The 70,841-nt window shown below is 45.2% G+C and overlaps 2 protein-coding genes across 2 annotated transcripts; one reads left to right on the top strand and one right to left on the bottom strand.

The window, feature by feature from the left end:
• Positions 1-25,527: 25,527 nt before the first annotated feature.
• Positions 25,528-28,776, bottom strand: IRX5 (iroquois homeobox 5). The gene is made up of 3 exons (XM_071440165.1): positions 28,348-28,776; positions 26,716-27,121; positions 25,528-26,468 (listed from the first exon to the last, which is right to left on the bottom strand). The coding sequence occupies exons 1-3, from the start codon at positions 28,594-28,596 to the stop codon at positions 25,702-25,704; spliced, it is 1,422 nt and encodes a 473-aa protein (XP_071296266.1). The 5' UTR covers positions 28,597-28,776; the 3' UTR covers positions 25,528-25,701.
• A 1,222-nt stretch (positions 28,777-29,998) lies between these two features.
• On the top strand, positions 29,999-44,416 carry LOC139596120 (zinc finger protein ZFPM1-like). The gene is made up of 7 exons (XM_071440153.1): positions 29,999-30,763; positions 31,419-31,474; positions 31,945-32,071; positions 35,662-35,766; positions 36,490-36,654; positions 36,856-36,987; positions 44,206-44,416. The coding sequence occupies exons 1-3, from the start codon at positions 29,999-30,001 to the stop codon at positions 32,018-32,020; spliced, it is 897 nt and encodes a 298-aa protein (XP_071296254.1). The 3' UTR covers positions 32,021-32,071; positions 35,662-35,766; positions 36,490-36,654; positions 36,856-36,987; positions 44,206-44,416.
• Positions 44,417-70,841: the final 26,425 nt, after the last annotated feature.

The following is a 70,841-nucleotide window of genomic DNA, read 5'->3' as shown; positions in this document are numbered from 1 at the left end:
TATCTCTGAATAACATATTTTGGAACCAGGGCTGCCTTAAAAATGCCATATGCTTAGTAATTATAAGATAGGGTTTTGTTCTTCAAGAATTAAAGGAAATTTAAGGAAGGATTATTTCTGTTCAGCCCCGTCCCATCCCTGCTGTGTGTGTGGTGTTGCACTGTCACGAACCTGCTCAGTGACACCTCACACTTGGGGAAGCTCAAGGTCAAGAGACTCATTTGCATCGTGAGTGCAACACCTCTTGCTGAAGTGCTGTTCCACATTGTCCCCACTGATCTGTCTTATTGCCAAACTGCTCCTTCCAGATTGTGCAGGGTAACAAGTCAGCCAAGAATGCTCAGAGATGACAGTGGTATAAAATATTAATATGGCCTTATAGGAAACAATCTATAGGCTCTTACAGCACCTGTGATTTTGTTTTGCAGTTTACTGTATTAAAAGAACAACTTGCAATCTTACAAAAGCATGTTACCTGTAGGCTTCCTGATCATTTACAGTCACAAATTATTCTTTAAGGCTTTTCTGTCACTTTGTATAGGGGAGAAGCAAGAGAGAGAGAAGGACTAAAACCAAAGTGAAGGCAGACTGAAAATACAAAAGTGAACCTGCCAGCTGCACAAAATAACCCACCAGAAGGAAATCTTCCCTCCTGCTCTCTTTTCCTTTATGGCTGCTACTTAGTGCTTCAATTTACACAGAGAGGTGCACGCCTCTGATGAGAAATGGAGGAAGAGTGTGGCCCTTTCAAAAGTCAGTGGAGGAGGGAGAGCCTGAAGGGCTGGCTGGTGCCTCCCTGTCCCAGCCACCAGGTACTCCAGCTGGTCTGGGGGGGTTTGGGGTGGGAGAACATTGGTCAGTACAGGGGAGCTTCAGTAATTCCCCAGGATGAGATGCACACTCAGTGGTGTTTTACAGAATATGCAATTAATTAGTCACTGAGGGTGATGAACGCTCAGGCCAGCAGGGATGATCTCTGCAAGGATGGCATCCAGTCTGTGCTGCACAGGCCCCATTCTACAACTGGTTGTAATGAACAGAAGGAGTCTCTCTGACTCCACTCAGCTGTTGATCAGGCCATACCCATGTCCAAATGCCAGAGCTGTCTGGCCAACTTGCCTGCTCACATTCTTGAGGGAAGTGTGATACGTGAGACTTGTCGTGGAATTTGGAGCCCAAATGCTCGTCAAGAGCAGGAGCACTGGCCCTGCTGCACGGCTCCCTGGTGTTCAGAGCACTGAGCACACTGACACTGCAGTGCTGGGAAGCTGTGCACAGAGCAAGTGCAGAGCCTGGAGAATGGTAGGAAAGGGGAAGCTCAGGAGTTTCGAGCAGCAGTCATACCTGCCATGAAATGCATAGACCTGCTAAGGGCTACTCACAGAGATGATAAAACTGCTTTAATTAGCTCTGCAGTATGGATGGGCAAGGAGGAAGGAGTGCTGGAGGACTGAGCTTTCTATTTGGGCCTGTAACACAAAAGCCTAGGCATTCCTGGCATTTAGGGATTTCCCCATCCTCTGGAGGCCTGGTGGGCCTGAGAACAGACTGTGCAGTGCACAGGCATTGTGTAACTCTTGCAGTTAGCAACCTCTGCAGGAGGTGTAGGCTGAGCCTGGCACGCACTGTGAGATTAGCTGGTGTCAGCACAGTCTTTTGGCAAAACAAAATATAAGCATCAAATCACATGTATTCATCCAGCTTGTACCTGTCCTGCCAAGCTTGTGTGAGCTGCTAATAGGTTTGGGGACACCAAGTGGCAATGGAAATACACTGACTTATTATCCACTGATTAGCTTTGCAGAAGCAAAACAGGTTTGCTTTAAACCAGCTCTGTACTTCTGTAAGATCATTTTGGAAATCCAATGTATGCACATTTCTGGGGTGGCTTCTGCTATGTTAGTTTAGGTGGATTTTTCAGGCCTACACCTTTCCTAAAAGCTGTGGGAGACAGTCCATGGTGTAAGAGGCAGCTCCTGAGCTGAAGAGTATCAGGCATGTGAGACAGCACACAGGCCTTTGAGTAATGAGCTGAGACAATTATCTGTTGGGAATGGTACCTCTGATTGCATGGGGAAGATTCCTCCACTTCACAGCAAGAACTGAGATCCTTGAAGAGGAGTTGCAGAAGGCAATTGAACATGTGGCTTCCACCCAATTTCCCTAGCATTTCCCCCTCTTCTGTAGGACAGTACTTTCATGGTGGAACTTGGGAGTTGGAACAATGCTGGTGTAGCTCACCAGCAGATCATTGGCCTAGGAAGGTGAAGAGCCAGCCTGAACCAGATAAGATTTAAGATTTATTCATTTGTTTATTCATTCATTTATTCCATCTAAGATTTGTTCATTAAGGCAGATTTCTTGTTTGTACATGGGCTTTGGATGGCAGAAAGTGACAGGGAAGCTGCTACTGTCAATCTTTTTCTCTTTAAATGTTGGTCTAGCTCCAATACACCTGAGCCACAGGTACAAAGTGCTCGCCCAAGTTTTGCATTTTTTCCCATAAGCTCTCTAGACTTTTCTACACAGCTAAAGTTTTTGTTTCCATGCCTGTGCCTTGTGAACCATGCAGAATGGGGTCTGTAAGGTAGAGTCCCATGAAATACAGCTTCAGCTTCAGGCAAGAAGGAGACACTGTCATTTCTTTCCTGGAGTGAAACTGCACCAGGTCAGACATGGCTGGACTCGTGGCCACACCCTAAAGGAGACACCTCAGTTGCAGCAGCCATCCCAGCACAGTCCCAGCAGCCTTGGTTTGTGCATCCTGCCACGACCTGCTCAGCTGTTGAAGGCTTGGCACTGGCAGTATGGTGGGTGCAGGCCAGCCCTTCTTCTCCCTGAGTGCACCTGGACCACCTGGCACTCCCACCTGAGAAAACCCTCCCTGTCTTCTCCTGACAGCACTAGAACAGTGGAAGGGTGGATGCTGCCAAAGTTTATCTTGGGATCAAACACCAGATGTTATAAAGGTCATTAATGTTTTCCAAGTAACGTTCTGTTTGCTTCTCAAAGCTTCTGCCAAGTTTCTTCGAGGTGTGTTCATAAAATGCCCTGGATGTCTCATACAATATAAAAGGTAGCAGGTTTCTAAAGCAATTTGTGATACATCAGTAGCATCTCAGAAGAAGATGTTCTTATTACTTGGAGTTGTTCAGGTCAGCTTCCTCAGCAACTGGATGCTTACACTTGGAATAAAATAAAATTAAAAATAAAATCCATATTGTTTATATTTTAGCAGTTTTTTAGATTTTAGAGTGTTATGTTAACCAAAGCACAGCCCAGCTGTAAATTTAGGTTTCACAATCTATCCCCACTGAATGTTATTTTTATGATATGGTGACCTTATAATGTGTAGCACTCTTGGCTGGTGTTCTGCTGGCATTCAGTTCAACCAATTTAGAAATTCAGAGGAGGATGCAGGATTACTTGCAGAATGGATGCACTGAAAGATGCACTGATTGTTCCAGTAACAGCTCATCAAGTAAGAAAGACAGGTCAGTGAGGGATGGCAAAGATACTGTTTTGTTTCATTTTAACATAGGTACCCAGGCTTGATACATTTTCCAAATTACCATATATAAACAGACTTATGAGTGTTCAGTGACCCATATATTCACTCTTTTTCATTTCTGCTCTGCCAAGGACAGTGGGAGATGTTTGTTTACGTACCCAAAGCTATATATCTCTTTGTTTCTAATCAATGTGTGCACACATGGTCTTCAGCTGCTGTCCTGTTCATGCTCCCTCACCCCCTCCACAAGTTCTTGTCACCTCTAACATTTTGTCTTCTGCCTTGACCTCTTTCAGTTGGAGCAAGGCAGGTTATTTTAACACTGCCAGTACTAGATCCTTATTAATGTGGTTCCTTGTGCCTGAACTGAGGTGAGGAGCAATTATGTGAGCAGCTGAGCAAGCAGATGAGAAGGGATAGCAACCTGCAGCAGAGGGAAGTGGTGAGCAGATGGAGGATGGGGTGAGCAGCTTTTCAGGTAGGGTACCAGACAGGCTTGGTGAACACATCCTAATTGTTAGCTACTTCCTGCCAACAAGGAAAAGAGAGAGTGCATTAGGTCTTCAAGGCATGGCATTTCTCTATCTACACAGAAGATCCTGGGAAGTCACTTTTGAATTTAGTTAATTTTGTTATTACTGCAGTTGAATCTGCTTATGCTAAATATTTATTTATGTACAGCCTAGTTGCCTGCGGTATTATTTCTTGAGCTGCTTTAAAATTATTCCTGCCTCTCTTATGTTGAGATTTCAGAAGTGAGTACTGTGTCCTTTGGGAACACTCCTGCCAGTGGAGCATGCAGGGAGGGTTTTGACGTGCTTGGTCACTAACAGGGTGTTCTTTCAATAAAGCTCCAGGTTGCATTAGGCTTCCATCATTCTAGATTTTTTGCAAACCATTCTAATTAATTACTTACTATCATATTATCAGAAATACCCTACTGAATTTCAACTGCAAATTACCTCTTTTTGTGTACTTTGTAGAATAGGAACCAAGGACCATGTTTGTTGTAGCAGTCTTAGGGACCTTATTTGTCCATGTCAATCAACTCTGCAAGATGTATTTTTCAATAAGAGCATCTGTCTTTAGAGAAAAAAAAAACCCAAAACCAGTAGGATCCAAGCCTAAATAATTAAGGCCAGAGCTCTAGCTAGTGTGAACAGGAATATAGAAATCATGGGATACAGAGCAGATGTTACCAGCTCAACATCAGCTTTTTTTATTTTACAGCTGTGATGGAAACACTGACCGTATGTTACAAGTAACAATTAGACTTTTCATGTATTGTAGTTGGCTTACTCTTTCTTATTTTTTTTCCCTTTTCTACCCCCTTCCCCTCTTTTCTTTTCTTGCTCTGTTGAATTATTTTATTAGAGTTCAAGATCTGGACAAGTCAGGCATTCCTGATAAACCTCTGTTACCAGCACAGCACTTAGTCATAAAACTTCAGAACAAAGGGAATGAAAAACATATTTCACAATATTTATTTCCTTCAAGTCTTAGAATAGACCAATATTCTTCCTAAAGTTCTTTGCAAGCATTCAGGTATAATTTGGGTGAGTTAAGTATAGAGACAGAAGGGTAGGTTTCAGCTACATGAAAGAGGTTTATATTGTCATTTCAAAATAGAAAGTGGAATATGCATAAAAAGTATGTTTTGCAATTTAAAGACTGTGTTTTGGCTAAACCATTTCTGGACTGCTCAAAATATTGGCTGACAGCACAGAGAAGGAAGGAGGTGACTTCAGCAAATGCAAAGTATCTCTTACATGATATCTAAAATGAAATATAATAGGTACCTTTCAGTACATAATATGTCTCTCAGGTTAAACTCCTGCTCAGTTGCCACTTAACCTTTCAACCCAATCAAGGAAAAGTTAGGCTAAAGTAGTAGATTCATTTCTTTGAGTGAGAAGTTTTAGCCTTGAACTGGGTGACTGAGTTTAGGGCAAAGCCCTCTCAGAGACAAATCTGAGAGTCAGGGGCACATTTTTGGGGGGTTGGCTCCCAGGATGTTGGCAGAGGGTGTTCTTACTGTGCCCACTTGCCCAGAGCTGCAAAGGGATGCTCACAGAAGGACAGCACACCCTCCATGGGCATATCTGAAGAGCAGAGCCTCCATGCCAGGCTGTTTTCTGGATGCAGAGAGAAACTGGGATGACAGACAAAACATGAGTTAAAGGGGAAACTAAACAGAATAAATGAGAGACTTCCAGTCATGGAAAAGAGCATCTTTTGCAGACACAGGAATGAATGGTTAAACTTTAAGATAGAGTTCCTGCAATTGGCTTGAGCTCAGTATGGAAAATAGATTTAGTAAATTAAAGAGGACTAGAGACATGGGAAGAAATATATCCAATTTTTGACATAAGGCCATCTTTACCATTGATTCCTACTGCACAGAAGTGAGCTCCAGAGGCATGAGGCCCTGCTTGATCAGTTTAGCTGCTCTGCAGGGCAAAGCTACCAGAGAGGTCTGAGCATGGCCATCTATGCAAGGCACTGCTTTCAGCTTTTCTGGCTCTGAAAAGTTACCCTAAAAGTAGAGATAGTGAGACAAAGGTAGGGTAAAGAGACTTGCTCAGAACAGCAGGGTGCTCTGCATTAATTCTGAGCATTAAATCAGAGGGGTTTGCTCTTCCTGTGACAGGACTGGTGGGGATGCTGTAGCAGGTGTGTGGTGAGGAGTAGACTCTGTGACTGATTTCATGCTGTTGTATGATAGTAAATTCAGGCACTATGGACTGACTGGAGTGCTCTAACCTGCAGTATTCAGTGGTTATTCTTGCAGCTGCAAGGCTGAGTGCCTCCTGAGCACTTGGGTTTTCTCTCATGGACACAACACAGCTACACCTGATTGCCAAAGGCTTTGCCCCAAAATCCCTGGCTGCTTCTGTTTGCTTTCATGCAGACCAGTTCTAGGATGCAGCTGTGCATGTGTGGGAACGAGAGATTAAATTTTGCTGCTAATTTTATCACACAAATTGTGTCTGTTTCCTACCTGATGCACTTTGATACTAGGATAAACCATCTAATATAATCAGTTATGTAGATTCTCTGGACTTAATTTGCTTCATGTGGGCTTTGGAAGTGAGGACTATTATTACATTAAGAGCAGTTTCCTTGATACACTGTTAAAATCAGCCACTGTTACAGTTTGCTGTTGCCTGTGTGAATCTGAGTTGGCATTATTAGTTGTAAGAGCCATAAAAGAACTGCCTTTGTGTGACATTATTTTTTTCCCTCCTAACTCATGAGCTAAGAGAGCCATAATTGTGGAGACTGTAGGAGGCTTCACATCCCTCCTGCTCCTCAGGACTTGGTGTGCAGTGCCAGTAAGCACAAGTCAAAGTAGATTGCAACTGATTCATCAGCTTCATGAGTGCTAGCAAACAAGCAGAAGTTGATAAAATAATGAGTCTTCACTTGGCAAAAAAGGAAAGGAACAGATTAATGAAATTTGTTGGCTGGAATTGGAGACTCATCTGCTCCTACTGACCTAAAGGTGACAGCTCTATGGTGGAGGGATTATGAAGCTTTTAGGAAACAGAGTTCTTGGAGCAGAACTGCTTTCTTCCAGGAGGACAGTGGAGTATTTTTATTTCAGAAAGGACTGAAGGTGACTGAGGAACTTTCTCATCCTCCTCTGGGCTGTATTGTAGCATCTTCTCCACAGGGCAGACCTTCACAAGAGCTTCAGGGTGTCAGGGAGATATCTCTGCTCCTTCAGCCTCAGCTCTAGCTGCTTTTCCTTCACCCTCTGAGAAGTGTGGGCAGTATTTTCTCCCTGCTGAGGTGTCCCCAAGGGCTGTGTCCCTGTCCTGGGCTGGGGACAGCCCTGCTGGGGATAAGGAGGCCTCTCACACCCCTGCCCTCCCTCCAGGCATGCAGGAGTCTCCCACTCATCCATCCACCCATTCATTCATTCATTCATTCATTCATTCATTCATTCATTCCACCTCATAAAAGCAGGTTGGTGTGGGAGGCTGGGATCACACCAAGCTTGGCAAAATTCTCAGGTTCTGAAGGAGAAGTGAAGTTCACAGGGATACCCTGTCACACCCACAGCACCCAGCAGTGCCCATCTCAAGATGCACCATTCTGCAGTAACATCCTAGCAACGGAGGCAAATAGAACATAAAACACAAGAACAAAGAGTGCATGTTAGAATTACCCTGAAGCATGCCTGAATTAATTATGCCTCTTAATTTTTTGGATAAAAATCAGGTGCTTATTTCATTATTTATAGTGAACACAAAATCAAAACATTACTCTTTTATTTATGATGATGATGATTCTGCCCAGATTGTGTTGGTTTTCCTGCTATCAACAGCAGCTCTGGAAAGCTTGACATCTTTCCATGCTTTTGGAGAGGCAGGAATGGAGTGAATTTTCCCTAGACTTAAACTATAGTTTAGAAATTTTAAAATAAGAATGAAAAAAAAAAAAACAACCAAAGAATTTGAGTTTTGTATGACTGGTGGGGAAAAAGAGTATTTTAACCTTTAATTTAATGTGTGAAATAAGTTGTAATAACTATGTGGACTGCACACATCACAGAAGTGCAAACTATTTACACATTAATCTTGAAAACACTTTTGTGAGACAAATATATTGGCTACTCTGCTAGCCAGTTACAGGAAATTTAGATTTATCAAAATGAGTACTTACCCTATGACCAAAAGAGGAGGTATGTGCTCTCATTTAAATTTCCTAAGATGATAAATATACATTTAAAATACATATTTTTGCTATCCAAATATTATCTAGAGAATTGAAATTAGTATGGGAAGGTAGTGTATTCTCCAAGCATTTACCCAGGAGCCTGTGCACACTTTCAACTTCAGAACAGCTCATTTAATTCCACTGTTAGTTCCCTTCAGCAAATAAAATGCAGTCTGGCAAACTGTAACATGAAACATTTCTGTAATCTGCATGTAACATAGAACAAAGAAATTTTTAAAAATGAGAAATCTGTCCCACAATCATATCTCTTTGGCTTTTCTATCAGAATTGTCCTGCAATCAAAGTTGTGCTGCTTTAAATCTGAAATATTGTAGTGATGGATGAGTCATGCCCCCAGTTTAATGATATGAACCAATGAAAACTGAAAGGAGTTGCTCCTTTCCAAAGCTGGTTTAATGCTTCACATTCTCCTCCTATTTAACCAGAATGTTTGTATTTATTATTATTTCAACCCATTTCTCAGTTCTCAATAATAATAACCCTTGCATCCACATTAAGATGAGCTGCAGGAACTGTAGCATGGTGCTGCAGAATAATTGTGTTTATAACTGTAAATACAATTGATTGCCATATGAGCATGAACTTCACATATAGGGTCTATTACACTGAGAAGAAATGTTTTAAGTGAATTCCAGTGTCACCTAAATTGATAGTTAAAGGTATGAAATTCAGCACTGATAAATGGAAATGCTTTTTTTACACAACACATGATTTAACTGTGGGCCTGTCTGCCACAGCAAATTGTTCAGACTGAGATTTAGGATTCAGATTTAGATGTTTATATTGAAATCAGAAATACCTAATGTTATATATAATACAACACATAGTGAAAAGGAATTGAACCATGTGTTCTAGGATGTAAATCAGTCTCTAACTGCTAGGGAGCAGGATATGAAAGCAAGCTGCTTACATCTGCCCAATAATAAGCTTTTGCATATCTCCTGAAATATTAAGTACTGATCAGCACCAGGCAAGAGCTGCTGCTTTGGTTCAGACACAGAACCAACTGTTTCCAAAAGTGCTTTCTTCTACTCTTCCGAGCAGGAAGAGTTGCACCCCAGTTCTTTAGTCCAGGCTCAGAAAAGCAAGGCAGAAAGACCTTCAAACATACAGCATCATACCATTTTCCCTCCAAAGGTCCCAGTTAACTTTCCTTACAGACAGGAAGGATTCAAGATCAGTCTGACTACTTCTTTTGGAAATTTAAGATTTGAAACTGGTCTGCAGAGCAGGTTTACATCACTCTGATTTATGGACCCATGGAGTTGCAGGCCAACACCTTTGAGAGAGAGGGTAGGCTGCATGAAAAAGCTTTTGACCCAATACTGTGTCATGCTTATGGAGCACAGATACTTAACCAAAAAAATCCTGTGATAGGTATGACAAAAGAAGTGTTTAATTTCAGCACCACTGAAGAAAAATTCTTGATTATTACCAGTTGCTATTCAGTGTTTATATCACGGAGAGATCTGATGGCACACAGACTGCATGTGCTCCCTTTGTTTAAACCACAGGAGATAATGCTGTTCTGGGCTACCCCTGATATGTTAATTCAGTTCACAGGACCAGAGTAGAGCTAACCAGAATAGATGCCCTGGTATTGTGCACTTCAAGTGTCTGTAGATTGGCTACTGCTGGCTGCACTGTCCTCTAAAAACAACTTGGCTTCACAGACTGCTTGCTGTTTTACAGAATGGTCATCACCACTCCACTGTAAATTGCATGAGGCAGCTTTCCTCTTTTTCCCACATCTTTTAGCATCTTTCATTTTCAAGTGTTTTGCCTCCCTCTGCAAAGTCATTAAGACATTTTATGAATCTCTGGTACAATAACTAGCCTGAAAATGATATTTTGAGTAGATCTGATAATTCACATGGACTATGAAGTCATAGCTTAAAAGTGATGTTAGGTGGTAGAGCCAGGAAGTAAATGGAATTTCTCTTCCTAAAAAGATGCCTCATTTTCAAATAATGAGAAATGTAATTATCGTGTAATTATCTATATTTACCATTATCCAAGTACTCTATTATATTAACTGGTGGCCCCAATGTGCTGGGGAGATGTGACCTCTTTTTCTGTTTTGGGTAAGTCACACAGCAAACACTTAGAGCTGCTTTTCCTCTGCTGATAAGAAATACCTCTAAGAGTGTCATGGAAGATGCCATGGCAGGTGTAAATCAATCCCAGCAGTTCCAGAAGTCTTTACCCATATCCCACCAAGCAGGCAATGATTTCCAAGGGGTGGCTGAGCATCCCCATCCTCCTGGAGTCTATGTGGAAGGGGAAGATGCTGTTTTTACCCAGCTGACAATCAGCAGTGGTGCATTTTGAAACAGTTACAGCCCCAGCACTCTCAAAGTCACCATCATTCCCACATCACAGTGTCTTTAAGAGTGCAGATGCTGCAAGTCCTAGGAGACAAGTATTCTGGGCTGCTGGTAAAATTGGAAGAAGTTATGCAAAGCACAGATAGAACATTACTAAACTGGAAATAAATAGTGCAGTGATTTGCAAAGCATTAGCAGCACTATCCCTGCAGTAGAGGGATAGAGGCTGAACACTCACAAACCCCAGATATATCCTATAATAACAAATACAGAGCTAAAGTAAAAGCAGAGGGAGCAATATGGTTACTATCTGATAATATATCTACCCTCTAGCCACTGCTGAAAGACATTCTAGCCCACACTAGATTTAAGATGGATGAGAGGTTTTCTGTCAAACAGGCAAGGCTTAAAAGAGTAGGGGAACTGAAGGTTTGATCTTTAACACCAGATGGAAAAGAGAAAGATGAAAGAAAAGTTAATCAGAGACTTTTCTTAAGCTCTACTGATTACTGGAAAGCTTTTGACATGGTCTGTAGTATGCAGAAGTCAGTGGTGAGCCTTGATATTAACCAGCTCACCTAACAGTTTTTTTCCCCCTGAGTTTAACAACTCGGTCAGTAGCCTGCTGGTGACTTACTGCAGTTTCCACTGCTAAAACTGACAACTTCCTTTTTTTTTTCATAACCTTCCCAAATGGCATTGGCAAATTTTTCCTTTAAAAGTCAGTCTCATCCCTCGTGAAACCAGCAATGGAAGAAGGTCAGGAAAAGAAGTGGTGATCATCTCCCAAGATGCAGAAACTGCTTTATGAGCAGGTGCTTTAGGTCAGTTATTTAAAGAATAAGGACCCACGTGGCTTTTGAGCAGATGATCTCTGTAAAGGTTTAGTGCTTTTGGTCCTTTCTGAAGAACTAGTTCCACTCTTGTTCTTTAAGCCACACAGGACAGTACCCAATGTAGGAGAAGACAGCTGCAGGGCTCTGCTCACCCTGAAGTACTGAGCAGCCCTCAGGCATGGAGTCCTTGGTTAAATGTTCCCCCCTCACCTGGAGAAACACATCAGGTATCTCAGTAGAAGTGGCCAGCACAGAAACTCAGTGCCCTGTGTGGTGGAGTCTGAGGTACCTTTTGAACCAGAATTACCCAGGCTGCTGGCAGGGAGGGACTGTACCCACCAGATCTGTAGCATTCATTGCAGTCTGAGACCTGAAGTGATAACCCAACAGATCATCTGTCCAGCCAGCCCTATGACTTACAGCCCCACAGAGCTGCTGTTCATCCTCACAGCTTCCTGCCCAGGAGAAGATGAGGATGCTGTTATCAGCACTTTGCATATGGGCACCGGATGCACAGAAGACTACGGGATTTGGTTCAAGGTCACGCTGTCTGTGTCTCAGAACTGAACCCCTTAAACACAAGACCTTTCTACCTCATTCTTATATCTAATGTCTATGAGTGTATTTTCCCTTAGGGTTTAAGCTGGACTGTTGGTTCCCAACTTTGAAGCAGTTTCCTGCCTTTCCATGGCATGAATTTTGAACTCGTCCATTGAAAGCATATGGGCTTTTCCTAGCGAGCAAGTGAATCTACAAACTTGGAAAGGCATGTGAACCAGAGTTTGAATCTCAGCCAAACAATTTGTTCTGGCTTTAATCAAGATGTCTTCTTTTAACTTCAAATATCGTTTTTTAAAATCCCATATCAAAACTTCTAGTGTCACACTATGAAATCAATAAATGCTACCAGTCATTCAACTCAGAAGTACTTCAAAGCAGCCTGAGTGATAACCATTATTTTATTTTTAAAAATATTCATCAAAGAGATGCAGTTAATACGAAGGCAAAACAAAATTAACAGCAACAAAGAAATGTGTCAGTTGCATTTTGAACTTGCAGAATACCACAAATCCTGCTACTAGTTTTGCTTTTAAAGTTTCTCTTTTTCCGTTCCTATGTTGACACATTTTAATATTTCCCTTTTTCTCTTCTCATCTTATCTAGTAATTTAGTTGGGGAAAAACTAGTTTTGATGTAGTCATTTGATTAATCATATATTTGATGTTATTTCACACCTGAAAAAAACAGATTTTTGAACCTGAATCTCCTACATAAAGTGCTGTGTGAGGAACCAGACAAGGCTGAAGTGTGCAGTTTAATTGTGTGTTGAAGTCTCATCAAGTTCAATGGCTCTATGTTTAAAGCTAAGTGACTATGAGCATTCCTGGGTAAGGGTCATGGGTTTTTATCTTATTCCATAAATATTTCAATGGAAAAGCAAGGGAAGTGTTCATGAGTAAAGAAGAATTTGTTTAAATTAAAAGTAATGGAAACATATCTGAGTACATTGTGCTAGGAAAATTTCCAAAATGAAGCATAAACAACTTTCTCAGCACCAAGTTACCCTACCTGGGGCTTCTCATGTTTAACATTTGGTTAGTACTGCCACTACCAGTTTTCCATCCTCTTGTCCTCTTATCCAGTGATAATCATCAGCTAGCTCAACTTGGGCCATCCAGAAATGGGACCAAAGGCTAGAGCACTTGTTGTGTGGGAAACTGTTTGGAATGGATTACTGCCAAGGGAATGATACCATGAATAAGAAAATGGAAATTTGAGTGTAAAATTATCTATTTAGTCTTTATCCATGGCTGTATCTTATGTTTGGGTTTTTTAATCGCAGCTAAGAGTGACTATAGTGTACTGCATAGCCTTAACAACTTTGGTCTGTAAGTGTTCTTAAAAATGAAACATCTAAGTCTCTGTGAGGGTCATTAAACCCTGGGAGAAACCTAAAAGGAATGTTCAAAATCTAGATACAAGATGATTATTGTTTGGAGTCATACACTTCACTCCTGGCATAGGACTGGCACAGAGTTAGGGGTGGGAAAGGGTGGACTTTCAGAGCAGTCCTGCTCATCCCAGAAAGTCTGTCTGTACCTGCTGTCCAAGCATCATCTGTTCATGATGATGTTTGGACACCAGGATCCCAGGATGCTTCAGCAGTGGTTGGTGAGCTCCAGGAGGGCCTGTCCTCTTAGGTCTGGCAAGCAGATTTACCTTCAGTTTTCCAACAAGTCAGCCCTTTGTCTGACTGAACTTTTTTCTAACCAGGAATTCCAACTGCTTTGTAGTTTAATTCATTGTTCAGTACGGCTGTTTTAGGAAATTTATGAACTCTTTGATGCTGTCTTCTCCTTACAGAAAGGATTTAAGAGTGGGACCTTGTGTTACGGCGTGTGTGCTTGGCACAACAGCCAGTAAATAGGATGTTTCTTGCTAGCTACATGATTTGTGGTATGTTTTCATCTTCATCATCATTTTTAAGTGTCTCTGTCCTTCTAGTCCATTACACTGCCTTTGCCAGCAGTGTGGAAGTGAGCATGTTGTAGCTGTGTTCCAGCTACTTTCCTTACCTAGGGTGGACTAGGAAGGCAGGAGCTGGGGGAAGGGGGAGGCTGAGCACAGCATTCGAGGTTGGGGATGCCCCAGTTCTGGGTAAGGTGGAGAAGAACTGAAGTTTGAAGCCTGATCTGCATGGGCAACTGCAACTTTGCACAGGCTGCTGAAGCATTCTGGCCATGGTGAGGGCAGCGTGTTGATGCTGGAGCTGTAGTGCAGGAAGAGTGGATTGTATTGGGAAGGCTTGTCTCTGAGATGGAGTGTGGAGACTAGACAGCAGACTGAACAGGAGCCAGCAGGGTGCCTATGTGGCCAAGAAGGCAAATGGCTCCTGGCCTGCATCAGGAATGGTGTGGCCAGCAGGATCAGGGCAGTGCTGGGTGCTGGTTGGGCTGTCCCTTGAGTGCTGTGTCCAGTTCTGGGTCCCTCAGTTCAGGAGGGACGTTGAGCTGCTCAAACACATGCAGAGAAGGGCAGCAAGGCTGGTGAAGGGTCTGGAACACAAGTCCTATGAGGAGTGGCCGAGGGAGCTGGGGTGTTCATCCTGAAGAAGAGGAGGCTCAGGGGAGACCTCATCACTCTCTACAGGAGGGTGCCCCCAGGTGGGGGGCAGCCTCTTCTCCCAGGAAAACAACAACAGGAAAAGAGGACACAGCCTTAAGCTGCTCCAGGGGAGGTTTAAGCTTTAGGACATTAGGAAGAAGTTCTTCATAAATGAGTGATTGAGCATTGGAATGGGCTGCCCAGGGAATGGTGGAGTCACTGTGCCCGGAGGTGTTTAGTAAAAGACTGGATGTGGCACTCAGTGCCATGGTCTGGCTGACAATGTGGTGTTAGGTCATAGGCTGGACTCCATGATCTCAAAGGTCTGTTCCAACCTAGTTGAGCCTGTGATTCTGTGAACCCCTGGAACAGGACACATCTCACTGCATTGGTATCTACTAATTTTGATCTAATTTGCAACTGTGTGCATTTAGGATGGCAAGGCTAGCATGGAAGGAAGGTCCTCAGCTGTAACTAAGTTACTGTTCATTGGCTAAAGTGTTTTCATGAGCACTGTTGGTTTGCTTTTCGTACCTGCTAATGTGATATAGTGAAGGCTGTTTGGTCCTGTGCATGCAAAGCTAAATTAGGCCTGGCAGGCAGCCCAGGGAGCCGTGCCACGAGTCCCAGCCGCTCACAGCACTCACCGTGTGCTCCGCTCCCCCACCTTTGCTGCTGCACATTTTTCACAAGCTGCTTGCAAACAACAGAGATCTTGTGGTCAAGAACGTCCTCATGATTTGGCATAGAGTAAACAGATAAAGTTCATGAAGAGGATTTCTTGCAAAGATGGAATGAGTTTGCAATTCAATTTTTCCCTTTTTTTTGCCTATTTTCAAAGATGAATTTGCCAAACTCCTCCCTCCACAGGTGAAGTCAGAAAATTGGTGGAGACATTACAGAGACTGATTTTCAGGAAAAGGGGGGAAAATTATTTTATTTTTTTCTAATTCTGAGCACCATTACCCCTCACCTCTGAACCAAGAAAGACTTTACGTGGTGTCATAATTTAGCAAATTACTTCCTCAAAGGAAGGTCAAACATTTTACCATTCGATCAATAGGAAGCGACTTACAAATCATGTGTATTGATCATTGTAATCATTCAGAGGAATGTAGGGCAGACACTAAAATCACATGCACTTAGTCTTAATTGCCCACATTAAAGCAATTATGTCCCAAAACTGTCATTGTCTAATGCTATGCACACTACCCAGCATGGTAACTTTTAGCTATACATATTTAATCATAAATCAGCCTCTTAGGTCTATTGCACTAAAGACTTACAATATTGCTGTAATTATGCAAATATAACTACGTCTTTTTTCATCAATGTGTAAGATCATGTTGCTTTGGGGAGCCAAGTGGAGGAAAATAAACCCCTATATTAATGCAGCTGGCATTTAATACATATATTTTATGGCTGTGCTGTGTGTTCATGACACAAGTACTTAAAGTGACCTTAAATTGCTAATGAACAGAGAGCCTTTGTAAAAGCAGTCACAAGTCAAGGACTTGTAGATAAAGCTTGTTGAGAGGTACATTGATGGTAGGCTTGTGTCAGGAGAGTGCTATTTGTTCAAGGATGTTTATAAACATTATTTTCCAGAGGATCATTTCAGCTAAAAGTGTCTCAGACAAATACCAATTGGTAGAATTGAAATAAATGTTTTCTGATCTTGTTAACATAAGGTGGGTGCCTTTTTCATTTTGTGAAGGAAGCCAGTGTGTTGTCACAGGAAAGTTTTGTTTTGATGAACTAAAGATTGGTCAGGAGTATATTCCTTTTACCATTTCAGAAACTATTTCTAAACAGATCTGAAAAATGAACAATTCTTGGTTTGCTACATACCTTGTATTTTGCAAACAAGAATGTTTGAAATCACAGTTCTTATCTAATATGGAACAGCCAAATTTAAGAATTTCTCAGAAAATATGTGCTAAAGTCCCTTAAAATTAAGGAGAGCAATTTTCCTGCCTTCCTAGGCTGAAATCTAGACTTGACTCAGTCAATTCCCAAGCAGCTTTCCAGAAACATAATCTAATACAGCCCATAACAGAACAGGTCATGGAAAGAAAAAAAAATACAGAAAAGACTGCATTGTAACACAAGAGAGCAAAAGGAAGGATCATCTACAGCCTGCTTTCAGTTCTTGACTCACCTCTGAAGGAGTGCAGAGCAGGCTGTGCTCTGGCTCTCCAGAGGCACAAAGGGAAGGTGCAGAGAGGGAAGACAGGCTGCTGGGATTGCCAGGTACCTCCACATTACCATTTCCTGCTCCTCCAAGCCTTATTGGAGCCTGAAACATCACATCATCCAGCAAGTGTTGATCACATCAGCAGTTCTGCAAAATGTTCTTGCACCTTCTCAGTCTTCAGCACGGTGGGCTGCTGACACACAGGCCTGAGGGTACTTCTGAGAAACCTCAAAAGGTAATGAGACATGCTGCCTTTTTGGCAACAGGCTCCAGATAAGGCATGTGCATCTTCACTGGGAGACGTGCAAGCTGCAGATCTCTCGACAAGCTTCAGAGCTGCAGGAAGGGGGAATTGTGCATGGAAGCTAAGAGCTAAATTGATTCATTCCTGTGAAGATCTCTGACTCCAAATCTCAGACAAACTTATTTTAACAAGTTTTTGAAATGTCAGCAACATTTCTGGGGGTCTCAACCTGTTCAAAGCAGCAATGTGTAGAGCATAACATACCCTGTAAGTCACATGTGTATCCAGGTGGGCACTGAATCACCTAGTGTAATTTAGTATTAGGGCCCTAGTATTTAGGGCTTTTAAAAGGGAGAAAGTAAGTAATTTCTCTCAGAAGCCTTTAGCCCCAAAACAGTGATTTGAGCATTAAACACCGAGCAGAGGAGAAACGTGTTTTAGTGGAGAAAAAAGGACACTAAATGTGTGAGTTCCAAATGGTTGCACCAAATCTGATCAGAGTGCCAACCAGGTTACATGCTGTCCCTGGATATGGCCAGTTTGGGGGCATCTTCCCTGTGTCTCCATGCACAGCTGGGTGGTGAGGTGCTGCAGCATGCCTGATTGCTCGGGAATCCCAGCACTTCCCGCACTCGCTCGTTCTTTCAAGTAGCAATGAAGTTGTTTGGCTGGATCCTTTATGAAAGTTAAAATTGGTTTATCATTTTCTTTTCGCTTCTCACACCTTATCTAGTTTCTACATTCTTCCCACTTCAGTAGTCAAAGTGATTGAAAGCTGAAAACTGAGCAGATCTGTCCCTGCAGCAACTTTCCTCGCGTTTCTCATTTAGCGTTTTATCAAACGGGCTCTTTGTCTTTGCAGTCCCCTGATGTTGCCTCTGTTACACGGTGATATTCTTCAGGTCATGGGGGTTAAAAGGGGGCTAAAAAGGAGATCATATTGGACTTGCTTTACACAGACATGTAGCATTAGACCCAACGCCCAATAGGGGAAAGATATACTACTCCTATTTGATGAGCAGCAGGCCAATAAATTCATTAATCATCATTTTATGCCTCATCAAACACTACCCAAGTTCCTCCATGGGAGTTATACAAATTAGCCACTGAAAAGGCAGTAATTTTAGTTTAGCTAGGTAAGTGCTTTTTGATTGCCTTCCTGAACAATGCTTCCCTTGACAAGCTAATAAATCAGCCCTTTCTGAATCAGAAGTGCAGCAAGTGCGAACAATAACTCCACATAGTTTCTCCGCTGATTTCAGCTGGAAGGCCTAAGAGGATGATCTGGGATCAAAGTCTCTTACTTTATTGCAGAGCAAAAGCTTTCTTTATGAAGAAGAGCTACAGAGAAATGAGGGAAGGGGGATTTTTTTAATCAATTAATGAGAGAAAAAGTCTTGAAACAAAAAGGAGGCCTAAGTCTCCGATTGCAGGGATGCTGGGAGGCCGGCAGGGCAGCTCGGGCAGGAGCCAGCCCTGCCGCAGGTGAGGCTGGAGGCATAAATCGAGGGGCTGCTCCTGTGGAGAGTAACAGATTACCAGGGCGAGTCAGAATACAGACTGTATTTAATCTGCAACCAATTGATTCCTTGAGTGTTTCAGGTATTTGTAGTGTAGGTTTAGATTTGTTGGGTGGCTTTACAGTGGGAAGCCTTGAGGCTGTACTGTCTTATCTTTTTTTCAAATTGCTGCCTTTGACAGTATCATTTTTTTTAACTTGGCCGTAAATCATTTCACTAATCAGCTGTCACCAGCCAACATGCATACATTGGCATTCAGCCGGAGAATTTGTTTTGGAAGGCCTTTAGCAACAAAAACTATGTTTGTATCAATAACCGTCTGTTAATGTCTCATGCATACGGATGTAGAACACGGGGAGGAACAAGGGGAGACGGGCAGGAACGGAGAACAATTTTGGTGGAGGGAAGAGGGGAAGAGCATTGATTGCCACGCAGGGCGCAGCCTCCCCCCGCCCGCTGCGGCTTGGGCGAGGGGCTACGTGCGGTACCTGCGGCCCCGCCGAGCCGGGCTGCGCGGGGCTGCGCGGGGCCGGGGCGCGGAGCCCCCCGCCGGTCCGCAGCGGCGGAGTTCGATGCTTCCCTCTCCCCGAGTCTAGACCTGAGGTATTTTAAGTACAGTGTGTCTCTTCTCCTCTTCATTAACTTTCCCTCCACACATCACTGCATGCCTCTGAAAATAACTTGGCAAACTGGGAGCCGTTTATCTCTTTTATCTTGGGACCTGATCCAATTAAATAAGTGCACATTTACATTTGCATCCATCAGCCGTGAGCGTGGAGAGGTCTGTGGTTAGCTTTAGGCAAATAAGAGCCAATTTTGGGGAAAAAGAGGTATCAGGACGATGCCGCTCCCTTCCCGTCGCGGACGCAGGGGCGAGCCGAGCCAGGACGGGCTCGGGGCAGGATGCGGCCCCAGCCGGCCCTTGCCGGGCTGCCCGCGCCACGGCAGAAAGAGGTGGTTATTGCACAAGTGCCTGCATCAACCCGAGCCGGGCTCCCGGCACGCTGCGAGTTCGCACATGCTCTAATTATAACAGATGAGTAACGCCGTGCGGAGGACATTTATTTTCTGGTAGTTGGAGGTGAAGGGATCCTCAGCTGAGGAGGCTGGAAGCGCCTGGCGGGGTACGACCCCGGGAGGTCGCTGAGCACCCCCGCACCGGCCTCCCGAGCTGGGCCCCGCCGAGGTGAACCCGCAGAGATTTCCCTGACACAAAAGTGCGGGAGGAGGCGAGAGGGGCTCGGGCAGCCCCGCCCGCCACAGGAGCCCCTCGCCGGCAAACTGGCCATGGAAATAGCGCGGGTTGCTCCCGTTGAGTACTGGGCATTTAGGGAACGTGGTCACTCCCAAAAGAGGGGACGGGGAGCGGGATGCAGGTGACCCGGCGGGCCGCGGCCGCACCTCCTGCGCGGCTCTCCGCGCCTTTGCGACCCCCGCTGCCTCCTGCCCCTTGCGGGGCCCGCCGCAGCCCTCCCGGGGGACTCCGTGGCCGCGCAGGGAAACGCTTCTGCCTTCGGGAGAAAAGCAGAGGGCCCATGTTGGGGGGCCCCGTGTCCCTCGCTCCAGCGTTAGGTGGTTCCGCAGAGGCATCGCCGAGGGTGCTGGGTGCAGCGAGGGAAGCCGAGGAAGCCTTTGGTGCCGGGGTTCCAGCCGCAGCCTCGGAGCAGGGGCAGGGACTGGGAATGGCCCTGTGGGACTGCCGGGGCGGAGGAGGCGCCTGCGGAGCGCTCTCGGGCAAGAAAAGGCAGAGCCTGCGCAGGAGCCTCCGCCACGGCCGCCCCGTCGGGCAGGGCCGGCACCTCGGCCAGGCGCGGCCCGTTCATCCCTCCCGGTCCCGGGCGAGCCCTTTCCCGTGGCAGAGAAAGGTCCCCGGTTTGAGTCGGGCCGCGCCGCCGGGCGGCCGCTTCCGCGCCCGCGGAGGCGCGGTGGAGGAATGCGGGGACAATGCGCCATCTGTCACCGCCGGGTCGCGCCGCGGCCGGGAGCGCCGCCGAGGGCGCTGATTTATGCTGAATGCGCCTTAGAAGATCTCGATGTAGACTTTGTCTTTCTCTGTCAGAGCCAAGTAAAAAGAAACAGCTGGCCTGAATTTTTAGCACCCATAATTAATTAAGAGCTTCATTCCTGGGATTTGATGATTCAATAAAGCAAGACCCTTATTCCCCTATGTGATTCCAGTGAATATCTACTCCACTCCAATCCTTTTGGGTCCCAAGATAGGGCAGATTAACACTCTTTTTCTGTGGGAGAGAAGGGAAAAAATGCCTCAAGATTGCATCTGAGGCGCACACAAAAGGTAAATTCAAAACTGCCACTTGTTCTCTGCAAAGGCTCCTTATTCTCCGCCATTGATGTATTTGTGCCAGGTTTTAAAGAAACCAGAGGGGGGATGAGGAATTAACATATTGCTCATTTGGAAAAACAGCCGGTTCTGGTTTTGGTAACACTTGTTCCCTTGCCAGCCACAGATGTCCTTACTAATAATCGTGGCAGGTCACAGAAAGAGGGGAGCGGGAGGAGGATGTTGGGGGGGGGGGGGGGCGGGCGGGCTCCCCGGCACTCCCGTGCGGCTCCAAGCCTGCCCCGAGCCAGGCTGCTGCTGCTGGGGCGGGCGGAACGCTGCGGAGCCGAGCGGAACGCTGCGGAGCCCGGCGGAACGCTGCGGAGCCCGGCGGAACGCTGCGGAGCCGGGCGCACCGCACTCCGGCTGAGGAATACCCGCGGCTGCGCACCGGCGCTGGGCGCCGGCCGGACCGGGCCGTGGGGACGAATTTTCTTTTGTTTTCTTTCGTTTTTGTTTTTTTCCTAAACTCGTCTCAGTTTTTGGTTGAAGTTCTTGTACTTTTCCCTTCTGCAAACCCCTGTGACATTTTTTATTCGTCTCCTTTAAACTTGCTGACCGTGTAATTTCCCGTGTTTTCTTGGCGGAGGGGCTTTCACGTACTTCCTAGGCACGGCAAGAGAAGATGCTGTTCAGAACCTCTTGCCGGGGCGGGGGAGGTGTGCGGGGGAGGTCCAATAAGCCAATTAGACGCCACCGCGCCGTCCCGGCCGCGGCGGAGGCTCCGCGCCGAGCGGGAGCCCCGTAGGTTAATCGTGACAATTGGAAAGGCAACACTCGCGGGGAGAGCAGCGGGGGGGATGTAAACACGGTCCGGGGTGTTGAGGGTCTAAATTAGGATTTGTTTTGTTTTTAAGCGTGAAGGAGGAAGCAGCAGGGCTGCGCCAGGCTCCCCGCCTCTCTCGCCCTCCGTCCCCGCGATTGAGAATCGGGGCTGGAAGTACAGGGGGCTCCCTGCCGGAGCTCGGGGGCTGTGCTGGACCGCACCCCCAGCTCTGTCTCTTTGCTTCCAGGACTGAGAGAATTTTGCCGTGGCTGGGATGGATGGGACCGGTGGCTGCAGCCCTGGGCTCGCAGTCCACCTGGGGTCGGTCCCTCATCCCGGGCGCTCTGAGGTGTCGGTAGGCCCATCGGAACGGGCACGGCTGACCTCGGGACACTTGCCCGGCTTTCTCCGGGGAAGCCTCATCCTTCCCCGGGGTCAGGGCGCTTGGCTGGGACGGGAGAGGAGGGGAACGTCGCCCCGGCTCCCCGAGGCGAGCTGCGCTCCCTGCCCGGCGAGCTGCCTCTTGCCGCCGGGAGCCCCCCTTGTCTCCTCTGGGGTCCCGGATCCTCGGTCCGCGGACGGGACCTGGAGGCTGAGCTGTTCCTGCGGCCCCACGCGTGTGCCCCGCCGGAGCAGCCACGCCACCAGGCTTGTCGGCCGCGCTGGGGGCTGGTGGGGGATGTTGGACTGTCACCTGCGGGAGAGGGCGGCCCCGCTGCCACCTGCGCCGCTCCACCCGCGCCGTCCAGGCGGGCGGCGTAGGGGTCGCGGCGCCCCCGCCCCAGCAAGGGCCGTGCCGTAGGGCCCGGGACGGAAAGGGGAGGGAGCGGGCACGGAAAGGGGCCAGCGCTTTCTTCCGGGAGCGGAGCTGGGCCGTTCCCACCTGCACCCCTGGGCAAGCACCTGCTGCCAGGCGAGCTGATGAAAGCCCAGGCTGGACGAACCCACCTCCATCCCCTCTCTTCCCCCTCACCTGCCCAAAAAGCGCTTCGGAGCGGCAGCGAAGCCCTCGCTCCCCAAAGCTCCGCGGGGCAGCCCGCGGCCCGGGAGGGCTCCGTTCCCAGCGGGAGAGTCGCTCCCGGCTGCTCCGAGGGCTGCTCCCGAGTAACCTACGGCAGCTCTAACTGGCAGCAGGCGTTATTTTTATTTTAAGATATCCTCACGTCTTTTTTTTTTTTTTTTTCTTAACAACAAATTAACATGCCAGAGGCAAAAAAGGCGAACGCTACCCCCTCCCCCCTACTCTGTTACGGGAAAGAAACTGGTAAATTCGTGCTTATGTTAAAGAATGGCTATACAGTATATCTCCTGTGGCAGGGGAAAAGGGTGATGGATAAAATTGTTGTATGAAATCGTTTGGGTTACAATAATAGTTATGGTTTAAAATAGGCGACGGGCTGCAACCTAAAGGAAACGGTTAATTCCCTTAGGAATTTATACATCAAACGAAAACCGTATTGAGATCGCTAATAGACCTATTCAGAATAGCCCTGAGTATAAGGAATAAGGCTTTTGAACGAGCGAAGCTCCTAAGCTGCTTTGCAAAATAGCTTTTTCAGAGATCGGAAGATCAGCTGTGGAAAGGTAGCACGACAATTAAAAAAAAAATCCATAGCTAGATGAATAATTGAAACCTATTTATTTTGAGGTTAGTCGTTCCTCTGCGGAACCTGTTGTCTCGGGAGCGCGGTCCTGAGGGGCTTTGTCGCTCCCTCTAGCTCAGGGCGCCAGGGAGTTTCCCCGAGTTCCCCGCAGGCGATCTCCGCCGGGGGACGGGGACGGGGCCGGCACAGCCCGGGCGAGGGGCGGCCCGCGGCGCTTTGCCTCCAGCCCGCACATCGGGGCTGGTCCTACCCGGGCCAGCGCTACCCTGCCCCTCGCCGCCAGAACTTTATCCCCTTTTAAACAAGGCAGGTGAGTCCAGTAAAGCTCATTGCTGCGCGAAAAATACTCCTTCCTGCAGGTCTCACTGACTGGAAATGAAATATCCAACGGAGGAATTCGAGCGTTTTTTAAAAAAACCATTTATCGTTAGTAGAATGACAAAATAACATACTATTATCCCAGGAGTATTTGATTCTTTGCACGTTCAGTTGAAACAATTTTGATTTTAAACCAAATTATCTACCAAAAATCGTATAACCAAACGAATATAGACTGCATCTTTAAAACTCAAAATACAAACTACTATTTAAATTCCCGTAAAATGTAAATATGCATGAATAAACCTGTTACAGCTAATATAAATGGCTCTGACAAAGTTGAGGAGATTACAAAATAATTATCTGGCTCGTAAAGAAAAAAAAATCCAAGCAAACGGAGAGGTGTCTCGGCACCAGCCCCAAAGGTCCCAGTCATACTCCCATCACATCAGCAGTGTCGATGTCAGCGTACAGCTGACACCCCAAAATCCACACGGAACAAGGAGGGACCCGTTCCCGCAGCCGGGTGCTGGAGTAGTCCTCGCCGTTATTCCTTTGCAGGGGACCCGGGCTGCTCGGGCAGCCCCGCGAGCGGAAGCCGAGTTTTGGTTGGGGGTTCTGCGCTGGGGAGCCCCTAATCCGCTCGGGGACCCGCTTCCCCCTGCCTCGGGCTGTGGAGCCCCAGAACGGCGCGGAGGGGGCTCGGGGCGCTCTCTGTCCCCGCACCCCAGGGACTTGTGGTGGGATTGCCCCGGGATCGCGGCCCCTGTCCCACACCGGCCGCTGCTCTGCGGCCTTAGCGCGGAGCGGAGCGCGGCCCCGCGGGACTCCCGCACGGCCGAGCGGGCGGCGGGAGCCAAAGCCGGGCCGAGTGTGACACCTACCTGCCAGCGCCGGGAGCACCGCGCCCGCGGCCGGCCCTGCGCGGGGCTGCGCGCCCGCGGGCCCCGCCGGGACCGCCCCAGACCGCGGGCCGGGCAGCGCGGGGCTGCGCGCCGGGGCCGGGCTGCGGGCAAAGGTAAAGGCAAAGGGGCTGCGGCCGCCCCCGCCGCACCGAGCGCCTTCGCCCGGGCAGCCGGCGGCCCCGGCTGCCGCCGCAGCACCGCCGCTGCAGCGACGCGGGCTAAATCTGGCAGAAAATCGAACTCATTAGCAAAGTTCACCAGCTGATTGCTTTGCATAAAACACGACACTGATTGGAAGTAATTAGGTTAAAAGATGGGACTGCGCTTCGATTTGGTGTTTCTAACAAGTGCTTTTGTGCGTGGCCTGATTTAAGCCTTCACCTCTGGGAATAGCGTCCCTCCCGCACCCGGCCCCGTCCCGCTGCCGCTCGCCTCTCCCGGCCCCGCGGGCGGCTCTCGCCTCCGGAGCCCCCTGACCTCTAAAAATTTCCTGCCACTTCCAAAAAGGCTTCAGGTACTACTCTGAGGTCCTAAATGGAGCCCCGCGTCTCTTTTAAGACATGCTTTTATTTTTCCGCAGCTATGCACGTATCTGCCCGTTGCAAAAAGAGAGTGGTTTTTATTCTGTTAAAAATCTCTTTTAATTAAATATTTGCATTTTACAAAGGCGGCTGCAGGTTTGGGTTTTTTTAAATCTAATACGTATAACCTATTTCCTTTTTTTGTCTCGTTTTTGCATTATAGTTTAACTCACACCCAAGGAAAAAAAAAACAATAGGCATAAAAAATTAAATTAAACTTGTATATATATATTTTAAAACTATGAAACAATTCGGAAAAAGACACAGAAATGTATATATTTATATTACGAAAACAACATTAATGCCTGTACAGTTGTCTTGATTTCATAATTTACTTCAAAGATACTGTATTATCAATTTAAATACAAAAAAGCTACATTAAATATACAGAATAAGATTTAATACAAATCTTTCTTCTTTGTGTGTGTGAGAGAGAGCATGTCACTCGTTTGCTTTTCACTTGCTTAAGACATTTCTGGGCGGTTTCCACCAGCCATTTCAAATAGACTCTATAAACTTTTGAAGAGGGGCTGGGAGGGAGGGGGGAGCTGGTCTTTTTCTGTTTGTTTTGTTTTTCTTTTGGTACTGGAAAAATAACTGCCAAAGCAATTTATTATTTCTCTCAAATAAATTAAAAAAGGGAAAAAAAAAAAGGAACAAAACCACAGTCCCAGGAGGGGTTAGGGAGGAGAAGCCGATATTAAATGTTGGACATACCTTTCTTCAGTTCGTAAGGTGAGTCTTTGCAAAGGTCTACTTGGGACTGGCTCCTGATCATTTTAGTGTCTTTAGCCAGGCTCTCGGCTCTGCTGAGGACAGTCTGATTTAATCCATTGAAGTGGGCGCCGGGGGCGGCGGCGGCGGGGCCGCCGGCGGGGTGCCCGTGCAGGGCCCCGAAGGAGCCGTAGTTCGTGTAGCCGGGGTAGAAGGGCGCCGTGTAGTAGAGCGGCCGGGGCAGGACCGCCCCGTTGGGGAAGGGGCACTGCGCGGCGGGCGAGCGCGGCCGCGGCGGCGAGCGGGACGGGCCGCTGCCGCCCAGCACGGCGGGGCCGGGGGGCGCCGCCTCGCCGCCGGCCTCCTTCGCCTTGTCCGCCGAGGTGGCGATCTCGGCCAGCGACCAGAGCTTGGGCTTGGCGAGGGCCGCCTGCTGCGGCGAGTGGATGACAGAGGCGCCGGTGGCGGCGGGCAGCAGCGGGTGCAGGTCGGCGGCGTGCGGCGGCCCGGCGGCGGCGGAGGGCGGGCGGTACGGCGGGGGCTCCTCGCCGCCCGCCGGCGGCGGCCCGCGGCCCGCCGGACACGGTCCCAGCGGGGAAGCGCCGGGCGCCTTGTGGGGGACGGGCGGCCCGTCGAGCCGCTCCTCCGCTAGCTCCTTGCAATCCGAGTCGCTGAGGCCGCTCTCGGCCTCCCGGGGGCCGGGGGACTCCTGGAGGCGCTCGCAGCCCGGCGCTGCCTTGGGATCCGCCGCTCCTGGTAGGGGGAGAAAGGACAGGGGTGGGGGGGCAGCTCTCGGTCTCGCCCTGCGCCCCCAAACCCGCCCACCCACTTCGCCGCCCACCCTTCGGTCCCCGCCGTGGCCAGGCCCGCTCCGCTGCCCGCCGGCTCCCCCCGCCCCGGCTGCATGCTCGGGGGAACAGGCCGCCCCGCCACCGCCGCACCGGGCCGGGGCAGCCCCGAGGGCGCGGCCGCGGTGACCCGGCCGGGCCCGCTGTCCTACCTGTGTCCGGAGTCCCGGGGTCCCCTTTCTCCTCCAGTTTCTGGGGCTCGTCCTCGTCGTTTTTCTCCAGGTCGATGTTCTCCTCTTCCTCCTCGTCCTCGCTCCGGTTTCGTGGGGTCCAGGTCATTTTGTTCTCCTTCTTGAGCCGCCGCCGGGCGTTGGCGAACCAGGTGGAGACCTGGGTGAGGGTCATTTTGGTGATGATGGCCAGCATGATCTTCTCGCCCTTGGTGGGGTAGGGATTTTTCCGGTGCTCGTTGAGCCAGGCCTTGAGGGTGGCCGTGGCGTCCCGCGTCGCGTTCTTGCGGTACGCGGGGTCCCCGTAGGGGTAGGAGCCGAGCGGCGCCGCGTACGGGTGGTACCCCAGGGAACCGGCCATGCCCGGCGTGTGGTCGTAGGGCGAGCCCTGGGGAGAGAGGGGACAGCGGCCCGGCGGGGCGAGGTCAGCGGCCGCGGGGCGGCAATGACAGGGCAAAGGCAACACCAGGGCCTGCCCGCAGCCCCTGCCCGCGCCCCGCCGCCTCCCCCCCAGCGCCGGGCCCTGCCCGGCTTGTCCCCCGGTTCTTTCCCGGGAGGAAGGGCCCTGGGAGCTCTCCGGGGCCCGTAGTCTCCGACCCCAGGAGACCGCCGGCTGCTTGCAGCAATCCAGCGGTTCTCCCCCAAATGCAGGAGCGGAAAAGCAAGTGGGCAGCGCGGTGTGGGGGCGGACAGCGGCAGGGGGACCGGAGCCTTCCCCCCTGCGCTGCGATCGCGGCAGACAACCTGCCGGGCTCAGGCGGCCGGGCGGGCTGGGCCGCTCCTCCCTGCCCAGGGACGGGTGGGGGAAAAAATAAAAGGAAGAAGAAAAGAGAGAAGAAAAGAAGATAAAAGAGAAACAAAAAAGGAGGGAGAAGGGCAAAAATAAAATCCTAAAGAAAAGAAGATGACACAGAAAAAGGAAAGAAACTCTGCCCTAAACATAGAGGAGAAGCTGAGCCAAAGTCGCCGATTTTTGGGGGGAACTGAGGGGCGTTGGCTGTGACCACAGCTCTGCGGTGTGGATGTCCCGCATTCGGACTGGCCCCGCGGTGCCCCGCGGGCGCGCACGGCGGCGCAGTGCCTGCCTTCCCCTTCCCTTCCCCTTCCCTTCGCCGCGCAGCCCCGCGGAGCAGCTCGCGGCCATGGGATTAGAGCTCTGCAATATTTAAGCCTAATTATCGCCGGGCAGGGGAAAGTTGCCTGGATTTATCACCCGGATTTCTCCCATCGCCGACCCGTCCTGAATTCATTCCCTTTTCAATCACAACAAGCTAATTGTTGCAGAACTATGGTCGGTGTTTTTTATACATTTGATTTTTTTTTTTTTTAGGGAATGAAACCAGTCCCTGCCTGCCATGGTCCTGCTCACCCGGGCCGCGCCGGCGGCTCCCCCCCGCCCGGCCCTGCCCGCCGCTGCCGCCAGCAACAGTGTGAGGCAGGGCACGGCGGCGATGCGGGAAAGTTGGGCGGCGAGGCGGGGAGCCGCGCTCCCTTTTGTCCCCGAGATCTCAAAAATAAAATGGGAACAAAAAGCAGGCCCGGGAGGGGGGGGACAGGCGCCCACGGGATGCCGTCGTGCCCGGCGCGGTGTCGGCTGCCCGCGGCTGCTCTTACCACGTAGGAAGTGAAGGCGGCGGCGGCGGCGGCGGCCGGGTCGGTGCCGTACTGGAGGTGGGAGTTGTAACCCGGAGAAGGGGCGGTAAAGGCGGTAGATCCGGCATAAGGGGAAAAAGCGGAGCCCGAAGAAGATCTCCCAAGTTCATCGGTCCTGGGTCCGGAGATCACGCTGGTGCTGTACGCCGGGCAGGAATAGAGAGCCAAGGACGCTGACGGCTGGTACAAGTAACCCTGAGGATACGACATGGCCAGGCGCGCACATATACCCGGGAGCCCAAGGCGCCGGGAGGGAGCCGCCGCGCTGCCGGGCTGGGGCGGCTGCGGCCGGGGCTTCGCGGGCGCCTCTCCGCCCTCGCCAGCTGGGCAGAGGCGGCACCTTGCTCTGCGCCGGGGCTGCTGCTCCGCTTTCGCCTGCAGCCGGGCACCGCTTCCTCCTTTTTCTCCCCCCCTTGCTTTCCCCTCTTTCCCTCCCCCCCTCCTCTCTTTCTCTCTCTCTCCCCCTTGCACTGGGGGGATTTTTTTTTCCCCCTTCCTCCTCGCTCTCGCTTTCCGAAGGGTCCTGCCAAGATGCTAAGTTGGAAATTGCAGCTCCTGACGCCTTCAGCACGGCCCGGCGAGGCTCCTCCTTCGCGGGGTGTTGTCAGTGGAAGGACTGGCAGGACCCCGCTGGGCTGCCGCGGCCGGGCCCAACCAGCGGGAGGGCTCCGCGCTTCCCTGGCCCTCCCCAGCGCTCAGAGGCTCAAGTGCGCCGGCTCCTGGATTGCAGTCACCTCCGAGCCATTTAAGATCAGCTCCAACTTTCTGCATGTGCTAAATACCGTGCGGAGCCGCGTTGCGCCGGAATGCAAGCCAATCAGTATATGAAAAAAAAATAGATCTTTAATAAGATTTATTAGCCGCCCGGCTCCCCCTCTTCACAGCCACCCCTCCTCGTGCTCTCTGCCCCTGCCCCTCCCTCCGCTAAATCATTGGAGGTGGGATATACGGCGGACTGCTGGTGCTGTTAGTTTTGATTTTCTTAACAAAAAAGGAGGTTTTCGTTGGGGAAGAGCCGCAGCCAGCCCTGTCCCTGGGCTGCTCGGCCGGTCACTCCCGCGGGCAGGGGCCACCCCGCCACCGGACCTGTTGCGGCGGCTGTGCGGGCGGAGCGGCGGCGGGGTCCGGCCAGGAGCGGGGATCAGCCGCGCGGAGGGCTCGGATTTAGACTCCCAGCGCCGGCCGCAGGAGAAGGGCGATCCGGAGGGGAGCGGAGGGGGCTGAGATGGGTCCGCAGACACCGCTCAGAGCGAGGGTTTGCCCGCGGATCTAAGGAACACACCGGGTATCGTCCCCCCGCCCTCGGCTCCATGAAGGGTCGAGGCGAAAGCAGATTAAAACCATATGAACCGGGATAAATCCCTGCCGATCAGAAGATGTAATCTCCTGTGATTCCACCAGATATATTTCTCAATAGAAACATATCCCGATTTATTCCCTCCTCGCATATTTTTTCCCTTGCGGTTGAGGAAAGGAGCTGCTCCGGCGGCCGCGGACCCCTGGCCATAAGGATCCGCCGTGCCTTTCTCGGTTGAGGGAAGGGGGAAGATAGCCTAAGACTTATATTTTCAGAATTTATTTTATTTTGTAACTTTTGCATTTCCCGACCCTAATGCTCTCGCCGCGCTCCCCCGCGGGACGAACGCAGAGACGCGAGGAGCAGGGCTGTGTTTTAAAACGGGCAGGCCGGGGCAGGAGCTCCCCGTGTCGCCGTGGAGGCGACATCGACGCCGCCCCGCTTTATCCGTCCCTCCCTCCCTCCCTCCTTCTCCGGGGCTCCGTCCCGGCGGCAGCATCCACAGCCCCCAGCCGGGCGCAGGCTGGGACTCGCCAAGCGGCCGCGCTGCAGGGCCGGGGCTGGGCGGGAAGGGCGCGCTGTCCGCGCTGCCTTCGGGGGGGACGCGGCAGGACCGAGGCCGGCGGGGCGGGCGCTGCCCGCCGTACAGCAGCGTCACCCCCGTACCCTACCCTGCACTACAGTACCCATCAGGCCGCGGCCCCGCCAGGCCCGCCCCCGGCCGTCCCGGCGCATGACTGGCTGCTCCCCCGCCGGCGGCGGGCGCTCCGCTTCTTCCACGGGCCCGCGGAGCTGTCCCTCAGCGCGGGGTGTGGAGGGGCGGTGGCAGCACGGGCGCGGTTGCGGCGGAGTCCGGAGGCGGCGCTGACAGGACGGCGCGCGGAGGCGCTGCGGGCCGCGGCTGCCGCCCCCGGCCCGGAGCAGCCCGGCTGCGCTGAGCCTGGCCTGGCCCGGCCCGGCTCGGCCCGGGGCAGCGCGGCTGCGCTGAGCCCGGCTCGGCCCGGTCCGGAGCAGCCCGGCTGCGCTGAGTCCGGTCCGGCCCGGAGCAGCCCGGCTGCGCCGAGTCCGGCCCGGCCCGAGGTGAGGGAGCGGGGCCCGGGGGCCGCTCTGGCGCTCGGTGCCGGCGCTGCCCCGCCGCGGGGCGCCCCCTGACGGGCGGCGCGGTTCGGCCCCGGCCCCGCGCTGGTCTCGGCAGCGCCGGGCGGGACTGGCGGGGCCGCACCGGGCTCGGCTCTTCCTCGGCTGCTGCCGAGCCGCGCTCGGTCTGGCCGTTCCTGCCTCTATCCTCTTGCGTTTCCCTCCCCCCGTTTTGTTGTTGGTTTTTTTTTTTTTTTTTTTTTGGTTTTGTTTTCTTTTTTTTTTTTTTTAAATTTAATTTTTTAATGTGCGGTGTGCGGAATTTCGTCTCCTTAAACTCCATGTGGTTCTGCCTCGGTAAACGGGACAGGTCCATCCCCGGCTCGCACGCTCCTTTACATGCTCAATCCACACAGGTGTGCACTTTCATCAGTTTTCGACTGCACGGTGTCACCGGTATTTGTCCCCGGCTTCATTATAGCGATCGCTCTGGAGCACTGCATTTCTTTCTCCACTCGAAAGCTCTTCTGTCATAATCCTCTGACAATCCCCCTTGTTCGGGGAGTGAGATATCATCTGGTCAAGTTTTATACATTTAACATTCATTTTATATGTGAGTAGAATAACTAACTGCTTTTCCGTGCTCCTTTCTTTGTAGGAAGAAGCAGAAGTTTTAACCATCTTCCCATGGCATCTGACTTTTTTGAAGAGGAGGTAAGGTTAACGTCATGTAAAATTACCCTCTTTATTTCTGATGTTCCACTAATCTTTCTTCTGTAGGCATACATTTTGGAAACTGTGGTGAGTTCATGCATACTTTCATGCCTTGCAAACATAATACCAGAGCTGATTAATAAACGGTAGTGATAGGACTCTTATGCCGTCAGGATTGTAAGTGCCTATCAAACTGACATTCTCACTACATTATGCCACTATTATATTCTTTGCAGTTTTAAAAGAACTGTAGATAATTATTCAAGATATTGAAACATTTAGTTTATAGTTCTATTGCTGTGGTTGTCACCTTCACTTTATATCAAATTTGAGACTCATTTCTTAAGGATGTCTCTATTTTCTGCTTTATTTGCACATTGATAGCTTTACTGAATGACTAGTCACAGCAACTTTTTCCTGTGATAGCAGCATATTAAAATGTGAAAGCCTAAGACTAATCTGCTTTGCAGGACTTTTCAACCACTTGATGGAAGGGAAATAAGAAGTTTGTTTCAAGACTCTTATGTTGTTCATCAGTGCTGTTAACAAACGTGCGGCTTGAGGATACATTTGCTGCTTCTCTGCATTTTGCTGGAGGTACGTGCATTTGAAGATATGGATGAGTTCTTGGTATTAGGGGTTTTTGTGTATTTTGCAGCTGCCAATGAAACTATAACAGTGAAGATTGATATTAAAATTCTGGACTGTTTATATTTTTCTCATAATTTTTTTGAAGATAAATTGTTAATGCAATAGAAAAAATGCTTGCCCTTAAAGTCTTATTTAATAGTGGGAAAGATTTACAGTCTGGCATTATTTAAATTTAGGCCTGTTGACATTATTTAAATTTAGGCATGTGAATTTAGATTCAGCTTCTATAAATAAATAATTAAAATCCCTATTTTTATAGCCTTCAGTCTGTTCAGTTGGTCCTGCAAAGCTGTTGAAAGGGTCATTGGTTAGTTTAGTAGTTGGACTCCAGTAGGCTTTTTGGGATGAGAGGAGCTTGGATCTGAGATGACTGCACAAAAGGTGACCCAAAATATAGCAAAACTTGGATTTGCATATTTGTTTTTTCTACACTGGTTTCTTTTGCATGGTTTCATTTAGATTGTGCAAATGGGGTACAGCATAAAATGGCTTAATAAATCAGGGCATGAATGTACAGTAGGGATCAGCTGAGAATATTTTGTTTCTGGGAGAAACAAATGGAAAGAGGCAGAATGATCCTGGAAGTAACAGCAAACTATAGTTTAAAAGTAGAGCTCTTGGTAGGCTCTAACTGTAAGTGGTTTGGTTCCAGGTGGCTTATAGTGAATGCAGTTAAACTTGGCTATCTTGGATATGATACACCTTAATTTAATTAATTTAATAGCTACTTTCTGTTGAAACTTTAAAATCTAACGATCCTGTTTTTATTGCAGTCCTTAAAGATCTAATCGTTCTTCTGTGTGTCTGAGATGTAAAACTTAGTGCAAGGAGAGGCAACAGATTGGTTCCGTCATACGATTCTGTTGGGTTTTTTTGAGAGTACTTAAAAGATTATGATGGATAATGCTGTCTTGCCAAAGAATGCCGACACAGGTGTTCATCATTATCTTAATTAAGATCCTGAGAAAATGTCATCTTTCGGCATGAATTATGAAGGGAGATGCATTAGGAGATCATTTCAACTTTTTTTTTTTCTTTTTTTTTTCTTTTTACAGGGGTAGATGAGAAGGAGGCTGTTTTCTCAAAACCTTTTTGATATTTCTTTATCAGAATACCTGACCTTAGACACTGAATTTGTTTCTCCAGTTCAATTTGGGACAGTATTACCCAACAATTATGTACGTGATGCTAAAGGGAATCCTCTTAAAGCAAAAAGAATTAAATAGTAATTCTCCTACAAGAGACCCTGTTTCAGTTAAAGCTGTCCTATTGAAAAAAAAAACTCTGTGAGACTCAGATGGTAGGGGAAATTGCTGCTGGAAACATCTGATAAGAGATGTTTCATACAGTATATTTTAAAGTATTAACAACTCATAAGAGAAAAATAAATACACGTGAATATTCATTCTTTTAATTAGGCATGAAGAGAAAATTTTCTTTCTCATCTTTGCACTACCATAGAAGTAAAACTAATTAGTGTGCAAAGGGGAGAGAGGGGCCTGTGTCTTTCTATCTTAAATCAAAACATTATTAACTGGGCAAGAGCTAAAAAAATGCGTGTAAAATATTGGCTATAAAACTTAGAGGCCCCTTCCTGCAGACACTGCTGCTCCTTCCCTCAGGTGCAGTGCTGGGACTTCCAGGTGCCGTGGAAGTGCTGGTGTTTTGTGGCTCTCAGCCTGGATAAAGGAGGAGCTCTCTGAGCAAGATCAGCTGCTCTGTTGTTTCTTCTTCCTGCACTTCCTCTGCCCAAGATTCTCGTTGTTCACACTCTGTGTGTTTGTGGTCTGAGAGTGAGGTGTAAACTCGTGAACACCTAGAATTACTCTTCTGTGCCTAGCATTTGGGTATTAGGTAGTTTTGCTTTTCTCTCCAAGCCTCTCTATTTTAGATCACTTCTTGTCTGCTAAAAGAAGCCTGATTATCAGTTCCAGTCTTTTTTTTTTTTTTAATCACTTCAGCAGCCTTTTTAGTGTGTGGAATAAAATAGAAAAGTGCAGCTGACAAGTCTTTCAAGCACCTAGTTATTGTACTGAGCATGTAACTCCAAAGATCTTGACAGTATCATGGGAGAACCTGAAACTGCATTTCAGTTTCCTTGAAGTTTCCTGTAATTAACTTAAATGGCATTATTTGCTTGAATTTGTTGGCATAGTATGGACTAAGTTAAGAATGTCTTTAGGGTTTATTTTACTTACAGTTCCATGGACACATGCAGAAAATAGACTCTGAGTGAAAAATGAAAAACTGCTTTCTTTCATGTCTAGAGCAAGTTTTTCACTTAAAGCAAGCCACATCTCCTGTTAGTTGGCTCTTACAGCAAATGAGGAGCAGCTCAGTGGGAAGGATGGCTGTGGCTCCCTGTGCTGCTTTATGGGATCTACATGAGCCCATAGCTTCCCTCATGGTGGCAAATTCCCTTTTGCCTGCAGGTTCTGCAGCGTGGTGGGAGCTCCTGCAGCTGGAATCTGGCCTTCAGTGTGGGTGTTAGAGATGAGTGTCTTAATAGCAGTGTTGTGTTCCAAAGATTTTGTGCTTTATCTACTTTACTTCCATATATTTGCAGTCCTTATGACTGGTGTTTGAAAGAGCTCAGCAGTACCTCTCTGAGGAGAAGCATAAAGCCAGGTAGCCTTTCTGGCCTTACACCCAAGGAATTCTTTTTAACAGTTCCTAATTTCTGGGATTTTATTAGAGCTTTTTAGTCTGTATTCCTTAATGTGAGTGGTGCAGATGTAGATGATTCTTAAAGCTGTTTTTTGCAGATTAAAGTGAATGTATTGGTAGAACCAGCATACTTTTTTTCTTTTTTATTATTAAATCATTGCTTGAGGAGAAAAACAAACCAGTTGGACCATTCAAGGTGAATATGGATCACCATATCAGAGTTTAATGTACTAATAAACATGTGACTGATTACTCTCCTGCTCTTGCTGAAGGAGATGCACCTTTCTGAGCAATTTCCTTTTTCCCAACAGAGCAAAAACAAGCTTTTTCTTCTTGTAAGCACATATTTTTCACAGTATTTTTTAGCATTTCTAGCGCAGATGACGAACACAGCATTTACCTCTGAAATATTCTCTGCTGACATCTACAGAAATTTTCATGCCCTTCAGATTTAATTTTGTGTAAAATAATGCATGGTATAATATGTAGGTGCTGTGTTTTCAATTAAGCTGTATTAGGTAACTATGCTCTTCTTTCATATCCCATAGCAAAGTATCAATATCCAGATGGCAGTGTGCTGGGATAAAAGATAGCTACAGGCTTGGCTGCTACTGTAAAGCCAAGAACAAACATTTTAGCCTGTGTGATAAATAAAACCCAGGTTGAGACTCTCGGCGTATTGGAGTTGCACTAAATAATTCTACAGTGCTGTTTATTACTGGTTTCATTGGATAATATGCAGCTGTAAAACCTGCTTGAAGCTTTTATTAAGAATACTCTGTCATTATAAAAAGGTGCCTATGACTTCTTTATGATATTGGCAGTGTGAGAATTGCTTTGTTTGTGCTGACTTTCTGGCTTTTATCTAGGAAGGACCTTGCTGTCTCCCAGCTCCTGTGGGCATTATGTTTCCTGAATGTCTCTTGGGAAGAGGACAGCTCTGTAGAGCCTAAGTTTCAGAAGTAATTTTAAAGGTTTTTTTTTCCTTTATGCTTTTTCTTAAGTTTATTTCAGTATTTAATTTCTTGCATCAGTTAAAGTTCAGCTGATATTCCCTGTAATATACACTGTGCGGCTGTGGCCCTAAGTAAAACTTAAGCTGAGGTCATCCAGGTCATCCATTCTTTGGGAGGAGGCTGCAGTAGGGTGGAGAGACTTTTAGGCTGGCTGAGAAGGGATTGGAAAACTTAATAGCACGCAAAGGGCTAGACCTGGGTTTGTTTTCTCCTTGCATTTCTGGCACATCCTATGACCTAGATTTGTTCGTGTAACCTTGGCCTCAGTTTACCTAACAGGAACTCTGCTTGTCTCAGAAATGTTCAGATGTAAATTGGTGTCCATGCTCATATAATTGTTAGACTCCTGTGCTTTTGAGCAAATGATTAATTCTATCACTGTTTCATTAGCAAAATGCCATTAAACTGCCCTGTTCCTAAGATCTTGGACTTCCATAGGCACCTGTTTGTGGTGCACCTCTTGGAACATGCAGGATTGAACACCATCCAGTGGGATGTGACACTAACATAGTGTTTGTGGGATTTAACAAACATACAGGATCAATGAGTGAAGAAACCCTTGCATTGCTCAGTCTATAATCCTTGTTTGTCAGAGAAACATGCTGTCTGAATTAGTGACAAATACTGTATTTTTGTTCCAGCCCCCATTCTCCATACATCCCTTTTTTTTTGCCTTTCCAGATTGCACCCAAGAGAGAAGCAGCGAGATGCACAGTGGGGAAAATGAACCCAGCAGTCCATCCTATCCTGTACCTGCCTGAATATGGGAAGAGACCTAGTACAAAGCCAGAATACACCTGGGCTTGCAGTATTTTTAACCATATTAAGTCCTGTTCAGAGTTAATGGTAAGTAATCTGCTATGAGTATGATATGATTCATTAAGCAAAGCATTAGAGCTGGGGCACTTCCCTTTGTGGTGCTGGGTTTAGTCACTTACAAAATGCAGAATTAATGTTTCCAGATACATCAACTTTATTCCATTTCTGTTGAGAAAATTGCACAGTGCATGTAATAAGTATGTTGTTTTCTATTTTTGTTCTCTCCAGATGAGCTCAGTGAGATGGTCTCAGCAATGCTGAAGAAGGGAAGGACAGAATTGGAAGGCAGGAGCTATTTCAAAGCAGGATTCTTCATCTTTCTGTAATGCCCAAACACGAAGACTTTATAAACTTCATTAGGTATAGTATTGCTAATAGTGTCATGTCAGTAATGTTGCATGATGTAATATGGCATTGCTATATTGTTTAGTGATCATGTGGAGCTGCATTAAATAAATGAACATATGCCAGTGATTTAAATTAACATTATGAGTGAGAGCAGTAAATGGAGAAGGTGGGTACTAGAGGAAATGCTCGTAGGTTCTTCAGTGTCTTTCTTTTTTCAGCTCTTTGCATAACCAGTAGTGCTTTTGTTTCTTGATTGAGATATAAAAAAAAAAAAAAAAAACAACAAACCCAAACCATCTTTTCATTCAAGAAATTGAATCTAGTTCAACTTCTTAACCAGAAAGACTTCACAGTCCTACTAGCTGTTAGAGCATCTTAATGCTTTGTCCAGCAGGAAATTGCACTCACAGTGCTGACCTATTAACATCTGTAGTGCAGCAGCATGTGCTGCTCTTGCTCCTCAGGGCTTGTGAAATGTCTGCTGTGGCACAGCCCTCTGTGACCTCTTGCATTGAAGGATGGAATCTGTGAGTCCTTTTCTGTCTGGAGCTTGTGGGAGCTCCCTCCTGAGCCAAATAGTTCTGAAATACTGCAAAAAAAGATCTGACAGTGTTGTCTGGGAGATGTGACTGACTTAATTATTATTAACATTTATTAAGTGCCTTACAATGGAGTGGAAGAGCCATTGCCTTCCTTTTTACAAATAGGAAAGCTGGCATGTAAGGAAGAATGAATCTCTTCTATCTTCTGCAATTCTTGACCCACCTAATTAGGTGATTGTCACAAGAAATGAGAAGCTGGCTCAGGGGAATGGCACAGGGGGAAGCTGCCGGCGCGTTCTGTGCGTGCCGCGCTTCCCCCTCGCACAATGGCTTAGCCTGGGGAGCAGGGCTTCCCTCTGTCACTGTCCCTGGGCCAGGAGGACATGTGAGGGGGCTGAGGAGCCTGGGGCTGTCTATTGGATAGCTTCATTATAGATCTCATCCAGGGAAAAAGTGGGCAACTGCAACTCATTTCTAGGAGCTACTTTGGTTTTTAGCAATTGCTCAGCCACTGCCTCCTCCCTCTTCCTTTCACTGTGGAGGGGCCTTCCCCACAATAAGCTGATTTTCTTCATGGCTGGTATTTACACTTAGTTAGCCTCTAAGGCACTAACTGCTTCTTTAAGACTTCAGTTTCTTTTTTTTTTTTTTTTAATAATTTATTTTGCTGAGAAAGGGAATCTGTCCAGCTGCTACAAACAATAGTGGTTTTGATGTATATCAATAGAGTTAGAGATGTATGTTTTCCAAGTAGAAGATAAAGAGACTTAAAGCCTGCTTTAAAGGAAGGCAAACCTTGGAGAGGTTTACTTAGATGTACAATATGCCCTATTCTTTGATTTTTTAAAACAGTATTAAGGGATTTTTTTCAAGAAAAGAGGAAATAATTTCATCTTTTTGGTTGCATTTTTTTCTTAGTCTCACAGTTGTAAGATAAATATTCAGAATTAGGAGTTGCTAAGGTTAATGTGATTAAAATGAGTATGTGATAACGGGCTCTGCACATTAAAGATTAAGAGCTCAAATTATAGACTCCAGAGGGAAACACTCCATGAGCATTTGTAAATTTTGTTTGTGCAAAAAATGCAGGCTTAGGCATTTTGCAGTTTTACAACAGTTTTATCCTGTTTTATCTGCAGAGAATTCTTTTAAACACTGTAGTATTGGGGTGAAAATGTAGTGAGGTGGGGGGACAAATGAGGAAATAATTTTAGTCTAAGCATTAGTGTTTCTCTGTAAAAATAGATTAGTTTTGCACAATTTATTCACATCTACAAAGGTCAGTTTATAGCATTCTGAGTGCAGTAGTTAATTCTTTATGTATAAATTGATCCTTTATATAGATGTAATTCCATATACAACATTTAATCTTTGAATGCAAGTTGAAAATATATTAGCAATTAATTTATGTAGGTTGTGACTTTCTTTCGCATATACTTTGCAGTGGTTCCTACCCAAAAGTTGAGTCAGTGTGTGCTTAATGAAAATTAGATGTGAAATGTAATATGTAGAGGACAAAGAAGCATTGAAATCCTTATTGCTCTTAAAAAGACAAAGGTACCTCAGATAATTCTCCTTTCTTAATCTCTTAAGAATTTGATGCATAATTCTGTTATGAGCAATTTGAAGTGAATAAAATATTTTTAGAGGTAGTATTAGTACCAGATATTATTTCTCACTTTTTATGAAGCATAGTTTGGTTTTAAAATTTAAAATGCTTTGCATTTTGAGAGGCTCATTTATAGGCAGTCTTCCACTGAGAAGGAAAAGCACCTTGGATGTTTGTGGAGGGGCAAGCCTTGTTGTTATATCTGTGAAATTCGCTAATGTTGCAACCATTGAAATAAAGTGTTTGTTTACATAACAGCAGTGGCATTTCTCCTCCTCTTCCTTGTGGTTTTGTCCAACTAGATGTTATGAGTGGCAGTTGCAGTGACTGCTAAGTGTTTAAATGATGACACCATTATGTGAGGTGATTTTGAAATGAGAGATTCCAGCCAAGAATTACATCTGCTCTCATCTCCTTCAAATCATACTCTCTGGCTGTGCAGATTATGATTGATTTGTTTGTGACAGATTGCAGGAAACAGTCATTGATTTTTCAATATTTTACCTTAAAATTATTTACAGTTGTAACCAAGGGGAGGTATTTCCATGGGCTGTCAGCCCCTGAAAGACTGGGATAATATTCCCTGCTCCCTGACAAGACAAATTACCCGTAATGAGTGCAGTAGCTGAAGGGTATACTTTTATTTTAAAATATGTCAATAACCCAGTGACTAAACGAATATTGATTCAGCATAATGAAGCCTGAGTAATGTGAAAATGAGCTCTTCAAGGAGCATGGTAAAGACTTTCTTTTTAGCTTGTAGCAAGAAGCTTTTCATTCTTTAGTGTTAGGTAGTTGAAATGTGCAGTCTTAAACAAGTCATCCTTAAACATTGGTAATATGTGGAGTAATGTAACAAAAGAACTTCAGGGTTTTTTTTCTGTTTATTTTTTCTTTTCTCCAAGTTGTTTTTTCTTCAATATGTTTCAGTAGATTAAACACAGGAAAATGCAAGTTATCCAGGGCAGAGATAGAACTACTATAGGTGTAAATATCTTTTGCAGTAATATTCTTCAGCTAGCCTAATGGCATTTTTAATGTGGAATCTCAATATGGGCATTGGAATATATCTAAAGAAACTGTAGATTTAATTTCCTATTATTGACTTCTTGACATACTGATGTGTGTTCTGTGTGATCAGTCTAATATTCTTGTCCTTCAGCAGTTTAGAATGGCTGGTTTATGAGCACCTAGATATACTGTGGTATAAAACTTAGTTACCATAATGCACATTTTTCTTTCCATAACATATAATACTGCATGTTTCTTACCACATGAGAATTCTCAAGCAGTAATTCATTTAAATTACAGTAATTTATGCAGTGCCATAGGTGTGGTGTGGAAAAGCATCTAATAGATTAATACAAATGTACTCAAATTGTTCAGGGTAAGGATTAAAGACCATGTTGAGGTACAATTTTTTTAAACATTAGAAGTATTGAACACTAAAAAAACCCCCACCCTATCATGTGAAAGGATCAATTGGTCATTTGTATTCAAGAGCATCGTGCAACATGGGGAAGGCTCTGCAGAAGCACTGGGTATAAATAGCCGTGTAATCCAGACATAGACAAAAAGATATTTTCTTGGGCTGTTTGTGTGTAATGTGTCAATTATGAAATAATGTCATAGCCAGAAGCATTTAGTGAGCATGTTTGGGCATGAAGACGACTTTTCTTATTTTCTGAGGACTAACTTCAATTGCATCCAACTAGCTTGTGAAAATCTTCAGAAGGATGTTTTCCTATCAGCACACAGGTGATTTTTTTCCAAATGTCATTCCTTTAGCACAGCTAGAAACTATTTCAGGAGGCACTTGAGAACCTGTGGCATTGAGAGTTAAATGGCAACCCTGGAATGTGAGATATGTTCCTGTTTTTAATTTGCTACTTTTCAAAAAAAAGTATGATGTACGTTTGAGTGGGTTACAACTAAATAATTGTAGTTTTGAGAGGATTTGTGCATATTTCCAAAATATTGGAGAATATTAATCATTATTAATAAACTGAAATATATAGCTGTGACAAGAGGAGAATTTGGGGCTCTTGTAAATGTTACAAGAGATCTACAAATGTTCCAGTGTAGAACCTTAACTTCCTGCTCAGTGACATTTTACACACCTCAGGTTCTCTGCCTGTTCTTTGTTTCTGTGCCTTTTTGTTTCTTTGGCCAACAGCAGGAGATGGAAGGGGAGGATTCTTGTTCAGTAGCTTTCCCACAGTAGCGAGGAAGAGGGAGACTGTTCAGGGCTGGGTGCCAGCTCTGCTGTAGACTGAAGGGCAAATAAATGTTTGTTTTAACAACATCTCCTTTTCCTGGATAACACTGCATGAGCTCATGGTACCAAACTGAGTAACAGCAGATCTCTGCTTGCAAGCCATTGGCATTTTTCACTTGTGAGACAGGCAACAACTCTGGCTTTGCTGCCTTTCCCAAAGATGAGTTTATTTATTGAATATCTGACATTCCAGCTCAGGCCTGAACCGTGTGCTTGGCACTAAAGGCAAATGGTGCATTTTTGGCTTTTTATTTTAATTTGTGGGTGATACTGGAGTTGTCTGATGATGGTACCTTGGAAGCTCTGCAGTTTATTCATACATCTTTCTGTGTTAGAACTGTGACAATTGTTAGTCCATTTTTATGGAGGAGAAAATAAAAACCTCAGACAAGAAAAAAATCCTAAATAATTAATTTGTTGAAAGTGGTTAAAAGTTCTTGTGGCATTTGGGATCTCCCAGGAACAGAACATAAGCCCAATTGCTGTTCAGTTAGGTAAAGGTAAAAGTAGAAAACACTGTGAAATTAAGATCATGGATAGAGAACAGAATGATATCATTTGTGGCAGAGATGAAGCTGTTGGTCACTCATGAGGGGCTCCTGTTTAGGGGCTGTGTCCCTCAGCACTGAGCAACTTGCAGATTTTGACTCAGTTAATTTCACAGTGAACACAATACATCAGTATGTTCTTGTAGTGGGTGGTTTTGTGTAACAATTCAGATCTTGATTCCATGGTGAATAAAGTAGCAACCAAAACCAATGGTAGATTTATATTTTTTTTTCCTGTTTACTGAGCCTCTGTGTTATCTATCTGCTCTACAGAGCAGCCAACTAAAACAAGTTTAGTTTAAAGTAAGAGAGGAGAGCATGTTGATGTAGGTGATGGAAATTGTGCTCACTGGCTAAGCCTTCTCCATGCTGCCTCCTTCCCATTGCCAAATTACTTATTTGAAATCTAAGAACTAGTGTGTGATGGAATCCAAATCAGAGCAGTCTACAAGTAGGCAGACAGCACTGTGTAGAATTTGCTCATCTAAATGTCATGATTACTTGAAACCAATTCTTTGTGCCCTAAACTTCACTTTGAAGGTGTTGCTTCTTTTTGTTTAAATTTGTGGACAAATTATTGCTTTCCCAAAAGCAATTCCATATATGCAAATATTTTATTCTTTTGGAATGACCATTTTATGTATTAAAAGGTGTCAGTAGTGCAGATAGTATCACAGTCTTTGATGTGTTGGCATATGGCTTATGGTGAACTGTAAGACTGAGATAACCCTATAAAAATATGTGAGGGATCCAAGATGCTGTGAGAGTCTTGCTTAACTGCAATGGTTAAAAAGGCATGGCTGACTTAATGCATTAGTGTTGAAATCTGTGTCTGGAATTATGGAAACAAGTTGAGAAACACGAACAGAATTGATTGTTGATTATTTTCCTTTGTAAGAGCTGGGAAGAGATGTATTGTGCTTTTCTGTGGTCTTTAAAGGCCCCCAGTGTCCTTTTTTTCCTTCTTTTTGTTTTCTTTTGTTAACTTATCTTTTAATATGAAGTGTCATTCCCAAAATGAAGTAGTGTCCTTGGGCTGGTGGCAACAGCTGGAGTTGCAGAATTCATAAATAATTCAGAGAGGGATAAAGGGTAGGAGAATTTTTTTGTCATTTGAATCTTTATTATGTGCACACACTTCATTTTAGATACGGCATCATTTGAATTCATTCAGTATGATGATTGCACTGACCTGTCATATTTATTTTGATGTCCCTTCGAAGGACCATATGCTCTGTCCTCAGCATGAAAATGATGCAAGTTGCAAACTGAAAGGCAGCTCTGTTCCTGTAGGGATGAAGCCCTCACTTCCATTGTCACATCAGTGGATGTACAGCTGCACTGCAGCAGAGAAGGTGGAGTTGTTATGTCAGTGCAGTGACTAAGTGGCAGTGTAGCCTAGCAAAAGGTGGAAAAAAGGGCAAAACCCATTTGCATCAAGGTACTGTATGGCATTGAAAACTCAGCTGTCACTGAGGGCCAGTTGGTGTGAGGAACCTGGCATGTGGAGGGTGGAAAGGATTAAAGCCAGCTAGAAATCTGCCAAGGTGGAGGTGTGCCATGGTAGCTTTAATGTGGGAATACAATTAATTACTCTGTATGTTGGAAGTGGGGTTGCCATGCACACAACCTCCTGGGTTGCACGGGACTTAGTCTGGATATGCAAGGCTCAGAGCTTTTTTCTTTGCCCAATCCATGCCCTCCTTTCCTCTTGAAGCTGCTTGCTTAGTCAGAAAAAATCTTGGGTAATGTTTTTTGGGAGGGAACAGGGGAAGGAAATGTGCTGTTGTAGTTTGCCTATTCACTAATTCTCCTGTAACCATTGCATCTGGTCCTTCATTTATTTTGTTGGTATGTTCCTGTGGATGAGTGGTGCATTTTCCAGAAGTTACAGGCTCAAGTTCAACCATGTCCCATAAGCAATGAACTGCATGATAATGAGCAATGTCTGGTCCCTATTGGCTAAAGCACTGGCTGGTATTTGCAATTCACAGTTGGTGGATAACAGGGCTCTGTTACTGGGACTTTGTTACCTTTGTTACTGTTACCTTTGTATGTGATATTAACGCCACAGGATTGCAGCCACCTGGATATTTTCATGGGGTAAGGTGTAACAGGGAGCAGTGATTTGTATGAAGTACATGGCCCACTGTGCCCATGCCAGGGGCAGAAGGAAGCCAATTGAGTGCAGGTTAGTGAAATGCAATAACTGGAACCTGGGAATAACTGTATGCAAAATTGTTTCTTTTCTAGATCCTGCCATCAATGACTGAGCCTCCCTGAAAATCTTCTTATCATTTACTGCCAAGATGAGAAGGATAACAGGAAGGAGGAGTGCTTAAGTGACTTTAATGACAGTTAATTTCTTCTATTTATCAGGTTGTCTTTCCTCAAAACTCAATTGTCATGACAAGATGCTTTTGGAAGTCATCTTTGTAAAATAAAACTGACAATTTTTAGGCTACACAGTGCTATTGTATCTTTTTATTGGATGTTGTCATTATGGTAAAATGCTGGAAAGTCATTATTTTTGAAGTAATTTAACTTGCATACTTTGTTCATTTATTTTAATATCTGTTGAATGCCATGTGAAAAGTTTCTTGCCAGAATTCTTCTATTCAATTGAATAGTTATTGTTACAATGCTCAATTTATTAATGTCTAAATTATTGTTGCCCTAGCCTCCTACAAAAATGTTTCTTTTTAGTAATTCTTAAACAAATAAGGAATGAATGAGGTTTTGTCCCCTTTTTGTTTTGATCAGCATATTTTCCCTTTCAGTGAAAGTGTCTTCATTTTTTGGAATGACACAACACAAAGAAAGGTGTTTTGGTTTTTGGGTTTTTTTTCCCAACATCATGTGTCTTTTGTGCAATGATTTTTTAATATGTATACTGCCAAGATACAATTACTGGAAGGAGAGAGAGAAGCTGGTGGGAATGTCATGTTATGCCAAATTAAGAATTATTAGCTCTTACTTTCTGTGCAATCTCTTCGACTAGAACTCGACCTATTGCGTCTGGCATATACTTTGACTCTAGTGGAACTAATGTGTCCTTGGAGTAGCATTTCAGAGTAACTTCAGATTCATGCTTTTTCACAAGTCTGCTTTAAACTGCTGGGATTAACTTCAGAGAAGGCGAGAGATACAGGCTCCTTTGTCAGCAGCTGTGCTGCTTAAAGAAGGAGGCTTCGTGCACGCTTGCTTGCTCATTCTCTCCCTGCTAGGGAAGCAGACGGAGCTGTTTCCCTGAGCACACGCAGACTGACTTCAGCCAAAGTGAATCCTGTTATCAAATATTAGTTATCAGTGCCCTGGGTCAGTCTGATGAAAGGACAGGGCATGCACAGACCAGCTGTGCAGACGTCATGTCTGGGAAGGGTGCTGTGTTGACAAGAGTTGCTGAGGGCTGGCCCTGCTGTGTCGCCTTTTCAGCAGGTGCAGTTACATCTCTCAGATGTGGTAAAAATTGGACGTGTTAGAAAGCTGTGCAGATCTGTCACACATAATATTCACATTCCAGGGACACCCTGGAGAATGCAGAATAAACCTGTGCTCTTTGACTTAGTCCTTGTGTGTGCTAGTATGAGGGGAGAGAACTGGTGTGTGTGTGTGTGTGTGTACATGCCAGGCACCTATTTCAGGAAAATGTATCTGGTCAAGGTGTGGGAATGGTACAAGTGTTTGCATTATCTAGAGAGCACACTTTTTACTTTACTCATCAAAGAGGCTGCCTCAGCCAACACATGCCTCAGGAGAACTGCTTTTGACACATCAGCTGCCTTGAGTGGAGGAGAGAGAACAGCTCCAGCACGAGTGGCTGCTGTTGCTTCTCTACAGTGTTGAATCAGTAGATGCTGGAGTCTGGTGAGGCATCCAAGCTCTTGCTGTTCTCTGTGCCAAAATTAGAATGGTATGGATAATCTTTAGTACTCAGAGACATAGTGAGTAAAAGCAGTGCACTGAACAGCTCCTTCCACACTGACCCTTCTTGTGCAAAGGCTGTGGAGTGTAGGTGCCTTCCTAGAGCCAGCCTGGGCATACAAAGAGCAAGAGAAAGCTGAGAGCAGCAGCACTGCTTGTGTCTCCTCCTGGGGCACTGCCAGGTCAAAAGAACACAGTCACAGAAAGGACTGAGCCTCCAGCTCAGGTTGTGAGTTATCCATTATCTTTTATTTGTCCTTAAGGTAAAGAGTGAGGAATATGCAGTGGCCATACTGCACACATGGAAGGGAAGAAAATAAAGTGCCAGGTGTGTGAGGAAGGGGCAGGTGTGGCTCCAGGTGGGAGAGCTGTGCCCTGTTCCAGCAGCCCAGGGTTGAGCCGTGGCTGAGCTCTCAGTGCTGGGTTCAGGAGTGATGGCACACGTCTCCCCTGACCATGAGCTAAGGGCAAATGGCCTCCCCAGCTCTCTGAGACAGCCCATAATCCATATGACTCTTTTTATCTTAAAATGGATTATTAAAGAGATTGAAATGTTTAAGGAAATACTTGTGATTGCCTAGGAATCTATTTGCCTGCCTAAGTGGTAATACACAGGTGAACCAGTACTGCAAAATAACATCTTACATAGAGCACTGTCATGGATGTTAAGCTGATGAGTAAAATTTTACATCCAAGCACTTAAAACCATCAAATACTATAGTTAAACTGCCATACTGTTTATGTAGTGCTAAAAAACCAACCAAGTAAAACTTCAGGGAAGGCAGAGATTCTTCTTATAAATATTCCAAATAAGAAGTTGGTTCCAAGTAGACTTCCTGGCTCTTTGGTGATTGCTGAATTTGGTCTGAATCTATCAGGAATCCCAATCATAATGGTGTGTTTATTATTATAAACACATGACTTCTATATAAGTTCTCCACAAATATGTTGGACAAAACATAGTTTACCTTCTTAACTGGTACTATATGGTTACTTTCTAACTCCTTTAATTTCAGTTCTAACTTGATTGAATAAAAGGTGCATTCCTGACAATAATCTTTACATCTGTAATGGAGCACTAGATTTTATATGTTCGCATATATATATATGTTTGCATACTCCAGACATAACACAACATTTTTACAGCAATATGTGTTGACAATACACAGAGATAAAAATCAGTTTATGACAAGGAGCAAACTTTTAATAAGACCAATGAATCATTAGAAATGATGAGAAAGGGAATATTAGATTTTCTGTCTTTTGAATGAGGATGAAATATTTTTATAGAGGTATATGCTTGAACAAATGGCTGGGGGTGGTAGAGGAATTCCTCACTGGCTTCTGTGGCTTTTGCAACACCTGGGGCCAGACAGGGTCATCTTAGACATCCTTGTGGCTTGGAAGGGAGTGAGAAGTCTCAGTGTAGCAAACATCTTTATAGAATAGCAGCTTCCACTGAAAAGTTGCTCAAAGGTAATTAAGCTTACCTTCAAAAAAAGACTGGGAGGGGCATTGGGAATGTTCCTATCTCCTAGTGCAATGCCTTTTTCAAAGATCCCCTTTCACCTGACTGCTTGCCACTAAAGGGTGTTTCATTGGCTGAGGTGGGTTCTTACGGTTCCTCCATCCTTGCCCCATCCACATTAATAACAGCACATGGACATCTTTTTCAGGGCAAGTGTCTTCTACAGAGTGTCTACTTCTACAAAGTGTAGTATTGCCTTTCTGCTAGAAATAATTATTAGGTTGAAAATAATCTGACAACTTCCTGCTGTGGATAAATTAAGTTTGCTCTCTACTAAGATTAGTTAGCTGGCATCCATTCACTAACGCATTACAAGAAAATGATTGCAAGTTGATTGTATCCAGTTATCTGCCTTTTTTCTGTTTAATAGGCTTTTTGTTGCCATGCTGTCACCAAATGAGTGCAAGTTGTACTTTTCCAAGTGCCCTACAGCCTGGGGAGATGGTGTTTGCTGTCCTGTACCACAAAGACTTTTGGGCAGAAGTGTTTGGAGAAGGGGAGAGGTTGTCTCCATGTAGATTTCTGAATCTTGTGCACCTTTGGTTTTGGCCAGCAGGGATGTGTTCTGCTCTATGGCAATCAATACATTACCACCAAAAAGTCCAAAATGCCAGGTATAACTGGCTCATGTGTTTAAATAGGTGTTGTTATTTTTCAGCTTGTATATACAAGCCTGTTTTCTTGCAGAAGTCCATATTTTACTTGGGAAGAATGCTGTGCAAATCAGAAAAAGTATTTTAAGTTATGTGCTAGTGTTTAAGATTTTAGAAATAACTGTGAGATCTTGTAGGTGCCCAGTTTGTGACAATTGGGATGGGACTGGGCTGAGCCTCATCGCCAATGAGCTGCAGCTGTGAGCAGCAGGTGAGCAGCACTGACAGCAATGAGCCATGGAGTGCCCAGGGGCACTGAGCAACACCAAAGGGAGCAGAGGGCACTCAGGTGCAGGGCATGAACAGTGAGGGGCACACAGGTGCAGGGCATTAACAGTGAGGGGCACACAGATGCAGTGCATGAACCATTAGGGGCACACAGGTGCAGGGCATGAACCATTAGGGGCACACAGGTGCAGGGCATTAACAGTGAGGGGCACACAGGTGAAATGCATTAACAGTGAGGGGCACTCAGGTGCAGGGCATGAACCATTAGAGGCACACAGGTGCAGGGCATTAACAATGAGGGGCACACAGGTGCAGTGCATGAACCATTAGAGGCACTCAGGTGCAGGGCATGAACCATGAGGGGCACACAGGTGAAATGCATTAACAGTGAGGGGCACTCAGGTGCAGTGCATGAACCATTAGGGGCACACAGGTGAAATGCATTAACAGTGAGGGGCACTCAGGTGCAGTGCATGAACCATTAGGGGCACACAGGTGCAGGGCATCAACATGAGGGGTATAAAAGTTTGGGCTAAAGAGCAAGAAGGACAGAAGTTTGCAGCCTTCTGAAGTGGTGTATGGGTAGATGCTTTAAGCCTTCTGATGTGGTAAGGTGTTGCTCTGTTTGGGGGAATGCTTAGAGCTTTCTGAAATGGTATGGTGACACTCTGTGCATTGTGGCCATCTCAACTGCAATGTATATTGTGACAAGATCTTTATTTCTTTGTTTACGATTGATTAGGGCTAGAGTTTTAAAAGCTTAGTGCTGACTCAAAGTGCTTTACAGTCAGTCACTGAGAAATATGGGCTTGGCACAACTCACGGTTTTGTCCTTCAGTATATCCATTATTGTTAGATGCTGAGTGGTTATTGTACATAGATGACTGGTTTTTTGGGTATTTTACATTTTTACAAGTTCAGAGAAATACTTTGTTAAAGTAGCTGCTGGGTGAATGGAGTAATTAAAGAACTGTACTGATTTTATTGAAGCTGACATATGCTGCACATTCCTTAAAACTCAGTATGTGAGCAGAATGTTTCCAGGATTTATTGAAGGCAGGCATCTAGAGATACTGGGGAGCTTTTAATAGTAGTAAAGATAACTTCCAAGTTTTATGCTGTTATATAAATCTGTCTTTAAGAAGAGAGCTGTTATTGCAATATGTTGCTCGTGTTCTCTGTATTTTGTCTATGTGTATGTTTTATGTATGTACTTGTACACCTACAAACAAATGGTTGACCTGGGCACTTTCATTTGACAGTGATTGTATATTTTATTTAGTATTTATTTGGGGGGCAAAAAGTGTTTTAATACTGACTAAGAATCTCAATTTTCTTGGTACGAAAAGTAATCTGCAGTATATTGTGGGGCTTTTTAATTAATTTACTTCTTAAACTGGAACACCTCCCTGCTTAGTTTGGGTTGCTGTTCTTACTGTGTGAGTGCTGTGGTAGCAAGCAAGGAATCTTACTCAGCATAAACTGAGGCTGAGTTTCATTTTAACCAGTATGATGAGTGCAATGTTCCACGTGTGATACTTTTGCAAGTTGTGAAAAAATAGACTTGTTTATCTATCATCTGTATTTCGTATGATTTCAGAGTAGGATGTTGTCATTACTATTGGGTTATTTGGCAAAAACTAGCAGACTTTTGCCTGTGTATTTTGTAATGTTTGGACCTTAAGCATTTTTCAAGCAATATGTTCAACTTACCGTTGTTGCACACTGTAAAATAAAATGCACTATTAAAATACATGCTGAAAGAGCATTCTTCATCAGCTATGAATAAACATGTGGAAAAGACATTTTCAAAATTTCAGGTTTTTTTGTGAAGTTGTTCCTGGTTGAGTCCCTATCTTCAGTGTGGGACTTGGACAAGAGGTTTCCCTTACCAGGATACAGAAGGTGCTGTTGTGTGTCAGTGTTCTAAACTTCTAGGACTGTGTAAATGGAAAATACACTTTATAATTTTAGCATTGTGTTAGGTATGCAGGAGAAGTTAGTTTTATGCCTGGTTGTTTGCATGAGCAGGCTAGGTATTTTTAAGTGTCTGTAGTCCAAAAAACTCATTTTATGGACACGTCTTTTCACATTGGGTTCTGCAAGTTGAAGACAAACATTTCTAAGCTACTCGTGGGTTTTAATACCGTGAGGCAATTCCCATGTGTTAAAGTGTAAACTACTAACTAATCCATGGGAGTTTATGCAGCAGAAAGTCATTTAATTAACACTTTTAATTTCAGCTATGAAAGAAGGTGAAAATGAGGTCTGGAGAATGGAGAGAGGCTTTGTTTTTCATTGCTGAAGTCTCTCTGCACTGTAAGTCTACTGATGCCCGTGGTGCATAGACCATCTCCTGCCTGCTAATTAGGCCTCTCCAGTGTGCTCTACAGAAATGTGCTGGAGAAGTTTTTTTTCGAAAAACCACCACGCCATCATAAATAAGGGAACGGTACAGTATGTAACTATTATCCACCACTCATTTGGCAGACTATAATTTAATAGAACAACAATGATCAGACCAGTATATCAGTTAATTTTCAAAACATTTTATTCCACGCAAATTAGCTCGGGTCCTGGAGGGCAAAATGACAAGAGGTTACTCGTACACTATGTATTTAATTAATTGAAAAATGCTCAAACTGCTTTTACAGTTGTTATTAAAAAGTAGAATCAGTGTTGCCAGTGCTCAACCATAATTAGAACCCCAGGGAATTAAATATTTAGCATTAGTAATGTAACAGCACTTAGGACACAAATTTCTATTTTTGTAATGAAAGCAATACAGTGTAAGTGCAAATGGCTGAAACGACAGCTGTGACAAGCAAACCAGCCTGGGATATTTCAATAAGACACCTCGTTGGACAGCAAGTCTTACTGCATTACTCGTTTGTAAGAGTCTAAATCCCAACAGCCAAGCATTACACCCAGTATTTAGATTTCTAATTGCTCACAGGATGAACGCTGGGGCAAATGTCAGCCTGTGGGGTGGGAAGCAGGGGGTGTTTTCCCAAATAACCCAGCAGAGATGGGTACCTTTGGCCGTGGGGCAGGGCTGGGGCACGTCCCAGGGCAGCTGAGGGGGGGAACCAGCCCTTGTTTGTTTTAAGTTTAATTACGTTTTAAGCATAAGTGCTTTCAGTGATACAACATGAAAAGTCGGATATTGGGTTCTAATGAGCTGTAGTGGTAGATGGCTGGAGACCCTGAGGGATTCATTCACTAAATTAACTGAATAACAGTGCTTGGTTTGGGCACGGTAGGATGGCTGAACTGTGCTTAAAATCTCACTTTCAGAGCTGTCTCTCATTCCTGTTTTTGTTCTAAACACTGTAGTGACTTCCACAGCCGCCTGCTACAACTGTTCAGCTTGTCACAAGTATTATGTTACCAACTAATAAGTAATAAAGCACATTTGACTTCATTTCTCTTCTGTTTTGCTGGGCCTTTTTTCCCTGGAATGGCAGGGGAAGGAGGAAAGCTTGAAGGCATTTGTGTACCTTCTAAATAGGAGAAAAAGAAGCTGTACTTGGGCACAGCGTGCTTTGGCCTTCTTAAAGCACTGATTTGTTCCTCAGAAATAGGACAATTGAGCAGAGGAATGGACTACTTATTTTTGAAGGTGTTTTTGTTCCATTGGGACCTGCCTGCAGGACAGAGCTCGTGTTGGGGCTGAGCATGCAGCAGGGATGTGCTGCTGTGTGAGGATGGCCCTGGCCCAGGACAGCCTGTTTACTGGGAGAGGCAAGCAGGGACTGCCCAGCACCACTGCCAGCAGCAGCAATGCCCCAGCTGCTGCTCTCCTGCTTTGCAAGCACTTTTTTCTGCTGCAGGTCACTCTGTAGACAATCAGGAGCTTCAGTTTTGTTCCCTGAGAAGTGAAGAATCCTGAGAAAATCAGCTTTTGTCTAAGAGGTTTATGAATTATGGGCTCAGAGTGTAGGAAGGAGCATTTTTTGAGTACATTGACACCTTGTGGAGTATCTCTGAGCTTTCCTGGGTGCTTCCATCCCACCTACTTTGATCCAGCTCCCTGAGCTTTTTCCCAGAGACTTGCAATTAGAAACCCTTCGTGCTCAGTAATTTGTGTGATGCACAGAATTAAGGTACCCAAGGGTTTGATGTAATTGTGAATTACTGCTGTGTGTAAATAATCCTCATCAGCTCTTGCTTTCAGAAATGAAATGGTGGCATTTTCCCACTCTCCTTGCCTTTGATGCAATTAGGAGGCCTGGGAATAGAGCTGGGTCTTGCCAGCAGCCCTGACTCGCAGCAGGACGAGCTGCACCTGGACTGAGCTTTCTGTGCTGGCATCTGGGAGCTGTGCTGAGCCTCTCCTGTGGATGAGCCAACAGCTGCACTGACGTGACAGTAGCACCACTGCTGGCTGTCTTGTCAGTGATCTGTGGTCTAAGTCTCTATTCTGGCCTGGGATGAGATATTAATTTATTTATTTTAAGTGTGTGTCTACAGAGCTGCTCTTTCCGAAGGTTTTTGAGGCTTGGGTCGTGTCTGTCATTGGCAGGATCAGTTCCTGTAAGTCCTGCAGCAGTTGGTCTGTCTCTCCCTGAGGATGGGGAGGGAGGGGGGCTGTGGGCTTCAGTTGCCTGGAGATTGGCAGCTGGAAAGGCGTTTCTCCCTTCTGCTTTATTTTTGTTCTTTGGAGTCTCTTCTTCCAGTCTCTGTACCCCCTGTGCCCGGTGCTGTAAAACACACAAAGGCAGTCTCAGACTTTTGCTGGTTTCTCATCCTTTGAGGATAAAATCCCCTATTTGGCTCCAAAATCCACCAGCATTGCCTCTTCAGAGCCATGTTACAAGCTACTCCATCACCAACTTCTACCTTAAAAAAACACACTAAAAATATAAACTTTAGAGAAGTTTTGTTCTGTGAAAGACCATTAAAATTACTTCTAAGGTTCTCCATAGCCTTGGCTGCTGCCTGGTGGGTATGACTGTGCTCTGAGCTCTCTGGCAGGCAGGCAGATCATAGACAGGCAGAGACAAACCAAAACTTTTCCTTGGGACCTCCTTCCAGTCCAGCCTTGGCTGTTCTGACAGCCCCTGATGCCTAAGGCAGGGTTTAGTTTTAGCACATTTCATTACACTTCACCAATTAAGATAATATTTCAGGAAATAAAAAATGTTCAAAGTGTGGTTTTTAATATGAACTCAGGCTAACACCTTCTTCAAAGCAGCTGCAGTGGTGTTGGTAGTGGTGTGGTGTTGGTCATAGCCGCGTTTTTTGAAAACATCTAACTGACCAAACATCCAGCATTGTACTGATGGATGTTTCTGTTGTTTAAACAAGTGAACCTAGTGTAAAAAAATGAGATTTAACTGCAAAAATATCTGGGCAGTGCTGGAAGTTTTCCTGCAGCCCTGGCTGAATGACTCTCCAGTGGCTTGTTGGTTTTACCAAGGTGATGGAGCAGCTCTCTGTTGGTGTTATGCTAGGAGAGAGCAAATGAGCTGAAAGTAAAGTAGAGCTGTGTACAGGAGTCCTGCTCCTTTTGTTTCTTCTGCTGATACTGATGCTCTTCTTTCAGTCATTGTCTAACATGAAAGTTAAGTAGCTGGATAAGAGTTTTTCTGTTTATAACTATATTTTGGGGCAGGGTTGACTTCTTTTCTCTGTCCCTTTTAGATATTGCCTCTTATTTAATGATTTAAACTTCTAAAACTACTCTTAGGAAAAAAAAATCTGCTTTGCTTTTTGTGACTTGCTGCTCATATCCCCTATTGTATTTATATTATTGAAATTATATTTTGTAAACACACCCCTGCAGTATTTTTTTTTTTGGGTGGGAAGGTTTCTTGTTGCTGTTGAGTGTTTTTGTTTGGTTGTTTTTTCTGTTGTTCCTTTTCTTTTTAACAATCCCATCCTCACGTAGTTGCTAGAGGTATTAGAGCCACCCTGCCACTGTAATGTGATGCTCCAAGTCATCCTCAGGCTTTGTGCAGTCTTCAGGACCCAGTTCTGATGCTGCTGCTGGGTTCTCCTGCTGAACTCAAGAGCTGCCAGTGCTGTATGGGTGGAGCTGCCACTGTCCTGCTTGCAGCAGTGCCCCTGCCAGTGCTGTGGCAGTGGCACTCATCTAACAGTGCTTGCAGGCTGGCATCTGAGGGCTTTGCTGCTGTTTTGTTATAAATACAGCAGCTAGTCCCTGAAATAATCCAAAAACTTGCGTCCAACTGCTCCAAAAGCTCTGAAATTGGGTTCCTGCTGTGTTGTGCTGCTGCCCAGCGTGTTCCCAGATGGCTGGGAAAGTTAAACTCCTGTCACTGACCTGGGCCATGTTAAATGAGCAAGGGGCAGGCTTTGGGTCTCACTGGTGGGGGTGGAAGCAGAGTTGGGAGGCTCTCAGTGTTACACTCCCATTTGTGTGCGTGACGGTGAAATGAATTGGTTAATGAGTGCCTGAGCATCTGTTCAGCCTCTGGTAGATGCTTTGCCAAGGTTCAAGTTCCCTGAGGAGGATTAGCCACCTGGTCTGGTTTTCATGATATGGTGACAAAGGGGACACCCACCTTTCATTTTACTGCTGAGGATGGCCAAATGCACAGGGTCCCCGGGAGGTCTGAGAGTTTGATGTCTTTTTGTAATTTAACAATTACTTTTGTAATTGTTACAATTTAGGTTACAGCAGAGCCTGCAATCACTGTGTGTTTTTGTAGGAAGAGTGACATGTACTCACCCAGTGTGTCTCAGTCTTGCCAATAGACTTATTTATTTCCCTTTTTCTCAAATGACACACAGCTCTTTTCACACAATTATCTCTTGCTGTATAACATATATAATCAATATGCAGCATAGGGCAACAAGGAGTGGTGATAAAAAGAGGTTTAAATAGGAAAATGAGCATTTCATAGCCTCAACTTACAATTAGGCTTTCCAAAGTGTCTAGATTTTGCTGCATGGACAGCATTATGACTTGATGAAAGGCCTGCACTAAAAGGCTCAAATTTATGTGTGCTAGTATTGCTTTACGATGAGCTTGATTTAGTAGGGGTTTGACCCATCAGACACAATACAGCAAAGGAACTTAACATTCTTGATAGACAGAAACATTACACATTTGTTGCTGAACTTTGAAAAAGCTGAAATCTTGTAACCAGCCTGGATTAAGGCAGTGAAATGGATGAAATTTGGCAAACTGCAAGGAAGGCTTGGCTGGGCTTTTGCATCTGGGTTGCCTGCTGAAGCCATGCAGAATCACTCTCTGATGTTGGTTTCTTTTGGGGTAAGGCAAAGGAAGGAGGTGTAGGGTTTTGTTAACCTGTGGTTTGGATAGGCATAAACCCTGCAGTGAGCTCCATGGTGAAGAGAAGCTGGAGCAGCTGGGTACATGTGCTGAGCTCTCTGGAGGACAAAAGTCTAAATTTCGACAAGACCCCTTAATTTGAGCTGTATTTGTGACCCTGACACTGCAGGACCCCGTGCCTCAGGTGCAGCCTGTGGCCAGGCAGATCTGCCCCAGCTGGGGATGGTGCAGGTGCCGCCGTGGGGGAATGGCTGAGGCAGGACAGTGCTGCAAGAGGAGCTGCACCCCCTTGGCCTTTGTGCAGACACTGTGGATGTAGCCTGTTGTCATTGTCAGGAAGGTGAGAAAGAAAGGGAGGAGCTTCAGAGCTCTGTCTGCTGGATTTGGCAGTGGTTTAGGTGCCCGTGGGGGAAAGGAGACAGTGTGACCATTTGGGCTGATCTTCCAGATAAATGTGCAGCTTTGAGCAGCTCACGAGTAATCCTGGGATGGTTTGGGTTGGAAGAGATCTCAAAGACCATCCTGTTCTGCCATGGGCAGGGACACCTTCCACTAGATCAGGTTGCTCAAAGACCCATCCAACCTGGCCTGGAACACTTCCAGGGATGGGGCAGCCCCAGCTTCTCTGGGCACCCTGGGCCAGGGCCTCACCACACTTGTGGTAATTTTTCCTAATATCTCATCTAAACATCTCTATGTACATTTTTCCTCATATCTAATTTAACCCTGCCCTCTGTCAGTTTGAAGCCGTTCCTTCTTGTCCCATCACTCCATGCCCCTGAAGCCCCTCTCCACCTCTCCTGGAGCCCCTTTAGGTACTGGAAGGTGCTATGAGGCTTCCCTAGATCTGTCTCTGCTCCAGTCTGAGCAGCCACAGCTCTCACAGGTGTGTTCCAGCCCTCTGATCATCCTCGTGGCCCTCATCTGGACTCAGTCCAACAGGTCCATGTCCTTCCGATGCTGTGGGTCTCAAAGGTGGGCACAGTGCTTCAGGTGGGCTCTCATGAGAACCTGTAGAGGGGAAGAACCACCTCCCTTGGGAATTTGCTGCACTTAGGTGTCCCTAGTGCCACTAAGAGTGCTGCTACAACCTGCTGGTTTTGGACAGCCTGTGTGTGAAGGACATATTTACAGCCTGTGCTGCCAAGCCTGATGGTTGCCCTTCCCAGACTGACTGAAGTTATTTGTAGTCACAGGTTCTGGTCCCACATTTTATTTGGCTTTATGTAGTCAGTATTGTTTAGCCAGAAGAAATGGGGATATTTTTCTGGGAGGACCTGCCAGTTGGGCTGGACACCAACAGCACAGGATGCTCTACACTTCTTAGCTTTGGTTTCTGAACTTATCTGTCATTTAACAGTGATTTTATATGTTTTTTAATGTAAAATAATGATTGAGTAGGTAATCTGTGGAATATGATCAAGAACAACATGGTAGAAAATCATTCTAAGTCTCACAGCTGGTCTCTTTGCACTGCTTCCTCTCCTTACAGTGCCCAGAAAAGCCTTATCTCTGCAGGAGCTTGCCCATGGGAGTGCAGGCAATCCATGCTTCTCCAGCAAAGGCTTGCTTTGGTCCTTGTGGCTGGGGACTAGGGGGTGTGACAAAACCTGATGATTAAAAAGTGGAGGAAAATAATGCACAGAGACTGTTTTTATAAATACAAACAACCACATAGCGTCACGTCAATTGCTTCGCCTTCTCTTCCTTTCCAGTGAAAACTTTTGTTGGAAAAGGCATCTGAGAAATTCTTTCAGGTTTCCAAAACCCTGTGCAAGAGCAAACCTCTGAAGCCCCAGCCTTTCAGCTGGGTGTAACAGGACCCACAGTGCCTGGTGGGGTTTAGTGCTGCAGCTGGGTCACTGACATTCTGGAGATCAGCTTACCAAGGCTGCCTTTGGCAGACCAGACCAGGCTCCCAGTACATCTTTTACATATTGCAAAACCATTCATTTGATATTCACCAGCATCAGCTCAAACCCACTTTGTGAGTAGTTCTGAATTTCTGCATGTGTTTTAAATATATTGGGTTTGCCATCAGTGAGAATAAGCAGCGCTGGGGTTTTATTCCTTCTGATTTTGCAACTTTTCCTGCTGGTTTGCTTGCTCTAGCAGATCACAAGTAGATTTCTGAGCTTTCAAACTGAAATGTAAGTCTAAACTGGCCTTTCTGAGGTAATGGATAATTTAATGAAACTGGATGAATGAAAGCATTTTTAATTAAATACGGCAAGAATAGTAAATAAAAGTTGTGTAAAATAATCTCACTTGGCTGCGTGCATGCAGTCACAGAAGCAGTTAACAGATGATCTTTTTCACTTGAGGTTATGTGGATTTCTTGTACTTCTTTAGTCAGTTCTGTTACTGACCAATTTGTGCCATCTCCTGTGTGTGAGCCCACCTGCCCCGGTGAGGGCTGGGGTGGGTGTGCTGGGAAAGCTCAGAGGATCCTTCTTGGCTGCTCTGTCTCCCTTCCCCTGGCTGTGCCTTTTCATCTTTGTAAGTGTACAAAAGGGAAAAAAAAATCCTATCTTGTTAAAGGCTGAGCTTGTCTGCTGGAAAAATGCCCATTTGCAGGTGAGAAATTGTCTGTCTCAGGACAAGGGAACTGATTGTTTGGCCCTGTCTGGCTCTGAGCAATCTGGGCTCTGCCACTTCCTCTGGGAGATTACCTTGCTTAATACATCAGAGTACCAGGAAGTTGGTTTCTTGCCCTGGGTATTCAATTTAAAATTTTCTTTAATTTAATCTCATTACTGAAGCTGGCGAGAAAAACAAAATATTTTTCGGAGCAGGGGTTTGCTGGTTTCTCAGAATGCTCTCAGCAGCCTGAAACCCTGTGTGTCTCCAAGGGAATTGTCTGCAGGTGACAGCCAGGTTGGACAGGCTCAGATGGACCCTCTTCCAGTCCCCTACACACACTCCTCATCTCTTTGGCCTTCAAGAGTCCTGACTGGTTTCTGCAGGGTGTTATAACACATATGACACATTCACATGTAATTACTTTGACCTTTCCAAGCCTAGTGAGACTTTGTCATGGAAGAAAGCAGTAAAAATGTGAGTATTTCTAAAGTACCAGTAATTAGGGGGAGATGGGAAATGTGTGTGTGAGAGGCTCTGTCTCCCACACCTGGTGACTCCAGCACCAGCCCTCGTGTGCCTGGGGTGCAGATGAGGAATGGCCTCACCCCAAGCCTGGTGGCTTGGAGACAGAATACACGAGTTTTGCTGTGCCTTACACAGATTTATTTGGTGACCCTGTACAAATCACTTAACCTCCTTCTGCCCACAGTCCCTACAAAGAAGGATGGTGTTTCCCTATCTCACACAAGTGCTGGACACTTAATTCATTAGTGCTTATAAAACGTTCTCAGGCCTTTAGAGGGAAATGCTGCATGCCCATGAAGGCTTAATGTTGATTCATGTGCAGATTCTGAGGTCAGGCCTTGGCTCCCCAGCCCTGGGTAAAGACTGTGGCTGATGAGTTCATTTTTAGCATGAACCTAAATCTTCTCTGTGCTCTTCCAGGACTTGCATAAAAGAAATTCCCAAAGAATATTGAAAATAAATATTGAAATGTTTCTATTTTATGATTGATTTTGTATGTTTACTTTAAAAATATCTCTAAAGGCTTCTTAATGCCTTTTGAAAGTGGCTTGACCCCATCTGCTGAGCCTTGTGCTAATTTTGAAGAGTCAGGTGAGATGGTGAGAAAATAAGTATTTTTTCAATCCATACTTTATCCTATGTTTTCTGGCTAAGTTTAGAATTGTTCAGAGATTTTAAAAAAGCAGCATACATATTCAGATAAATGTTATCATATTCAGCATGGTGGGACATGTAATTTTCCATTGGCATCATGTCATAGGCCAGTGTAATGTGTCAGAAGTATTTTATTGCACTGCCTTCATCATGTAAATGAGACGGGTTGCAAATCAAATTTATTGTACCTGCCTTTAGTCTATATTAAACAAGCTAACAGCATGGATCTGGCTAATACAGTGTGGCTGCTGCAGCAGCAGAGATCTGGCCTCAAATGTTGCTACAGGTTGTGAGGGCCAGGCAGTTTGTTACCTCTTCCTGTGAGCCTTGCAATACCCTTTATTATCTACAATTAGGATTGTGCTTCAGTTCAAAGGTAAGTGCTGAAACAAGCAGCATGATGCAGATTTGGACAGGGCAGAGGTAGAAGTGCATTTGGTAACAGTCCCTTGCTGCCTTTTGCTTTGTTAGGGCTGTGCCTTCTCCTCATCAGCCACACACAGTGTGAGCAGACCTGCTCACTTCCCATCTCTTGGCTTCAGTCCACGTTTCTGGGAGGAACTCCTTGTGTCTACCAGTAATGCCTTGGAAGAGAATAGGTTCCAGCCATTATCAGATTAATTTGAAACCTTGAAGGTAAAAATGAAGAGCTGCTAGCTTCCAGTGGAAATCAATATCTGTTCCCTGGAAGTCAAGGTACACAGGGAAAAGTGCCCTCTGCTTCAGACACTGAGCTGCTGCTGTTTGCTGCATGGTGAGCTTGGGTAACTCCATGCAAAGACATCATTCAGTCATACTGACTTGGAAGACTTGCTGTTGAGGAATAGCAGTGAAGCCAAAATAATTACCACAATTAAATATAGTAGCATTTATTTCAACAACCCGGTTTAATCTTGATTTACAGTAAAGCTTTGTATCTAATTATGATAATTAAATAATTTGGTAATTGTAGGTTGAAATAAGTTTGTAATGGAAATGTTACAAACTTCTTTGGGTGATTGAGGTTGCTGTTACATTTCTTTTGGGGTGGAAGAGGGGAGGCACGTTACTTGTGCAAGGGTGAAATACACAGATTATTCTCTATAGAAATTCAGAGCTGAAGCCAGAGAGAACTGTACAAATAAATGTTATCTATACCTTGAAAATATTAATTTCTAAACACTGAAGTATGATTCTTTAAAATAAAAAAATCTGTCCTGAAAAATATGATAATTTGGGACTCTTGTGTTTGTAGCATTCAGACAAGGAAAAATTACACAGAACACCGAGAAACCTTAGATTGGCTGGAAAGGGAAAAGGTGGAGGAGGGAGAGAGGGAAGGGGTCAAAAGGAAGGTGATTACATGGTCACAGGAATATATGCTCTCAGAGTGCAGATTTTGCTGTCCTGGCACAACTGCTGAAGCTGGGGAGGATGCTCTTACAGGAGGTGACTGCACAGCCTTCCTTAAAATTGGCCTTGGGCTTCCACTGGAATGCAACCCCAAGGATATGGAAATCTCACAGTGGTGCTACTGTCTTCAACTCAAAATCTAAGAGGATGATGCTATGAACAAGTAGATAAAAGGGACACATGGATTATTTGCTGCTTGCTCCAAGAGGGACAATTTCAGCCTCCTGTTAGGACAACGGGCTGCTGGTGGCTGCCTGGCTGCAGTGAGCTCCCCTCAATCTCCTGCCCAGTGAAAGTTTGTGGCTGATGATCTTAGCAGTTTGTCACTGCAGGAAACCTTTGAAACATCCTTTTTTTTCCCCCTTAAAACAATAGATATTATCAGACTTTTGTTGTATGTGCTGATCTACCTTTGCTAGATGTTCACAAGCACGTGTTCATGCAAACTGTAAGTTGGTAAAATTCTCTCAGCAGTGCAGCAGGTTGTTGTGTCTCTGTAGTTAATTACACAGAAATTGGTCACCTCCCCTGTGTGATGCTTATTGGTAAAGAAACTCAGTTATATATTTCTAAGGGGTTTATTTTTGCTTAAAAACACTTCTTTTAAAATGATCAGAATATATTCTTTACTTCTGAGTTTCTTACACCACAATTTGAATAATTGGCAATATCTTCCAAGTACTTTGTTACTAATTTTGCACTGATGCAAATAATTTTAAACTGGAATATATTTCACAAGATGTTACCTACAATTGGGGAAGGGACCTTCATTACAAGAGCATTATTCTCATCATTACCAACCATAACCTGAAGATCAGCCACATTTGTTTGCTAGGCAGAAAAATACCTTTTTGTTTTGTCAGGAAGCATTATAGTGAGCGCTGTGTTTCCAGAATGCTCTAGGCACTATGGGGATGTGAGAGGGTTGGTCTGGATCTGATTGGGTCCAGACCAGGATTCTGGATATCTGGGGAATCTCCATTTATCTTGCTAGAAAGCACAGAAAGTTTCCTGTGAAGGAAAATGAAGCCCATCCAGGGAACTCCACACGTCAGGGAGTTGCTCACTGAGCTGCAAATGGTGTTTTCAGTCATAACATGAAAGGTATTTGATGGCTTCAGAAGGATTTTAGGAGTTTCCAGTGGTTTGCCTTCCAGAGCAATTTGGGCCTTGGGCTATGCCTTTAATTATGCATTATTTGCCATTGTCCTGAGCAAATCCAATCCTGTGTAGGTGTAGGACCTCCAGCATGGGGATGAGGACAATGGGAGAGTCTGTGTGCTCTCCCTGCTTTAACAGGGTTTAAGTGATGCCATGGTTGGCAAGCCTACAACAGAGGAGGGTGCTCAGACCCACTTGTGTCAGGGAGGGAGGCTGAGGGTGTGGGATGGGCTCTCAGCTGTGGGACACTGCAGGGAGGGCAGAGCTCACCTGGGCTGGGACAGAGGAGCTGTGCGAGACAGGAGGGAAGGAGAGGTGCCTGTGGCAAGGCTCTGAAGTTCAACACAGGGCTGTGGTGAAAGGGGAAACAGGGCGTGTTGGATTCCCTTGAGAAAATGCTTTTATTTTTTTTTTTAATGTTTCTTTTGTTTGACAAGTCAGGTCATGTATGCTGATACTCAGGTGTAAGAAGCTTGCGTGCTTGTGTTGATCTTGGAAGGATCAGACCTGTAAGAGTGGAGGCAAACTGCATCTTAACTGGAAAAATGGAATCCTGCTTTCGTTTTTACCCTGTTTCTCCACTGTTTTTCCCCTTCCCTAAATAAGTGTATTCTCTTTATTCCTGTCTCACTCCACTGTGCATAGTCAGACACTGGGGTTTAGAATATCTGTTCAAAAGCAAAAGTGGTTATAGTTTATTTATTTTTGGGAAGCACGGTGTGTTGGATAATAGAAAGCATAAACAGAAATGTCCAGACCTGCACCACTTCTTCTTTATCCTGGTATTTCCAGCAATTGGGAAATAACTATTTTGGGAGGCATAAGAGAATGAAAACCCCTTCAGCTGCTCCCCAGGCCAGTCTCACCCATGAGCTGTCAGCATCATCCCATTCAGACAGGGCTCCTCAGTCATTTGGATTGCAAAGGGAGCCAGGCTTCACCTCTTGTAATTGGGTTGGGTGTTAGAAAAAAGTTCTTTTCCCAGAGGCCAGTCAGCACTGAACAGGGTCCCCAGGGAAGCGGTCACAGCACCAGCCTGACAGAGTTCAAGGCAGTTTTGTGTAGTGCTCTCAGGCTCATGGTGGGACTCTTGGGGATGGCCCTGTGCAGGTGCAGGGCCAGGTTTGGATTCAATGATCCTTGTGGGACCCTTCCCACTCAGCACATCCTGTGATGCTGTAATCAGCTGGTGGACTCCCTTCTATTAATACCCTTTGCTCAACCACTTTTCCTTCAACGTTAATGCTTTTAATGTGATGTCATTGTTTTCTGTGAAGAAGTCATGTGGCAGCAGTGGACCTTGGACACCACCCCCTGTCCTGGGGTAAGTGTGAGGATCTGCCCCCCTGGCTGCCTTGCTGGGGAAGCAGAGCAGCTGCAGGTGAGGATCTGTGCAGGGCAGAAGCTGAGGGCAAGGCCAGGTGCTTGGTTTTAAAGCAAGGTGCTGTTGTTTCTTGTCAGGCTACAGGGTGGTTAGTCAGGAATGAGAATGAGCTCCCAACACACATCTCCTGGAAACAGTGACATGGAAACACTGGCAGCAATCTGGTATGGGTGAGGCCCTGGGAATGGTGTGAATAGCAGTTCAAGAAGATGCTCAATGCAAAATTTCATCAGCTTAGATGGATTTGTTACTGGAGACAGCAGGAAAGAATAGGTCCTTGCAAGGTTTTATTTGTTCTTGGGTGTGAGTGGGTGTTAAACTTCCAAGATCCTCCTTTTTGTTTGACTTCAGCTTGAATGTTTGGCTCCATTTGTTTTGAGTAACTAGTGTTTGGAAGCTTAGGGTGGATAGAGAGAGATAGACTACAGCTGGTAATAATAGTAGAGCCTTTTATGCTGTCAATTTAACAGTTATAAAACAATTAGAGAGAATTATGCTAATAGCAGGCTTTGTTCGCACTTTCCTTGCCCAATTTTCTTTTCTTTTTTTTTTTTTTTGTGAGGTGCCTTTCCTACCATGCTCTGAGAGCATGTAAACAGTAGAGCTCTGTGTGTTTGCATTGTGCATGGTCAGTGTTAGCCATTAAACCATGGCTGGATGTAGATCTTCTAAAATTTTCACTAATCAATTTTCCAGTGCTTTGGCTATTGCATTTTAATGTGGCTGCTCCTAAACAAACAAAATCATGTTTTCAGGAAGCTAAGACAGGATAAGAAGTGATTTGTATGGGAAATGGTGGCTGATTTGCTCGGGCTGCTGCAGCTGTTTCCTCCTGTGGTAGGAACAAAACCCCTTCAAATCAATCAGATCCATGTTGGCTGAGCCCTGCTACCCACGCAGAGCCAGGGCAGCCCAGCCCTTCCAGCTCTGCTGGGAAAGCAGTTGTGCCAAGGCAGCCTGACCATGCTGAGATGCTGCTTTGTCTTGCTCAGCTCCTCCCCATTCTAGACTATGGATTAGTACTGAGACTAATCTGGGTGATGTCTCTCTTGCAGATAATGCAGCCCTTGTGAAGGGCATCTTTTGCTGCCCTCCCATACCATGTCATAGCATGGTTTGCCTTCACTTCCCTCCCTTCCCACACCCAAGGCTCCTCCAGCCTCGGCACCTTCTTCCCTCCAGCCTCACCCGTGCTCAAGACTCTTCCTGGTATTGATGACACAGGAAGGGCTTAGCACCATGCAAGATCTGAAATGAAGGAAGTAAATGCTTTTCTATCCTTTCCAGTCAAAAACCAGAATGATTATGCTGAAATCAAGAGCATCATAAATTAGCTTTTTCACCTGCTTCCCAATGGAGGAAATAGATATGAAAATCTTCACACTTAATTCTTCCCTCCCCCCAAAATCACATGTACATGTAGATGATCCTTTAAGAAAGGCTTCCCAAACTCCATTTACCTTGACAGCTGTCACTTGGCACTTGTAGCTGTCACTGCAGTGTGTAGTTTTTCATGAATTACCAGCACTGGTGGATTTTTTTTTCTCTTAATCTGCCCTCAGCTCATCAGCCAAGCCTTTCATAACAGCTTGTGGCACCTGGCTGGGGACACCGGTGCCACTGAATCGCAGCTCCCCCGCCTCCCCGGGCAGCCCTGTTTACTGATGTGCCTTCTCCTGTAAACATTACAAGCAGGACTCATGGAAGGGATGTGAGGGACTGGCATGGCTTCACCTTGTAACAGTTAGCTGGGGTGGCAGCTCTGCCTCGGCTGATAATCTGCGAGTGCTCGTGTTCCTTCGCTAAATAACATGAAGACATCCCGCTCTGAAGGCTTGTGTATGATAGTTAATTAGACAACATTTAATTTGGCTTAACATTTGTGTCAGTTTTGTGGAAGTGAGCCTCCATAATTAGGGAATACAGATCAGATTTCTGTCAGACTTATAACCTCTCACTCTAATTTAATGCTCGCTCCTCCGGTGCCGTGTCACACTGGGCGTGCAGGATTACCCCTCCCCACCCCATCTTTTCTGCTTGACTAGTAAGAAAGTTGCCCATTTAACACAACTGACAGCAAATGGGATTGTTCATGGAGATGTAAGGGCAGGAACTGAGCTGGACCTGTTTCTCAGAAGTTGAGCTGGTCCTGCAATTTGTCTGTTGGTTTTCTGAAGCTGTTGGAAGTGTTTGGGCATGTGCAGCATTCTCAAGAAATAATGAATGGAGTATCTGAGTTCCTGCTCCATTTGTGGGTCAAGATATGATGTAATTGCAAGTTGTACCATGAAAATATGTAGTAGTAAATCAGTGGTATCTGGTGTTCAGATTTTAATCAACACAGCTGCTCTCTGCCCAGTAACCTTGATATTGGGCAGCACATATAAAAGACTGAACGTATATACCTTGTGAATTTACTGTTATGGAAGATTACCTCTTATTTTGTGGTGGTGCTCCTCCAGGATGAGTTTTGTGTGCATTTGAGGCCATACTGTGGTTTCCAAAGACCTGGACTGTCCCCAAACGCAGATATCAATTTTGGTGTCTGAGTGAGCAGGGATCATCATGGCTTCACTGGGGTGTAAATGGCTGGTGTAAATCTGCTACACAGATTTATTAAGTGAAACTTGAGACTTATATGTGGTCATTTTTGTCTTATCTGTAAATCCTTGAGACCATGCTTTGCATGGAAATCAACATTATGTCATTTTAGTCACAGAACATTTCCCTTTTGCAGTAAATTATGTCATGTGTCATTTGGAAAGTGATACTCTGACCATTTTTTTTGGGGGGGGGGGGAAGGAAGTAATGTCAAGTTATGTTTAGTCAGAGACCAAAGTAAAAACAATTAGATTAATAATTGTAAATGAAAGAATTTGTCTTAATAATTCTATGTTGCATAGCATATGTCTGTGGATAGCTTTTAAAAGGAGGGGTTGTGTATTCTCACATGTCCAGCAATAAATGCTTGCAGGCTGAAGAGATGTGTGCTGAATGCTCTAGGTGAGAATCCTCACGATGATGAAACTTGGAATTTAGTGGGAGCTGGAATATCACATATGTGGGAAAGGAAGGAGTTCAACAATGCCCCGAGCTTAAATTACTTGGATGTGTAATGTGTTGTATTTTGTATATAAACACGTTGCTAATAAGAGGAGTTTGACTGTGGTGCCAATACCACTCTGGCATCCCTCCTGGAGAGCTGCACTCAGCTCTCTGATGGCTTCCAGAGCTCAGAGGCTGCTGGGAGCAGCAGCCTGCACCAGGTGTTTGGTGTTTGCAAGGAAACCTCACAGTGCTCTGACTAGGGAGGGTAGAGTCTGACTGTTGTGGTAGCAGTGAGTGCATTCAGAAAAACCTCGTCCTCTTGCTGAGACTTGCTTGTTTATTTGATGCAGAATGTGTGCAGGTGTCTTTTTGTGTGCATGAGGGATTTCTCTGTGAAACAGAAGAATGTTGCTGTAATAATTTTTGTTTAGCAGAATCCTTCCCTGAGAAAGATTCTACACAGGCTTTAAAATGTTGCAGTCTCTCTATATCACACATGCTTAGGATCCCTTGTATTTCAAATACAGTTCATGGCAAAGCTAAAGGAGTCAGTGTCCTATTGAAAGGGCCTTCATGTCTTGTCTTTTCTTTGTTCTGCAGGGAACAAAGTTTGTCATGGTGAGACACCAGACCTCTGAGGAGGCTCAGGTAAGCTCTCAGGTGTGCAGGGTGCCAACAAAGGGGCCCTGTCAGCCCTTGGAGCAGGCACTGAGCCTTCAGCCAGCACTGATGCTCCAGAGGATGAGGAGGCTGCTGCTCAAGTGCTAGACTGTGCATCTTTGCATCTCCTGCATCATGGAGGAACAGAAGCAGCTTGGCATGAAGATGAAAAGGTGACAACAGCAGCAGCATGCCAGAGGTTCTGATCACACAGGCAGATGAGGTGGGTGATAGACAATACTTCATATAAAATTCTCTTTTGTCTTACCTGGTTTGTATTCTTGGCCGTGATCAGAAATACAGCTTGTTGTTTCTAATTAATTCTTTAATTTTCTTTTATTCGTATTTTGAATTTAGCAGAATTCTATTTCATGTTGGAAACGCTCTCCATCTAACCCCAAATGCATTTAAAAGGCTATTTGTTTAATCAGCAGGATTTTTTAATCTTATTATATGCTGCTCAAAAATGAATATTTCTTTGTATTGTACAGTACACATTTACGTAAATTAGTGTTATCCTTGGTTATTTTGCAACCCATAATTTATACGCTTTTTAGTTTTATCATAAAATAAAATCTTGGCTCTAGTATTATGGGAACATTTTTAGCATCATAGCAAATTACCTTGGGAGGAACTATTACACAGTCAGTGAACTATCCTACTTGAGTTTAAAAAAAAAAGAAGAGGAACTTAAATGTGTATGAAATGCTCAGCTTTCACCAGTCTTTTATTTGTGCAGGCTTTTGAAAACTGTAAATTCATAAAAATTCTAGTAAAATTCATCTGGAGCATAAAATATTTGCAACATGTTTGGTTGTTTGAAAAAGATCCAAGATTTATGGCTTCACTTAATAATTAAGTGTTAAGATGTTTCCTCCTCTTAGCAGGTTTCTTTGTTTATATATTGTTTCTACAGAGGGTTCATTTTGAATATTGCATTCAGAAAAGTTGACAAAACATTTGTCAAGAATTTCTTTGAAATAATTTTGCAAGTACCTAAACTTGCAAGGTACTGCTAAATGGAGCTCTTGTCTCTGGGACAATCAAGGCCCAGAATCCAGATGAATTGAATAAACTCTCCATTTCATCACCATAAACTTGAAATATAAAAATACCATGAAAATATTTGCTATACCTCCCTTGGGGTAACCTTCCTTTCTTTTCTCTGTAGTGTTTGGGTAGCTTGGCTGTTCTTGTCCAGCCCTCTGTACCTCGTGGGATTTGCTAAAATCCACATCTAGTCCTGCTTTTGCTCTTTGTGTGTGCTGATAGCTGCAGGTTAGGATCAGGGTGCGTGGAGCTGTGTGCATCTGAGACAGAGGATTCTGGCTCCAAAAAACACTGATTAAATAGGACTCAACTACTGATACAGACAGTTGAAAATAATTTTGGTGGGTTTTTTTGATGTGGCCTCTAGCAGTATTTAAAGACTGCAAAGATCCTTGATATCTTATCATTTTGACTCCTCTTATTGTTGAACTCTGTGATTATACATATTTCAGTATCTTCTTTTCATGTCTCCCTACATCTTTATAACTGTTGGACAAGTTACTACGTGAGATGGCTCCTTTTATGTGTGCTAGATGTTGTAGATCCTCCAAGAGAGGGAGTAATTAAATTACTGTTTCAAAGGAGTTCTCCACCACACTAATAACTTATCGGTAAGCTTATTAAAGTAGCTGTTTGTACTCTAAAGTTACTAAACTGTTGTATAATCTCAAAATTACAATAAATCATAATTCCTCCTGGATGGAGGCAGCTATGATGTCTGGATATGCAAAACTGCTGATGTCTGAGAGTTTTAAATACCACACTGGCATGTACCTGGAGGAGGGCACAGGAAAATATGGACAATTCCTGCTATTGTGCATTCTGTATATTCACACTGTGGCTGTCTGAGTTCTGGCGTTGGGCCATCAGCAGCAGCCTCAGCTAAGGCTGGATGGAGGCAAACAGCAGCAACAGCTGCCTGGGAGGTTTTGTTAGCATCTGAAATCAAAGATAAACACCCCTTATTCCACTGGTCCTGCAAAGATGAAGTGTATTTTCTATTCTCACCCTCACCACCACCACTTAGTTGGACATGAAGGAGGGAGTAGGACTGGCCTGGGGTCAGGTTCTGCTGCCTCAGTGCTTTCTGCCAGGCATTGTGTGTCCTTAATGAAAATAAGTCCACACAAGGCTTTAGAGACCTAACTTCTATGATAAAAGGCAGGCAAATATGTGTGTGTGTTTGGACAGAGGGCTCAGCCTTTCCAAGACTGCTCTGCTTCCAGGGACAAGACCTGTGTAGTGAGGGAGAAGAGGAGAGGGGAATACAAGTTTCAGTCCTGCAGCATAAATACATGTGTGCCTGATAAAATTCTTCCTGCTAATGGAGTTCAGCCTTTCTTTTTCATACTGTTGGATCAATGAAATGCTCCTAAAATAAGCTCCAATGGCTGGTTTTTATTACAGCCTTAAGGAATAGTTTAATTTTGCCTTAGAAATGCATCTGATATGGCCATTTGCTCCTGGGATCTGTAAGATTTTTGCCTTCCCTTCAACAAATGAGTGCTGGTGATCTTTGGTGACCAGCAGTTGTGTGTAGGCTGTGTGCATGTCCTAGAGGACTCAGAAACAGGGTAACTGGCCCAGGCAGAATCAAGTCTTTCTAGTAAAATTAAAGGTGTAAAAATAGACTTAATTACACCATCTCTTAATGAGTCTACTTTTTGGGAAGTGATTGGGGAAAAGAAATTCTCCAGGTTAAAAGTTTTATGAACAACTGCTTAGAGTGACCTTAGCCTCTGAAAGATGATGGGACATCTCAGTTTTGGGATGAAATGAGACATTTATTCATGAATATCCTATCCAGACTGAATTGAAGGCATAGGAAGTGGACTAAAATGTACCTTCACAGCTCTCCCCTGGCACTGGATGTGTAGGCACTGAGGGACACTAACGCCTGAAGGAACAGACTGAAAAAATAAGATGACATTTTGCCCCTTTAACAGAGCATATGGGACATCTTTTCTCCTTGCTCACTGTGTTGCTATCACTTCTTCAGGGCTGTGTCTGAGCTCCAAGTGTCTTGTGGGCCAGATGTGCCAACCCACTCGTCTCTAATGAACTCCTACTGAACTCCAGTCTGCACTTGTTGTGCTGGCCATGCTCTATCCCAAAGCAGAAGGGTCACTGCAGGCACACAACAGTATTGGCTTTGAAAGAAGCTTGAGGCAAAATAAGTTGTGAGAATCAGGAGCTCCTTCTTTATTTGCTGTTTTACTTACAGAAGATAGAGCCACAACGTTTCTTTCAGGATTGGCTTCTTCTAAGGGAATGTAGCAAGTGTGGTGCCCAGTGCTCTTGGGTTCATTTCAGGAGACTTTAACTCCCCTGAGCTGCCCTGCAGGTGCTGCCACAGCTCAGAGTGGGAAAGACCAAGGGCTGTGAAATCATCCAGCACGCTCCATGTGCTGGCAAATAGCATAAAAATTCCATGTTGGAGAATACCTTTTTGGTATGCAAGGTATCACTCCCAGGCTGCATTCCTAGGAGAATAGCTTTCCATCTGTATAAGATTTCACCATCAGCACTGACACTTTGGTTTATTAAAATTAGCCATTTTGCGTTGAATTGAAGTGGTATAATGAATTAAAAATTAATAGTTCTATTTGAAAAATGTTCCCACATTTCAGTGACATGAAACAGAGCCTCGTGAAACTGATTTCTGATTCTCTGATTTTATTTCAGTTAAGTATATTTATCTTGCTGATGGATGTGGTATGGATTACCATACCATATTTTAACATGCCCCAACAACATATCAGCAGATATGTAAAAAAGTGAGTTAATAACATAAATGTCTGCTATCATGCTGCTTTGTAAAACCATTCTTAATTT

This window comes from Agelaius tricolor, unplaced genomic scaffold (assembly GCF_023055355.1).
Source record: "Agelaius tricolor isolate 1412-34295 unplaced genomic scaffold, bAgeTri1.0.p SCAF_15, whole genome shotgun sequence".
NCBI lineage: Eukaryota > Metazoa > Chordata > Aves > Passeriformes > Icteridae > Agelaius > Agelaius tricolor.
Note: the sequence above shows the minus strand (reverse complement) of the source record. Positions and strands in the feature narration are given on the sequence as shown.

Bases quoted from the DNA above. Each gene is read 5' to 3' on its own strand.
- IRX5 (XM_071440165.1), bottom strand. From the start codon at position 28,596: ATGTCGTATCCTCAGGGTTACTTGTACCAGCCGTCAGCGTCCTTGGCT. The intron at 27,122-28,347 runs GTAAGAGCAGCC...CTCTCTCCCCAG, and splicing joins CCGCCTTCACTTCCTACGTG to GGCTCGCCCTACGACCACAC. The intron at 26,469-26,715 runs GTAGGACAGCGG...TCCCCCTACCAG, and splicing joins CCCCGGGACTCCGGACACAG to GAGCGGCGGATCCCAAGGCA.
- LOC139596120 (XM_071440153.1), top strand. From the start codon at position 29,999: ATGCTCTCGCCGCGCTCCCCCGCGGGACGAACGCAGAGACGCGAGGAG. The intron at 30,764-31,418 runs GTGAGGGAGCGG...CTTTCTTTGTAG, and splicing joins CGAGTCCGGCCCGGCCCGAG to GAAGAAGCAGAAGTTTTAAC. The intron at 31,475-31,944 runs GTAAGGTTAACG...TCTGCTTTGCAG, and splicing joins CTGACTTTTTTGAAGAGGAG to GACTTTTCAACCACTTGATG.